Raw genomic sequence first — 72,089 nt, 5'->3', positions numbered from 1 at the left:
ATGGAGGGGGGAGGGGGGGACATGAAACTGGGGGAGAGATGGAGGGGGGGGACATGAAATGGGGAAAATAAAGGGGGATATGAAACTGAGGGAGAAATGGAGGGGGGGCATGAAACTGGGTAGATGAAGAGGGCACTTAGACTCGGGGGACATTAAACCATGGAGGAAGCTGGAGGGGGACCTGTCTGCCTCTAGTTGCCCCCAGTTTAATGTCACCCTCCAGCTACCCCTACGGTTTAATGTCTGCTTCCCAATTTTAATGTCCCCCTCTAGTTGCCCCCAGTTTCATGTCCCACTCCAGCTGTCAATTTATTGCCCCCCTCCAACTACCCCCACTGTTTAATGTCCCCCTCCAGCTACTCCAGTTTCATGTTCCCTCTAGTTTCCCCCAGTTTATACTGGGGCACCAGGAGAGGGAGCTAATACTGTGGGGCAGTTGGAAGGGAACATTATAATGTGGGGGCATATAATGTACGGGTGACTGTAGGAGGATTATACTTTGTGGGGGCACATGGAAAGATGATTGGGAATGGGCGGAGTCAACGTAGAAGTGGGTGGAGCTAAATTTGCCATGGCACGGCCCTCTAGCATAGTTTCAATTTCTTATGCGGCCCCATGGGAAAATTAATTGCCCACCCCTGGTATAGAGAGTAGTTTTGTCACCACAGTGTAGATACTTGCCACTAGATCACAATGATAGATGTATTTATAGTGAACAGGAATAAGTAAAACCATGAAACTTCACTCTGATGGCGAGAAACAGAAACGATGTATACATATTTTAGTGTATTTTTGAGTTAGGGGGTGTTCACACTTGCACCCCTGTTCGCCCTTTGGGTTTCTATCCTATTCTCCGGGGAATCTGCATAGGGTACGGCTTGCCAGCAGGTTTTATTTGCACGGACACAAATTCCTGCATATCTGACTTTGTGTCCATGCAAAAAAATTGGTTTCAACATGGCAAGGCTGCAGATGGACATCGGCTGTTTACTTTAAAGACCCATTCAAATGAATGGATTTTAAAACTCACTGCCGAAAAGCCGTCCCCTATGCAGATTTTCCAGGGATTAGGACGGAAACCCAAAAGATGGACAAGTGTGAACGCTGCATTATTGATGCTTACAATTATTTTCCCACTGTGGCATGGCTAGAAAGAATAAGGCCAACAGGAAATAAAGGAGGACAGCTGAGCTTAGAGGTATAACCCGAAACCCCTGAACCACAATGTGTAACAGAGCACCCCACATATTATGTGCCATTTATAAAGCGGTTGTCTTCTTATGTGACAAGTACCAGAGTCCTAGTGCAACTGCTAGTACAAATTTAAGTAACCCCCCCACGTCTGACATGGTAACCCTTTTTGGTATATCTACATGTTAAAGACAAAAAAATAAAAATCACCATCACATTGTCTCCATCATGTCATTGTGGCACACAAAACGATTGTTTGGCTATTTCATTTAGTTGTGAATCTGGTAACTTTTCACTTATCTTTGCACTGTAGTTATAGACAGTCTTAAATAAAAAATATTATTCTCTGTAATCAAAACTTCCTATCTCTAACACAGTATGGAAGCAACTGCTTTGAAGATGAATAATCTGAACCTCTGCATTCAGAATGGGTAATTTAATGATTTGGGTTGATTTTTCCACTTCAATATTCTATCTTTTGCTTTTGCCTTTTGAAAGGAAAGTGCTGGGTACTTGCAGGGTTGAGACATTTCTAGCAAGTGATCATAAGGCTTAGTTCACACGGGGATGTACTGGCGGATTTTGGTCCTGATTCTGAATGAAGCCGCGTCAGAATATGGCCGAAATCCCCCTGCCGCGACTTCCGACAGGCACTCCGGTCTGGCGTAATGAGTGGGCCTAGTCCGGAGCATGCTGCTGCGAGGCGGACTCCTCGGCTGAATCAGCCGTGGATTCCGCCTGAAGAAAGGGTAGCTCGCTAGTGGTCTATATAGACCTCCATTCTGAGGGGGTGGATTATGACGTGGATTCCGCGCCAAAATCTGCCCCCTCTTGCCCTTGTGCACGGGGCCTTAGACACAATACACACTTGCTGTACACAATTACAAGGAGCTAAGGGGTATTCAAAGTTAAATGCACTATATAGACACTTGCTTGATTCTAGAAAACTCTACCCAAATAAGTTCTGCGCTCATCATGGTAGGTAGCTCATTGGACTTTCATGCTAACCAATTCGCTACTACCATTGAATTGCTTTGATATCTCAGGGTGTTTGTGTGCAAAACAATTTAAGCTCTTGACCTGATTGTAAGTGAACCTTGAACCCACCATGAATCACCTTCCAAGTAACATTGGGGTAATGTGCACACAGTTATGCAAATCCTTGTAAAATACTCATATTTATTAAAATATTGAAGTGTTATTTAAGCTAGATTTTACTTATATTTCTATACAGATGTTAAATATTTTCCAGCTCTTTCACTGCCTTATATTTTTTACCTTTAGTGAACTTTGAACTTAAAAAAAATTAGAAATTTTTTTCTCTTTTTGTATCAAATATTTGAATTTTGACAAAAGTCAAAAGTGAAAAAACAAAACTATAAAGAAGTAGAAGACTCTTTTACATTCACAGCCCTCTGGTGGATATTTTCCATTACGGTCTGATTTTGTACAAAGCTTTTATTTTTATCCCTGTGTTATGTGTGCAGTCCCTTCTGTCCCTGTTCCTTTCTGTGTTATTTTACATTTACAGATATTTGCCACTATGTGATTGTGCACAAATAAGTCTATAACATAGGTGAAACCATCCATATTTTTCATAAGACTCATTTTCCAGACCCCATTTGGCAGAGCAACTGTTCTGCTCCCCTCTCCAGATCTCTTAGGGTAGGCACTGTCATCATCACAGTCCATTGTAGTTATCTGTCATAGGATCAGAGCAACAGACTGAAATTAATAATCAGAGCACCATGCTGTAAAGAGTAACTGATGCATATGGAGCACCCTCCGTCTGCACCGGTTTCAATTTACTGTAATGTAAAAAATAAAAGGAAAGCTTTCTTCAGTCTTGTATATCTACTTTTCTAATGGAAGAGAAGGTCATTCCTGAAAAGTAAATCAACAAGACACAAGAAAGCTTCCCTCTTGTTTTTTACATTACAGTGAATGGAAACTGATGCAGACAGATGGTGCTCCATACATATCAGTCATTCTGTCAGACTCTTAGGCCATTGCTCTGATCTTATGACGATCAAAGCAATGGACTGTAATGATGGCATTGTGAACATACTCTTACATAGATCAGCTTAAGCCTTCTGTTATCATTTCCAACTTTCTTTTTTCCACATCAAATGTCTACTGCAGGGTGACAAGCTTGCTGGCAAATTAACAGGTCCTGGACAAAATACTGTACATGTGCAGTCCCTTAGTGGATAGGTCTGGTACCTCAAGAAATTAGTCTGTATTACCATGTATTAAAGGATTATCTTATTTTATGATAGACACTGTGACACTAATTAATAAAATGATTATCTTATCTTATCTTATCTTATGATAGACACTGTGACACTTTTCTAACACCTCCATTTTTTGGCTGCCCATACATATTAGTGTAACATCAGTGAAGGTCTATGAGTATGGGAGGCAGGGGTTCTCCTACTGTCCTCCAGTGGTGGAAGTGAGAATCAGGCCTGTTGGATTAAAAATGACCAGTCCTCTGTTTGCCCGACAGAAATGTCAACTAAATTGATATATTTGTTTTAATATTATGTAATGCTAGTGTCTAAGGGGGACGTTTTCCATAGGGAAGTTGCCTCTACCCCTTATCAATTTGCTTTTCCCAGTTTAAGGAAATAAGACTTGTTATATCTAGTAATAAAAATAAATTATGGCAATAAAAAATGCCAACCTATAAAAAGTATGATTTAAAATGTAAATAATCAGGATAAATAGTCTTTCTAAACCGATCTAGTGAATCATTATGGAAAACAGATACAAATGATTTTTCATCCCTAGAAGCAGAATTTTTTATAGAGTATTTGTTCGTGTTATTTGTGAAAAACTACCCCCCCATCTTCTTTCTAACCACTGTGTTCTACTGACCTTTTTGACGCTTTGTTGCTAATGTCTTTTTTACTCTTGGTTGGGCTTCTGTGACAGATCAAATGGTTTCTTTATGCAGACAGTGAGATAAATCGAGATCATGTATTCATCGCCATCAGTGAGTCCTCTTCATCAGTACTGGCTCTTCCATAAAATACACTTGATCTAATCAAAAAAAGATCATATTCCTTCAAAGTACTGCCATTAATGAGTTCCCTCACGCCCTCCCTAGATTAAAAAAAAACTAACAATTTAATTAAAAAGATACATGTGTTCAGGAAAAAAGCAACTGTCCAAAAGTGTAAATATAAATTCTACACGTTCAAGCACATAAATTACTGAAATGTTCAGAAAAATTCCAGATCAGATCAGAATATGCAAGTGATTTATGTGATTGAGACAGATTTTAATTGATTATCTGGGTGTTTGGAAGTGCAGATCAGAAGATTAATATTTGGCAAAATAAATCAAAAATAAATTTTATACTCTATTTTTTCCTGATCTGAAATAGATAGATTTTTTTTTCCTTTGCCAAGAGCCATATTAAGTGAACAATGCTTCTATATACAGCCAGGGCTACTGATTGATTTTTAACTATTAAGTCACAGCTACAGTCCTCAATATTACATAAAACTGAAAGTCACATTGTATCCTTGGCCTACAAGAGATGAACCCTGCTGTGGCAGCACTGACAACATTGTCTCATTGGATACATGGTGCAGAATCATAGATGGAAACTGTTTCGGAGTGGTATAATGTTTGCTTGATTTGGGTCATTACATTATTTATATTGATGCTTCAGTGAGATTGGACCTTTCCATGTACTAATGATCTGGCCATCAATATGTCAGGATGATCTGGCAGGTCAGTAATATGTTATAAAGCAAAATGCAGTAAAACAATTGCTGGCTGAGTACTCGTATAGCACCATCATATTCCATAGCATATGTGATGAAAGTAGCTCAGTAGAAGCAGTGGTGCGGACCCAAACAATCAAGGCAGGGACACAAAATGTGCAGGAAACTGGTTTATTTAGAAAAAAAACAGGAAAATAAATAAACCTTGACTTCATACACAAAATAAATAAAACAAAATACAGCCTTAACTTCAGGCTAAAACAAAATAAATACCTGCTGGTCTGAACGCTAACTAAACAGTAGGATAACCTAACTTTACGTGTGGCTTACTATCAGCCACACAAACAAAAAAAGGAGCAATATAGTCTCACCAGACTCAAGGTTACAGGACATAACCACACACCTCTTTTCACCTCATGGAACTGCCATGAACTGCAGGATCTGCACCCTTTTATGGGTCAGAAATGAGCCAACACTGTCCCAAGTAGGGCCCACAATCTAAATTTCCTTACAGCATGTTTTGGAGTGTGGGAGAAAACTCACGCAAACACGAGAAGAACATTCAAGCTCCATGTAGATGTTGTACTTGGCTGCATTTGATGGCAGGACTGCAGCGCTGTAAAAAAGTGGCTGAAAAATCTGCCATCACCTATTATTTTCTTGCCATTTATCAGTTAGTTATTGAGAACAGATTTGTGTATGATAACTCGGCTACTTGCACCAAATACCACAGATGTCATGCTTTGTAAAACCTGTAGCTTTCTAAACTTGTCCTTCTTGTTGTGTAACCCAAGTGTAGCCAAAACTTTGTTAATGTTTGACCTGGTTCCTTATGACATTAGAGCAATTTTTTTAGTAACAGAACCATTATGGCCACCTCATACTTAAGTGCATTTGTTCTCCAGATGTGCCTATGGCGCTAAGCCATTTCTAACAGTTGTGTGTCTAAATCTGTCTATCCTGTTCCAAAATCAGACACAACTCTTAGAAGTCATCAAAGCTTCTTTTGGTTAGAAATTTCTAGTAATCCAAAATTAATCACATGGTGTCATTAAATGTAAGTACCCTGAGCGAGTGTACTATGGTAGGCCATTTTTGGACTCGGTGCCAACATTCCTACAATGGTCGTAAAGGTTTTCTGTTAAACGTTACAGCAAACATTCACTGTTCATCCTGCCAGCACATGAATTGCCCATTTTCAAGCGGCTTATTGAGTAATAGGAGCAGCCAAAACTCAAAGCCTTGTTCTTCCATGATAATTTGCTTCTAATTTAGAATTATTAATTGAATAATCTATGTAAGATAATGATGACTGTGTGCAATATAATAGACGTACCAACTTTTCATAGGGAGGAATTTAATGAAATTCACTTAATTTCTACCTATTTCGAAGGCTGACATATACTGCTCATAATGAATATTTTTCCCAGCTGTATTGAGAGCAGAAAAAAAAAATAGTGCATTACCAATCTCCATAAAAAGGATGAGATTTTAAAAGCCGATACCTAAGAAATAGGGTGCAACTTATTTTAAGCTTAACCCGGAAGACCGTATTGCTTTATGATAAAATGTGGACTTAGCTAATTTTGATCTACCCTTTATTGGGATCTCATAAATATAATAGCAGAGTGTTTCTAAGGTATAATTAAAGGTTTACCTAGATTTATGAGACTTTATCATTATCAATAAGGTTAAGGAAACCTAAGGGGAGACATTTCAGGCATGTTTAAGAGTGTACAAGGATTCTGCTCAGCACTTTTCAGCAACGCTCAGGATATCATTAAATCACTTTAGAAGCTGCCTGCAATTCTTCATTGCTATCCACTACAGTGGACATTACAAGATAGGTAACATTTAACACAGTGGCCAAACCATGCAGCGTTTAAACGTTAACCCATAGATGTCTCATAGAGCTCTTAGGATCCATCAGCAATAGAGATATGCAATACAGAAATGCTGACAAAAGTGAATTACTCATATGGAAAGGTAATGTAGTTGTGTAAATGTATAGTAAATGGTAGTTATATATTCACAAGTATAAAGATAGGTCTCTATAATATATATATATATATATATATATATATATATATATATATATATATTCAGTTTTCATAAACATTCATGGGATTTTGTTGTCTACAAGGCACATCCAACAAGCTGCTATTACTTACAGACTAGGGTTGAGTGAACGGGATCAGAAAGGATCGATTCCGATCAGTGATTGAGTAAATTTCACGATCGCCATCGGAATTCCGATCCCGATCTTTTTAGGCGGGATCGAGGTCGGAGGTTATTTCCCACAATGCTTTGCTACTGGCCAAGCATTGTGGGAAAAGCTAACAATGTTAGCTAGGTCCCATAGGAATGAATGGATGCAGCAGGCACACAGCCTGTGCCGGCGTCTGGCCGCTTAAGCCTGTGCCGGCTGCGTCCATTCATTCCAATGGGAGACTAGCTAATATCTGTAGTAGCTAACACGTACCTGCAGAGATTTCTGGTCCGATCTCCGCTGTTCTCGCTCCTCCTTTCGCCTCGCTGCCCCCGCCTCCCAGATTAGTGTTACAGACCTAGGAAGTAGACGCCCTGTATCCACCCACACTCTCCTAAGCCACAAGCCCCGCCTTCTTTCTAGGTCTGTAACACTAACCTGGGAGGTAGGGGCAGCAAGGTGAGAAGAGGAGCGAGAACAACGGAGACTGGACCAGCGATCTGTGCAGGTAAATGGACACCAGGGGGGACTAAGTAGCTAGAGGATTTTTTTTAAATCACAACACAGCGTGGAGTCTAACAATTAAAGCGTGCAATTTTTAGACTCCATGCTGGGTAGTGAATAGGATTGTTTTTAAAATATGATCTTCGATTATTAAAAAAAAATCCCATTGACTTGCATTGGGATCGGAATTGGGATCGGGTTCGAATGGAAAATTATCAGAAATCGGATTTTAAAAACGATCCTGAAATCTCAAGATCGGCTCAACCCTATTACAGACCATTTCTGTTATAAGGAAATAAGTAAAGTGTTAACCTACAATTACATTTTTTGCCTATTGATAGCATAAGTGATAAACGTCCAATGGTTGCTGGGACCCCTATTAAGATGAGAAAGGAGGTCTCAAGCAAGTCACCACATTGCAGTCAGGAGGAGTTTGAATTAAAGACAGGACAAGCATACATAGCGTCATTGCGATGTGCTCTAGTGACCAGTCAGAGTCTCTGCAGTAGGATCCCAGAAATCAGACATTTAGTTCCTATCCTGTTTATATGTGCTAAATGTTAGTTATTGTAAAGTCCAGTCCTTAAGATACTTGTGCGGCAACTCCCTGACACTATTAAAACACATTTAAGTACTGCCTCATCCAGTGGTATAACTAGGAATGTTGGGGCCCCGTGGCGAACTTTTGACATGCCCCCCCCCAACCGACACTAACGTCGAAGACCTCGACCGACTCCCTCCTCCGCACTCTATTATGTCCCTTAATAAGCCCTGCACACAGTATTATGTCCCTTACTGGCCCCTGCACACAGTATTATCCCCCATAGTGGCTCCTGCACACAGTATTATGTCCATTAGTGTCCCCTGCACACTGTATTATGTCCCATAGTGGCCCCTGCACACAGTATTATGTCCCATAGTGGCCCCTGCACACAGTATTATGTCCCTTACTGGTCCCTGCACACAGTATTATCCCCCATAGTGGCCCCTGCACACAGTATTATTCCCCATAGTGGCCCCTGCACACAGTATTATCCCCCATAGTGGCCCCTGCACACAGGCCCAGCCAGGATCGGCAAGTGAATAGGGGCCCCAACGGCCTATTTAAAAAAAAAAAAAAAAACGCAGCGGTAGCGGCTGTCACCGAGCCCCCTAATGGCCCGGGCCCTGTGGCTGCCGCCTCCCCAGCCTCTATGGTAGTTACGCCCCTGGCCCCATCAAAGTTAGCTCTGGTGCGTAAAGTCCAGTAGCATACATAGAAATGAAAGAGGCAATGTTATGATGGTGGGTTTGGCCACTCAGGACAGAAGTTGTCTATTCCCCATCCATGCCATTTCCATGACCCTTGGGCCAATCCTCTTTTTAGGTTTCTCCTAAGTAGGGGTGTCTTAAACAGATTGTCACATCCCAACTGCATAGGACATGGGACTAACTTCCTTGGACTAACTCTAGCCTGTATTCATCTTTGGGTGGTCCCATCTTAACCTAAAAGAATAGAAATGATCAGTATTTTATTGTGCTTGTTAATCTTTACCTTCAATTTGGTTAAAGTAAAAGCCATATGTTGTCAAATATGTTGTATATTTATACAGATATATAATGAAATATTGGCAAAGCTAAAATCGTACGGTATCTGTACCAGGGCAAAAAGAAACAAAATCAAATTAGCTGCACAATACTGAGCTAATAAGTTGCACATGAATTAAGATTAGATATGGTATTCTCCAATTTATTTACAAGCATCTGGCTTGTCCAAGACTTATATATAAGAGGCAGAAAAGGTCAGCTATATACTGTGTGGTGTGGTTTTAATTAGAAGGATTTCCAGCATCAACAAGAAACATCTTGTCTACCTCCAAACCGGCTTGACAGCTCAGCTTGGCGTAGCCGCTTAATAAAGTTCTTCGTGTGGAAATGGATCAGCGCACTTTAGACGTAATCCCGCGCAACTCAAAACTTTGCATATTAATTGAACATAGCAGGTTAACGGACACTTCAGCCACATCGAGTCCAAATTTTACTAATCCATTAAGAGATGTGATTTTAATTACAGTCCTTCTTTGGATGGATATAAAATGACATTCTCGTCAGTTCGTCAGTTTTTTTTTTTTTATTGAACCAAAATATGCAGTAAGGTGTCAGTAATAAAGCAATAAAAGGTAATTTTGTACGTTAACGAACAACTGCTTTAATTTAATACCCATTAAAGCATAATACCCAGATGTAGCTTGAAAACTGGGTTTGTTAAATACTGCTAAGTGGCTCGGCTCAGTTGCTTCCATAAGAGTGTGAAACGGCACAGATATAAAGTCACATGTCCAATCGCTGTCATCTCTTTACCTTAATGAGGAGCAAGAGATATTAACTAGTATATCTTTACTTCCCTTCATTATAGAACGTCTACATACACTTGAATTAGTAGCGCGGTTGACAAGGAGGTGACACTGCCTGACTTATTTTTTAAATTGCTTAACTTTATCACTCTGTTTTACAGATTGTTAAAGTATTTATAGAATAATATTATGCAGCCGGTATGATCTACCATTAAGGGGAATTCAGTCACATTAAATGACATGATCAAGCTGTTTAAAAATGAAATGACCTGAGACTGCCAGAAAAATACAACACGATCATTGTAATTTATTTTAATTTTGAGACATTACACTAGAAGAGGAAGTATGGATCTGTGCGCCAGTTACAGCACCAAGAAAGCTGCCAATTTTTTTTTCTTCTTCCAGTGTTTTTGTAGTAAATAATATATCTATTATAAGACGGCTGCTGTGTTATAAGGGAATTATAGGGCTATTTTTATTGTGTGCAGGTAGAAATGTTATACATGTTGCTTGTGTTTTGATGCAGATATCACAAATCTACAGGATAGGCAAGGGTGGATTTACCACTAGGCAGACCTTAAGATTTGCACAAGGCCCATTTAAATGTAGACAGAAATCCAGATAATATTATGTTTCTAAAGGGACCCTAAACCAATATATTGACAACCTCCATTGTAAGACTCTTCTCCCATGAGGTTATGATTCTGCACATGCTTCTGGAGTTTCACAGTCACAAGTATAAAAAGCAGCAAAGAGGTAACCAGCCCAAAGGTTACATTATCTCTTATTCCAACGATGGATATAGAAATAGTACAGACCTCTATAGTCCCAAGATGGAATTTGGCTTGTAATAGAAGGAATCGGCAGTTGAGAGTTGTACCCGTACAATTTTTCCATTTTTCTCTTTCCACACACACCACACAACACAAAAAGCAATATTCAAAGTGATTCCAGAAAATAATACATCTTTTATATAAAAGGCATAACATGAGCAACAGATTTTAGCTTGACACATTAAGACCTGCAGCATTTTGGACCGCTTTTCCTAGGATTAAGGACAATAGGGTCTGGGACACATCAGGCTATTGACTGCTATGTTATGTTTCTAATTTAATGAAAGATACTTTGTCCTACGGCCACTTGGAGCCCTGATTTTTGTATTTCTTTTATTGCCAAAACATACATGGAGTCACAGCAAAGTATGACCTATCATCTCTAACTTGTACAGTATAATAAAGATAAATTAAAGTAACATTGGTTGCATATAGTGCCAGAAAGTTCAACTACACAGTAAAACCGGACAATTTTCTGTGCAACAGTGTGTGGCATGCCTGAACCCTAGCCTAAAGGTTTTGTAAATGAAGAAATTGTAGTTAAAAAGCAAAAATTGCCTTACCTACCATTTTAAATAAGTCAGCCTAGATTATGTATTCTCGAATCATGTATAGGGTTGATACTTGTGGACAGTTTTTGAACATGGCTGGTTTTTTTCTGCCAAAATCTCTTGCAGGTTCTGCAGGAAGGTACACTGTTTTAGGTGATGGACATTGTGGTTCCCTCAGGGCACATCCTTGTGGCAATCTTTTGGAAATTGATGTGATCTCGATATTAGGTGCAAATATCTGTGGCAGTTTAATAGGGATAGCTTGAGGCAGTCTTTACAATGGTTACAAATCCAGTCTGAGAACAAGGAGGCAGTGTCCTGCATATCCGACTATGTGTCCGTGCAAAAAAAAAAAATGGTTTCCAGGCGGAGTGGCTGCATAAGAACACTGGTGGTTTGCTTTAAATACCAACTCAAATGAATGGGATTTAAAACTGACCACCGGCAAGCCGTACCCTATCCAGTTTCTCTGGGTATTAGGACAGAAACACGGCAGACGGACTGGGGCGCAAGTGTGAACGCCCCATTATAGGGCTGTTTCTATATGCAATATGGTGGGGCAGCATGTCTCAGAATAACAAGTCTATCTGCCAAAATTTCTCTCTACTCCTTGCTCTCAACGGATGGGTCTAGACTGTCCTAAGTGGCTAAGGGGATAGATAAGCTTAAGTGCCTCCCACCTTCTAGAACAAGCTGAGTAAATACCTACACCCATTTCACAGATGACACCACAGCATGAAATGGCATTTTTCCTGTCTTAAAAGTACAGTGCAAAACCATGGAAAACATATATACAATGTACATAACAATAATTTTCGTCACAGTACTGATTCTGTGGAACACTATAAATGCATTAAACTACTAGTCACGCTGGAGTCCATATGTCCTCAAAGATCACTGGTTCCTACAAGCCTCTTGACTTATCAGTTTTATCCCTTAGTGTAGAGACCAACATTCAATATCTTTCTACAATTGTAGGTAGAATTGCCAGTAACTACCCTCAAATAAACAGCTGGTGCCATGCAATGAGGGCTGCCCTCTATAGGGTAGCGTACAGAGTGCACTGTTCTCCTAATTCCATCCTGGAGAACAGATTTGCATATTTTTTACCCAGAATCCCTAGCAGAGCAGGAATGACTTGTAAATCTCCGTACTGCCTCTGTAGGCAAACACTCTCCCTGATGTGTACGATTGTCCCCTGACCCTGGTCTATAGTCTATCACTCTGCCAAATCAGTATCCCTACGCTATGCTGAGGATGGCCCAATAGGCCGAAACAGCGCTGTTCATAGCTGGGAATCTGTTCCTTTTGGGACAGAAATACTGATTTGGCAATTAAATTCACATTATGATTAAAAAGACTTTATAACTGAGTCGTTCATGATGTTAAGGATGCTGCCCTCTATAGGGTGGCGTACAGAGTGCACTGTTCTCCTAATTCCATCCTGGAGAACAGATTTGCATATTTTTTACCCAGAATCCCTAGCGGAGCAGGAATGACTTGTAAGTCTCCGTACTGCCTATGTAGGCAAACACTCTCCCTGATGTGTACGATTGTCCCCTGACCCATATCATATATGACATGCACAAATACATTTTCCCAAGTGGCAAAATTTGAAGATCCTGAACCCTAAAGCAAAATCTGTAGAGGGCTCCTCTTAACATATATTATGTAAAATATTGATGTCTTCTTACAGTATCTGTAGATTATGGGAATAATGTCACTCCTTAAGGAGAGACCACCTTTTCAGGTGTGTGGAGACTTATACAGCCATAGTTGCTCCACTGCAAGGGAACATGGGAAGAATATCTGTAGATGCAGGAACTGTACGATTCTACCCATTCCAGTTATCTATTCCAAATGGACTGTCACTAATAGGGCAAATCTAGGTGCAACACAACCCATATTTATGTGAAGAGAACAATAAACCATCTTTCAGTCTGGAGCACAAAAGTGAAAATATCTTCCAGTATTAAACCACAGATGGTCCAGCTCCTTAGTAACCCTGTAAAGCATTAACTGTACAAAACCAGTGACTTCTAATTGAGGAGTTGACCAGGGTCCCTCTGCGGCACCATTTTCTGCATTCTTTTCCTAGGCGCCGGCTGTCAATAAATAAATCGGCTCTCTATACAAATCACTCATTATGTTACTGACGGAAATCAAATAGTAAAAACACACATTACCGAATAATCACTTTGATTTGAAGCTTGCAAAGAGCTTAAGAAAGAACGCAGTGTGTAGCTGTAATATGTTTGATAGCATAAGTACCCCATAATGTCCTAGTTGCTATGTTAACTATGCATTTTTATTGACTAGCAGAGTAAATAACTATGTAGAACATGAATAAATCGTCAGCACATAATTTACTGATATCCTAGGGCTGCCGTGCATTTCACACTCTGCTTTTTCGTGAATTACTCAGTGTGTTTGTTTGCCTTAAAATATGTGAAGCTGACATTACCAGACTCCCCTTAAGATGTGATTTGCTCCCTTTTCCGTTTGGCAGTCAGAACAGGCAGTCATGATTCAGGAGGTAGAGGTGTGAGAGGGAAAAAATTTACTATTGACTTCACCCATTTCATGCCAGAGATCAGCACCTGTTTTAAAGTGTCTCTATCGCTATATTTGTTGCAAAAATATTTGTACCAGATAAATTGTCACTTGAAAGGGAATGGGGCAAGTAATAATAATTTATTTTGGTAACTCATTAAATAACCTGTCGGATGATTCTTAAGCTGCCTATATCCATGCAATAAAAGATAAATGGCTGGTTTTGGCCAATCATGCATTGAAAAACAAACATGACTTTTGTCTGCTGAAAATGTCAAAAATTTTGGGCTTGGTCAGTCAAAATTACATGAGTATGGAAAAACATTCTAAATTGGGCTGATCATTCACCACTTTGTGCAAACTTCAGATAGACACTTTGTGTTAAACCTTGGTCCTGGAAGGGCCAGTTTAGTCTCTTGTGTTGCTGATAGGATCATCTGTACAAAAGAACGCACTGATCATTGATCTGTGAGCACGTTTTCCCCTTACCCCTCGTTCACATCTGCATTTGGTAATCCGTTTGGGGAGTCCGCATGGGGACCCCCCCCGAACGGACTACTGAACGCACTGGCAAGCAGAGTGCAGTGAATGTACATGGACCTCATAGACTATAATGAGGTCCGCGTGCTTTCCACGCACTGCCCACATGAATCATGCAGGCATGAAAGTAGATCACGATCTATTTTTCTGTTCCCATGTACCGATAACACGCAGAGAGCACACGGACCCCATTATAGTCTATGGCCTCCGTGTGCTTTCACTGCACTCCGCTTGCCAGTACATTTGGTAGTTCGTTCGGGGGGGTCCCAATGCGGATTCCTCAAACGGATTACGAAACGCAGATGTGAACGAGGGGTTAGAGGTTATTGGAATTGTTGTGGTAGAGTCATTGAATTGTGTAAAGTCTTGTGTAACAAAATTCTTCAACCATCCTTTTCCTTTAGGGGTATAAAAAAAAAGCAAGATATGGTCACAAAAGCCCAACAGTGAGAGTCTACAATAAAGTTAACCGCAAAAATCTTAGTCTAAGCTCTTAGCACTCAACTGTGTGCTTTGTCAGTGTACTAGATGTGTTTTTCATGGCTAGCACATTGACCCATTCATTTCTATGGCCCCATACACACTGTGCATTACCATGGCCCCGTTCAGCATTGAGCCAGGGGTAAAACTCAGGAAAGGTCCTATACTAGTCTGTTTTTTGGCCCGGGCTCAGTAAATAAAGTGAATGGGTCCTTGGAGGAACAGGTAGTACATAGATGTCCTCCATGTGTCGTCTGTGTCATTCAGCTATGGACCAGATATATGCGCACAGTCATGTAAATGTACCCTAAGGGGAAAGAGATGATCAAAATCAAGATGGGACTAGTTTTCTAGAAAATGAACACATAAAATAGCGCCTCTTCTCGTTTTCTTTTTTAAATTTTAACAAAAGTAATACCGCCATAGCTCCATATATACAGCCAATATAATACAGCCCAAATAAAATGCAATATGTAAATAATATAATACATAGTATCAGTGTAACATTGCAATTCCATTCCCAGCTACCACTGTACTCTCTGGGTAGTTAAAGGTTGCTCCTAGTGTTCTGTGTCTTTGGAGGCTCAGTAAGAAATGGGGATCCTTAGCAGTCCGCCATTGAAATATTGACTTGCCATCCCCCATGTATACTACATATAATAAATAGATACAATGGAGGAACACGATTCTGTGGACTTAAATGACAACATGTAGAAGCAGTTGCACAACATAAGATTCCAATGTGGTGTTACTACATCGCGTCTACCATATAGGGTTAGGTTGTGGCCTGCCATTGCGATGACCCAATGAAATTAGCAAATTATAAATGTAGTAAAAAAAGAAAAAAGGTGCAACACTGGGATCAGTATAAAAATAAAGATAAAATACTACCTATAGTCATTTTTAAAAATAATCCTATTTATGACATGCTGCTGATTTGCATTTATCTGTGCTAGTCTTTCCCTTCCATAGGTCCCTATAGTATGTTACTGACTGTCTTTGCACCGGTGTATTCATTAATAAGCATCTTTTGGTATATTTTTCATGTTGTCTCAACCCTGAAGAGGCTGCGCCATCCATGGGCAGGTTGACCTTAACAATATAGTGCACATATGAGATAATCCTCATAGAATGTCTCCCTTCTTGTTTAACACGCTGGGATGAGCTGATTCACAATGCAGTCTACATTCATCTAGCTGTTAATGATGTAGGTTGGAGATGACCGGACGATAACCATACAGACCGCATTGTGAGGTATTCAGTTTAGTTTCCATGACTTAATAAACCAGAGGTGAACAGGAGGTTAGTTACTAGGCACAAAAGTGACTTATTGAATGGGAAGGGACCAAATATGGGGAAAAAATTGTGTATGGTGTGCGGCTATCTGGTGAGGTCACACAACTACTCTTGCTCAATAGTACCCTATCAAACAAAAAACATACTAAACTTCAGTGCAACTTCTCCTTTATTGGTGAATCTGTTAGAAAAATGCCACCCAAAGAAGAAGCAGCATATTTTCTAGTGACAAAATGTTATATTGTCTGGGAAGGTTTAAGAAAAATTTAGAAGGAACGTTGTAGTAAGTGAATATATTGGAGCCTCTCATGAGTGATACTTCCACCTAGCGGTGTATCTAATGCCATCATGTGTGATACTTTCGGCCTAGCTGGTGTATCTAAGTCTATCTTACCACACAACAATATATTCCTTATCAGCAAGTGTTACTATAAAGGGATATTTTAATTAAATAAGGTTAACCCATATCCACATGGTAGGGGATATTTTGATGATTGGTGTGAGGACCAACCTCTAGGACCCCCACAGCCCTTAATGAATCCTATTATTGGTTGATCATGCACATGGAGGTCGTAAAAAGTCCTCTTTATGGCAAAGGCATGAAAATAGACAAATGTGCCTTCTCTCCATAGCCCACTCACCTACACCAGTTTTCTGACATAGAGGGGTGATACTGGGGTGTATCTTTGATGCAAGCCCCTTCAAAGATGCGTCAGATCCCCCAGCAGGCCAATGAGACCTCCAACATATGTCTTGAATTATACAAGAAACCTATACCAGTTTCTGACTAGAACCCCTTGATAATTCAGACATGCCTTGCACCAGAAATCCTAATAAATGTGCCACAATGTGTATAGGTGGCAAATCAAGGGGGCTTTGAGAGACACCTTTCTAATAATGTTGAATGGCACAGAATTACTAAGGAAAGTGCATTTTAAAGTCTCAGCCCTATTAAAGAGGACCTTTAACATCCTCTGGCACTGGCACTTTTATATACCACTGGAAAGCTGAAATGCACTGAATTCATTAGTTTCGGCACGGATATCCCTTCCCTGTCATCGCTGGGCGGTAAGGAACGCTCCTTCTGACAGTAAAATACTATTGAAGAGTACTGCCAAGGAAGGCGTCCCTTACCGCCCAGCGCTGACACTAGATGGTATGGTCTGCCCTTCTCACAGTGGAGAGATATCGGTGCCGAAAGTAACGGCACCGATATCTCCTGCACCTGGGCAAACAACTGGAAAGATGACAGTGCACTGAATTCAGCTTACAGTATATAATATCATAGGTGCCAGAAGACTTGAAAGATCGTCTTTAAAGCTCATTCTACAATGCATTCTAGTTCATTCATGAATGTTCCACAAATGCACAACTCCTCGCGGAATGGTCTGCAGCTTCAGTTAAAAAAAAAAAAAAGAAAATAAATATTTTTATTCTGCTTGTCATAAATTGTCCATAAAATCTAACTACAAGTCTAATTTAAAAAGACTAAATTCTGTCAAAGTGTCATCTCACGATTGAAATAGGGATGAATTTCATTAACGCACAGACTGGAATTGTGTCAAAACTTTTCAAGGCTTAAGAGAAGACTAATTACATTGAAGAGGAATTTTTTAAGTGATGCATAATGTCCGAACAAGGATGACGAATTGCACTTCCTCGGGCCGTAGGAGTGAGCAAGAAAACTTAATTCTGTGTCTTTGAACTTAATATAGTCTCAGATCAACATGATCTGTCTTTTATCACAGCAACCTTGAAAGATGGGCTCAGCTGCAGAATTGCAGATTGTCAGACAGGGGTGATAGGTGCCGACAAACATTTACAGAACTAAAACTTGTGGTATTATCTCTCCATATTACACACCGTGTTATCAGGCTGTAGGACAATGTTTGGTGCCCTCTGAGGGTTAGTAGAACTCCCTTCAATATTGGGTGTAAGCTGATACCCCCTTAATTATTTGTAGCATATTTTCATGTTTTATGGAGCTTTTAGAGAAATTCCTCTTGAACGATTAATGAATGTATTAGCTGATAATCGAATTGAGTAATTTGAAGCCCTTGGCTCCTGGCCTTCTGTCCATATGTGAAGATTGAGATATATCCAGTGTGGTTGATGTGGACACCAGGCTCTTTACTGATAGTACTATGGGTAAGGGTATTTAAATGGAGTCTGTCATGGGACCTCAGCATACTGTATTAACCTGACTCCAATGACAGATAGGTTAGGTCACCCACCTGAATCAAGCAGTGAGTTGGTAGCTGAGATATTGAAGTTTTTGCAGATATGAGCTACGAGGGGGTTGCTGTTGCTCCAAGGTTTTAAGCAGCAATACCCTCATTGCTATAAGGGTCCATTCACACAGAGGAAAATGGTGAGTAATTTGGTGTGGAATTTCAGCACTGGAAAAAAAGCTTTACATTGACTTCAATGGGTTCCTTTTTCTGCTAAGGAACCCATTGAAGTCAATCTGAGGCTTTTTTTCAGCACTGAAATTCCACACCAAATTCCTCACCATTTCCCTCCATGTGAATGGACCCTAAATAGCTCATAGCTTTGCATATTGACAGAAACAGCAATATCTCACCAAAAAAGGAACCAAGACACAAGTACAGTCATGGCCAAAAGTTTTGAGAATGACACAAATATTATATTTTCACATGATCTGCTGCCCTCTGGTTTTTATGTGTGTTTGTCAGATGTTTTTATCACATACAGAAATATAATTGCAATCATATTATGAGTAACCAAAGCTTATATTGACAGTTAGAATGAGTTAATGCAGCAAGTCAATATTTGCAGTGTTGACCCTTCTTCTTCAGGACCTCTGCAATTCTCCCTGGCATGCTCTCAATCAACTTCTGGACCAAATCCTGACTGATAGCAGTCCATTCTTGCACAATCAATGCTTGCATTTTGTCAGAATTTGTAGGTTTTTGTTTGTCCACCCGTCTCTTGATGATTGACCACAAGTTCTCAATGGGATTAAGATCTGGGGAGTTTCCAGGCCATGGACCCAAAATCTCTATGTTTTGTTCCCTGAGCCATTTAGTTATCACCTTTGCTTTATGGCAAGGTGCTCCATCATGCTGGAAAAGGCATTGTTGATCGCCAAACTGCTCTTGGATGGTTGGGAGAAGTTGATCTTGGAGGACATTCTGGTACCATTCTTTATTCATGGCTGTGTTTTTAGGCAACACTGTGAGAGAGCCGATTCCCTTGGCTGAGAAGCAACCCCACACATGAAAGGTTTCAGGATGCTTTACAGTTGGCATGAGACGACTGGTGGTAGCACTCACCTCGTCTTCTCCGAATAAGCTGTTTTCCAGATGTCCCAAACAATCGAAAAGGGGATTCATCAGAGAAAATGACTTTACCCCAGTCCTCAGCAGTCCACTCCCTGTACCTTTTGCAGAATATAAGTCTGTCCCTGATGTTGTTTCTGGAGAGAAGTGGCTTCTTTGCTGCCCTCCTTGAGACCAGGCCTTGCTCCAAGAGTCTCCGCCTCAGAGTGCGTGCAGATGCACTTATACCTGCCTGCTGCCATTCCTGAGCAAGCTCTGCACTGCTGGTAGCCCGATCCCGCAGCTGAAACACTTTTAAGAGACGGTCCTGGCGCTTGCTGGTCTTTCTTGGGTGCCTTGGAGCCTTTTTGCCAACAATGGAACCTCTCTCCTTGAAGTTCTTGATGATGCGATAGATTGTTGACTGAGGTGCAATCTTTCTAGCTGCGATACTCTTCCCTGTTAGGCCATTTTTGTGCAGTGCAATGATGACTGCACGTGTTTCTTTAGAGATAACCATGATTAACAGAAGAGAAACAATGATGCCAAGCACCAGCCTCCTTTTAAAGTGTCCAGTGGTATCATTCTTACTTAATGATGACAGATTGATCTCCAGCCCTGTCCTCATCAACACCCACACCTGTGTTAATGGAGCAATCACTGAAACGATGTTAGCTGGTCCTTTTAAGGCAGGGCTGCAATGATGTTGAAATGTGTTTTGGGGGATAAAGTTCATTTTCTAGGCAAGTATTGATTTTGCAAGTAATTGCTGTTAAGCTGATCACTCTTTATAACATTCTGGAGTATATGCAAATTGCCATTAGAACAACTGAAGCAGTAGACTTTGTAAAAATTAATATTTGTATCATTCTCAAAACTTTTAGCCATGACTGTAGAAAACACTGTTTGATTCAAGTAATCCTTTCTGCAGGTCTGAGCTGATACACTTGGTTCTGATGACAGACTCCCTTTAAAAAGGTCTTTTCTTCACCTCCTACAAGTCCAGCTCTTTAAAGCAATTGTTACCTTATTCTCCACTGATTTGATCATAATTGCAATTTTTTTTTAATCCCCACCATTACTGAGTAATCAGTGCTGTTCGTTTTGGTGCCTGATGTGTTATTTAACTCCTTCCCGTTGGATATTTAAATATGTCAGTCACTCATGAGCTGCCATAGCCACAGAGTCTCTGCTGTATTATGCAGCGGAGACCCAGTGCTAATACCCGCGATCAGTGCCTTAAACGGTTAAAGCGTAAATAAAACTTTGGTTTTGGAAGAGGAATTTGAAAATTCCTCTTTAGATTCCTACGTGTGATCATATCCTGAGAAAAGATGCTCCATAATAGCTATTAAAAGGAATGCAAGTACTTACAAAACAGACATGTCAGAGAGGTGACAGATTATCTTTAAGGAATACACTACTAACGTTTGTGCCTTACATGATGGATACTGATATTACAAAAAAGGAGCCTCTTCTGGCCCTTCCAGCCTAAAAAAAAATCCTAGATCCTTATAATATCAACATCTGCAGTAACATGCTTCGCATTATATCATAAAGATTATTATAACATTGATGCACACTCACACCCCGGTCCCACATCTGGAGGCAGTTTATACCAAGACTGTGGAAAACAGAAAATTTCCCAGTTTGCACAGTAACAAATGCAATGCATTCATTTTCTCTACTCTAATGCTATTTTCTTTTTAAAGCAGCTTCTTTTTCGGATTCCTTGAAGGGTAATTTTTGGACAATATCATATTGGTCATTTTGAGCGCATATGCTCAGATGAGATTTTTTTTTTCTCAGCTGTAGCCTGAACGTAATGAAAATGACAGATATTACAGGATTCTGTGTGGCTGCCAAATGCACCTTATTTCCCAGGAGATGGCACCTGGTGAGTCAGAAATAGATAGTACACAGTTGTGATTGGCTAGTACTAACACATATTCATGTGTATTAAGTATTGTCAAGTGCACAAGACCACCCCTCACAGGGTAACGGCAACAATACCAAGTCTAAAAAATGACTGCGGCAGGGAAGGGAGAGATAGGGTGGATTAGATCAATTATGTCAATTATATGCTAGCACTTCCAACGCCATAGCTAAGAGGCAGGGAATAAAGTGGCATATATTCCTGCTCTCATTATCTGCATGCATATTCATTTCACACTTTGCATTTTTTATACGTATAAATCTACATATGTATTTATTTTCTTTCCACGGAATAAGATATGCTTGCTTACATGCATATGTAAAAACAAAATTAGGGCTAATGTAGAAAAAAAAATCCCTTTTGCGACTGTGATGCTTTGTGGAAGGAATGTTAAAAATCAGACAAAAAAAAATATCTACGAGCCTGGGTGTACAGGAGGAAGCATTATACACCCCTGTCATGTTACTGGATAGCATATCACCTAAGGGTAAGTTCACATGGGGTTTTTTGGACCGGAACCAGAGGTGGAGGCTGCCTCAGGTTCCGGTCCAAAATATGGGTAGCTGTGACTGGATGCCGGTGCAGTGCATCGGTATCCAGTCGTGGAACTCCACTCCGGATTAGACCCAAATGAATGGGCCTAGTAGGGAGTAGGGAGTGTCTTCAGGAGGATGTCGTGAGGCGAATTTGCCTGAAAGAATGAGCATGTCGCTTCTGTTTTTCTGGGAGCCGGAACAAACGGCTCCCAGAAAAAAGAACTGACTGACTTCCACTGATTTCAATAGGAGCCGTCTTTTTGGTCAGGATTTTGAAGCGAATACGGCCTCAAAATTCTGACCAAAAAACCCCGTGTGACCTTACCCTAAAGGGGTTGCCACAGCAGTAGCCATTTGATCCTTATTGGTCCTACCTGGATGTGATCTTTTTGGGCTGTGTGTCATTTTAGTTTCACAGCTCAACGAAGAAATTATTTTTTCAACCTAGTTAATGCTTAAAGGTGACCATAATAATAATAATAATAATACATTTTATTTATATAGCCTTTCACATCTATCAATTCCAACTCTTTGAGTCCTTCAATAGGTGTCATGCCACTGATTTCTGCACAGTTGTAATTTTTTTCTCTAGCCCCCAACATTCCTAAACAATCAGTGCCGTTAGTTTCAGCACCCAGTACAACAATTAGACTCTCGACTGTCAGGTGGGCAGCAGACAAACAGGGACCACCTGACAGTAAATAGTACACTAGGTGCGGAAATTAACAGAACTGATGGCTCAGAAACGATGGTGGCTAGAGAAGATATTCGGCCAGAATCAGTGGAGGAGCACCTATTGTAGGATGCAATAATTTAGACTTGTTGAAGGTGGTAAAAGCTAATTTTCACTTTTTTATTTAAAACTAGTTGGATCAAAGAGGTCAAATATCATATCTGTTTTCTTCCAAATGTTGGACAACCTAAAAATGAAATAAATATATATTTAGAATGTTTTCTGGCTCCTTGAAAAGGCAATATTTATATAAAATTCCAACGTCTGAAATGTTTCTTCTTCATTCTAAGACTCATTTGACTGTCATCTACCTTCTGCAAAAAATAGTAGTAAAAAAATGCTAAAAAAAACTGCAGGCAGCCCCAAGCGCTGTCTAGTAAGGATGACAGCACTTACAGCACTGAGCTCTGTACACGAATAACTTAGTTACAGAAAAAGCTGTTGGCACTGTAATAAAGAGTTTAATGGACAGGCAGCCTCTTTTACCTTCCTTGGGGTAACACTAAATCCCTTTTTATTGTAGTTTGCACAGATGTTAGTGAGTTATCCATTTTTCTAATCATACTAGAAGCTGGCGCATCAATCTAAAATAAGAAGACCGACCCACTCAATTGCACACAGTCCTTTTTTATGTAATAGACTTGTGTCAGTTCTAGGTCAGTTTTACCAATACAAACACAATTCAAACAAATAAAAACTATATTGCCTCTTAAGATTTACAGTTTACAGCTTGCCTTAAAGGAGATACGGGCATTCCAGCTAAACATCACATGGTCCGCAAGCTTTGCTATTTAAGTTTCTTTATCAGATTGAAGAAATGTTTGAGATGTAAGTACATTCATTATCATTCTACTTAAGAATTACTTAAAGGGGTTTTCTAAATTTAATAACTCATGACATATTGATAGAACTAAGGGGAATGTACCATAGCGGCATTCGTAGCAGTTGTCATGGGGCTCCTGGTGAAAGGGGTTAAAGCCAAGGTTTTCTAATGGCCAATGCACTTAAAGGGAGTGTGTTGCGAGACCTGGGGATTAACTGTAATATACTTATACTGGAGTAGGCCAAAGAACACTCACTTTCTGCAGATACTCGTTGTTCAGACGTATTTCAACAAGGGGTAACAGAAAAATTTGCAAAATTCTGTCAATATCAATTGTCCTTTCTTGTATTAGAAGTTATGTTTGGTGCCAAAAAACCCAAAGTCTTTAGGTAAGTGTCTTTTAAGCAAACCAATTAATTAGAATAGCCCTTACTTGTAAACAGGACTGATGGTGGTCAGGAAGACGCAGAGGACAAGTAGCGATTACAGAGTTGATAAATATCCTTTTTATCTGTAATATATTACCTGCACTTTAGAAGACAGCACAGAGGAATATCAAATGTAACATCGCTGGGCACCACACTACCAAAGCCCCAGTAAAGGAGCGTTCACACTTGCGTCCCTATGCGCCCTGTGTTAATTCGCCGGGTTTCCGTCCTGTTTCACAGAGAAACAGGTTTCGCTTAAAATTGGCCTACAGAAAAGTCTAGCAGGGGGGGGGGGCAGCAGTTACTAGAGCTGCACCTCTTATAGGAAAGGCAGGGATGGCTTACTACTGTCCCTGCTTTCTTGATCACTGTGCACACTGCGGTCAAAAGGTAGTGGCGGCAGCATTATGATCTGAAGAATCCATCATTGCACTTCATGTTCACCCATACATGCTGTTTATTTATATTCCCTGGGGAAGATGGAAGCTTCCAGTAAGACAAGGTGATTTGTCACTAGAAACATGTGATATTGGTTGGAAAAGCACAACCAAGACTTCTAAGTACTTTCCTAGACCTGAACTTGAACCCAATGGAGTAATTGTGGTATCACATCAATTGCCGTGTTCACTTCGTGGATCATCCCCCACACACCCTCCAGCAAATGTAGAATGCCCTGCAGGCAGTATGGCTCCACATGCCTAAGACAAACTACCAGCACTGTATTGAGTCAGTCCCAGCCCATCAAGCTGTTGTCCCTTCTGCAGCTGGTGGTTACTCTGGATATTATCTGGTGGTCATAATAATGGGACTCTACTCTGTATGTTTTGAATAGTCACGTATGGAGCAGACTCTACTTTACTCAGTTTGAGCAGTGAATGGCAGCTCGTCTCCCTCACCATTTTAGAGAGATATGCAAATTAGAGGAAAAAAATGCAGAATCATATAATAAGTCATATAATAACCATATAAGTCATATAATAACCAGAAATCAGATTATTCTTCATGTATAAAGAGAAAAGAGCTTAAACAAAAGAGCGCAGTCCTCTTTTGGCCTTGTGGTTAACACCTCCCCTGGGGCTCCACTTATTACTATAATGGTTCGTGGGTGACAAACACTCGAAGTTTTAGCTTTGGGCTGGTTTGATCTGAATCATCTCTAGTGCCTCTTTTCACAGTACTCAGCATTGAGATATTACTCTGTTACTACTCTTGGAAAAGTTTGACTGTGTAACAATTCCCCATTACCATTTATTATGTCAATAGAGGGCTGTATGTCTCAAGATACACCGACAACTTAGATACTAATTTGAGTGTATAGTGATATGTCCAATTGACAAGAAAAATTGCAACGTATACATTTCCAAGAAGAATAAAAAGTGAAAAGCTCAAGAAAGAGTTTGGAGAGAGGATGCTTTGGAATTGTTATTTTATAGGGAAACAAAGTAGTTACTACATCAGACATGCCAGGAGAGCCTCCAGCCCCTCTTTAAAGGGTGTCGCAATAATGAACAAATAGTAGAATGTTCCTATTTTGGGGTTTCTACTCTAATAATGGTTTTCCCATTCAGACTTCAACCATATGAAACAAATTTCTATAAATCATAATAATTTAATCTACGCCATGCAAAGAGTAGGACATTAAATCTAATCTGGAATTTACATATCATCCTGTAGTAAGAAGCCGGCTGCCCAGAATGTAAAATGATTAAATTAGTAATGTATTTTTTTCTCTTATGTGACGTCAAGCTGTATTTCAGCGCATCTGCAGGCCTTCATTACCCGCAGTAATTAAAAGAATACGTCATGTCATCTGTTAAAGATAAAGCTGTAGAGGTGGAAATTATCCTCCGTCGCATTACATTTTACTACGGCCCTATGAAGTCTCCAGTGTTCGAGCGTAAACAGTTTCAGGTGTGGTGCAAACACCAAGGGGGAGACGAAGACAGAGGTGTTTTTTCAGCCATAAGTTTTAACTTCCATGTAAAGGTCATGGAGAGTTCATGACGAGGAGAATAATTGTTCTGATAGGGAGGAGGTGATGGTGGTGGGCCATCCATAGGGTGGTTTGGAGTCCTCTTATTTTTGCACTCAGATAGTTTCTCAGCAGTAGCTGAATTTTGATAGATTGGTGGACACTAAAAGACTGGAGCAGCCTCTGGGACTTTAACTGGCTTTATTTTTTTGTAAAAAGGTCAAAGGGCAGATTGCAGAGGGTGAAGGTTTAAGGGCAGGACATGGTTTGACCAGGTCATCCATAGCTACCAGGCTTATTTGCAGCCTTTTCCCCTTGTTATACCTGAAACTTGCGAACAAAAGATCCCGACTGCAGGGAGTCCTATCATAACCACCATCAAAGGTTCAGGAGGTCAGCGGCCCTTTGTGTATGTAGATTAACAGCTCTCTAGGGTCTGCCTGTAAGTTAGAAGCTTTTGCTAGTGTTATGTTTCCTGGTAGTGGAGATATTATTCATAAATCAAAGGCCGCAAGTCATTAACTACTTGACTTCTTGTGAAAATAAAAAAAAGATGATTCATTGATATGTAGAGCAGTGTCCCGGGGTAAGCTGGTGGCTTCATGACTCAAAGGGCAAATTCATTTAGCTGGTCCAGCTCTCATTATACTCTCAGAGCAGCTATTATCATTATTTTTATTATTATTTTATTTGGGAGCACAGATAGGTTTATGGATTATTTTCTTATGTATAGGTTTTATTAGTGTGATACTGCTAGGCAGACGCTAGAGCGTAAGTATTACAGATCTATTATGGGTTGCATTGTGACAATCACACTCTTGTCTTTATATCATCCATATACTACGTTACTTGTGGCCCTCCAAAGAGGCCTTGTTTTAACTTTCGGAACAAGAATTAATGATATACTGTACTGTATAATGGAGTTACCATGACAATAACTATTACAATGCCTTCGCTTAGTCTGTCCTGCTTTTCCTGTGGCTATGCAATACACATATAGTATGTATTTATAGCAAATAACAGGCGTCCTAATCAAATAAAAAATATTGCAGAATGAAGCCCAAACCATTACATCTCTGGCTGATAACATAGAACAATCCACTTTGAAAATGTAAAGACAATGTGAAATATCTCAATATTCTGTTACAGAGTTGAAGGAAAATTTATTAAGACAACAGATTTATAAAAAGGCTGCGCCAGAAAATGGCATCAGTAATAATGAATCTGTCAGGCTGAGGCATCCCCGACCTTCATGTGCACAAGGTGGCGAGCTTAGTGTGTACCAGGGCTTGTGGCCTGCTGACCGTGATGTCATAAGTATCATCCATCTAATACAGTATATGGGACAGGCTGTGTGTGTGGATAAATGTAACTAGTAACTACCAGGGTAATAGACACTGCAATTGTTATGGGGCCCAACAGCCAAGGGGCCATCTCTCCACAGAGGTAAGGTGCAGATAGCGATGCTTATAGATGACTGAAGAGTAGAGCTGAGTGTAGCCCTATTGTACAGTATGTTTCACTATGGAGCCTAATAGTTATCTCTACCAGTGGCGTAACTACCGCCATAGCAGCAGAGGCAGCTGCTACAGGGTCCAGGACATTAGGGGCCCGGTGACAGCCGCTACCGCTGCTATCATTATACTTGGGGGTCTTTTTGGACCCCCAAGTATAATGATTGGCGGACTGGGAGAGGTAAAAAAGATAAAAAAAAAACACTGTTACTTACCACTCCACGATCCGGGCAGTCTTCGGCCTAGTCGTCTGACGTCTCATGACCCCGGCCTGCGTCCCGGGTCATGTGACATCTGATGTCATTGAAGATGGACTACTTCGGAGGCCGACAGCGTAGGAGCTGGGAGATAGGTAAGTGACAGAGTTTTTTTATGTTTTTCTCCCCCTGGGTGTCCACAGTGGGACATAATACTGTGTGCAGGGGCCACTATGGGGTACAACACTGTGTGCAGGGGCCACTATGGGAGATAATACTGTGTGGAGGGGCCACTATGGGGGATAATACTGTGTGAAGGGGCCACAATGGGGGATAATACTGTGTGGAGGGGCCACTGAGGGACATATAATTTTGTGTGCAGGGGCCACTAAGGGACATAATACTGTGTGCAGGGGCCACTATGGGGGATAATACTATGTGCAGGGGCCACTATGGGAGATAATACTGTGTGCAGGGACCACTATGGGGGACAATACTGTGTGCAGGGGCCACTGAGGGACATAATAGTGTGTGCAGGGGCCACTATGGGGTATAATACTGTGTGCGGGGGCCACTATGGGGCGTAATAGAGAGCACAGAAATGCGTAGGAGGGGGTCGGTCGAGGTCTTCAGCGTTGGTGTCGGTGGGGGGGGGGCATGTCAAAAGTTCGCCATGGTGCCCCACCATTCCTAGTTACGCCACTGATCTCTACTGTGTGTATTCCTTTTCTGTGACATTATTTTCTGCGTTATCTCTGTACATTATGTGGATGTTACACCTGTATGTGACTTCATTATATAAAAGCATGTTGTGTATAATCCCTCTACTGTAACAACTATGTTTATTATCCCTACACCAAGATATCAATTCATCAAGTTTATTTTTTCAATGCTGTGACATCACTCTTTATTGTCCACATACTATGACATCACTGTATTTTTCTTTGCCCTATGACATCACTATTTTTATTTTCTCTGTACTGTAGCATCACTGTTTTTATTGTCTTTCTATTATGACATCACTGTATGCATTATCCATCTATTGTTACTGCTCTTATGCATTATCCATGTGCATGAGGAAGACCAAAATAATCAAGCTTTTTGTGTCCTGAATTTGCTGCTAAAGGTGGTCATGGTAGTGTTTTACATCTGCACAGTGACATCCATGTCTTGTGACATCAAAATGTCACTGTGACATCACTGTTTATTATTCCTGTACTATACATTATCATTGTGACATCACTGTGTTGTTATCCCTTTAGTGAACATTAAAATGTTTGTATCTCTGCAGTGTGACATCATTGTATTTATTATCCATATACTGTGATAATACAATGTTTATTATATCTGTACTCTAACATCGCTCTTTTATATACCTGTACTGTGATTGTTTTGTCATCTCACTGCATTTATTGCTTTTGTTTGGGAAAAAAAAAAATCTGATCTGCAATGGAGACACTGACCGACCCCAGAGAGTTCCTCTATTGAGTTTTAGTTCCAGGCAATGGACGTTCCTACGAATTGGAGCTCCAGTACCTGGCCAACATCCTGCTGTTTATTACCTGTTCCACTAATAGTGATATTGTGAATTACTACTTCCTACAACATCTCTGAGTCTTTATCCTGCATTCTCAATCAAGAACACACCAACCACCATCAGACTCATGGAGCCTTACCAAAAACATGTGTCCTATGGTACACTATAGCCATCATCTTCTGAACTGCAGGTCCCGTCTTCACTGCACCATCCTTTAGGGAGTGCTGAAGGGTCTGGTAGATATCACGGCCACCGGGACTATGTCTACTACTACTCCCAAGCTCCTGGCCTTATTCTACTGGATTAATGCATCAAAATATGTTGTCACTCAGCAGCTAATTCAGGTTGTGTGAACTGTGATATTGAGTTTGTACCACTTAATGTCCTAACTACATTGTACTGACTATAGACTATAGACCCTCACTGTCGGAAAAACTTTCTGACAGTGAGGGTAGTGAGAGAGTGGAATAGGCTGCCACAGGAGGTGGTGGGCGCTCCATCAATGGAAATCTTCAAGCGGAATCTGGATAAACATATAGCTGGGATGATTTAGGAAAACCTGCACTCGCAGGGGGTTGGACCCGATGGCCCTTGAGGTCCCTTCCAACTCTACCATAAGAAAAAAAAAAAAAATACATGGGGTCTTAAAAGGGTTGCCCATTAATACATTTTAATATATTTTGTACTTCCATTCTTTATCAATTACAACACCTTTATTTGCATCCAGTGAATGGAAACATTCAGGTTTGTATCGAGAGGTTGGAATCTTCTGCTGACCACATAACTTTTACCTACTGTGATACTGTTTAACAAACTGCACTTATCATTTGTACTAAAACTGAACCAAAGCCACCGCTGTGTGAGCAGGATTAGGTCAGGACATGTTTTCAGCCCGTTTCTGTCTTCTAGAACCATATGGTATTATTTTATTTATACAAATCTTTACAAAAATATCTCGGTAAAGACACTTAAAACTGTAACTTCAATAATCTATAATGTGTTAACAGAAGGCAAGAATCATGGGGTGGTGAGAAATGAATAAGAAGAAAAACGTCACAGAGAAGAAAGTTTTTTTCTTACCTGTGTGAATAATGAAGCAATTGGCACCAGTTTAAATTATCATCTATTGTTAATTTACATCATTAAACCGTGCAGCAGAATAATGCAAAAAGGCACTTAATTAGCAGGCGCCGAAGCTGCGGGCCATCTATAACACACTTCTCAGACTGAATTTCACAAGTGTGTGTGTTTGTTCTTTGGTTTAAAAAAAGAAAATGCTTATTTAGTCACCAGGCCTTGCTAATTTTGTAGGCGCATCACATACCCCATACAATTTCCCCCAAGTGTGCTGCTTAGTAATGGACGGGTGATTGTAGACTAACTGTAATGTAGGTACTAGGTGAGCAGCTTTATGGTTTGCATTAATATAGTTGTAATAACTGAATTAGGTCTTTAAAATATTTTAAAAAAAGTGAAATGCCAGCAAGTCAGTCCTTAAGCCTGTGCTAAAAACTTCATATCCACATTTTGTTTATAAACCCATTAAAAATGGGTGAAAGCTTTTATGGACATAGTTTCAGCTTCCCCATGCTCCTGAAAAGCAAATCTGATTTTTTTTTTTTTTTTAAGTGAAACAAATGACCCAAAATTGGATACTGTAGCACACCTATAGGAACTTGCGCTGCAAAAGCTGAAAGCCCCAGGGGTAAAACTTCAGCATAAACTGACATCAGGCTTGGACTGGCACACAGGGGAGCAGATGAATCCCCTGTGGGTGCCCCCCAACCCCAGCGGGCCCACAACCCCTGCAACAATGGTTCATGGCACAGTGCGCTCACTGAAATTCATTCCGATAGGTAGCAATATAGCATGTCATGCAGCCTATACGCCCATATAGTAAACTGGGTACCCAGCTTATTATATATAGATACATTTGGTGGCTGAGATAACATCTAGACACTATCCTCCCTCCTGGACCCTGTCTCTGTTACTGTCTAAATTCCAATGATCTTGCTCACAGGCCCAATTCTAAGGCAAGAGCAAGTGACCATGCTACTGAGAGGGCCACAGGACACAAATGGTCCCAGGCAAGGTCTGGATAGCAACTCGCTCAGCTCTACTCATTACATAACTATGGACTGATTTTTATCCACTGGAAGTAAATAAAGAATGACAGAAAGCAGAGCTAGAAATGTATGGAAAACGTGAGGATATTGATACAGAAATATATTGGATTGCTGTTCATTTATTTGCTGAAACTGAAAAACCCCTATAGCATGTATGCATAGGTGTATAGGATAAATTTTACAAAATATAAATCTGTGAAAATGCTTAAAATCAAGTTTTTATTTAATCAGCTATTAAAAATAGTGTGAATGAGACCTAATGGAGGCCATATTGCTTGTCTACCATGTTTTCAGATGCAGATGACTCATCTAGAAATCTAGGATTCATATTGGCTCGATACACATTTCTTTTATCGGGGTGGGGTGGGGCGCTCTTTAATCCTTGATTTGTTTTGTATTGCACCGCAATCTACGTGGCTGAGGCCTGTTATTTTTTTTTTGCCATGTGTTAATCTCCCGTGTTGTTTCGATTAAAGAGGTGATAGATTTTTTTTGCCTTGGATATTGTTAAGGAGCCTTGCTAGCATTGTAACGAATGTGCTGCAGCCTTCACATGAAATAAGGCCAATCAACGCAATAATGAAGAACGTAATATCTCCCTCGAGAGTCTGATTGGGTTTTCATCAAATCAGCCAACCTTTTCCAGTCATTTACACCACTGTTCACTCTGTGCAGGGTGTTACAGTATCTCAAAGCCTTTTTCTTTTTTTCTTCTTTTTTTTTTTTTTTTAATTCCCCAGTGATCATTACTGATAACGGAATAATTGGAAGGAAGCAATTGATGCATCCTCTCGCTTTGCCATCATAGAGCCTCGTCCTCCTGTCTGCGCCGACACGTCTGTGTGACGCTGAAGTCCCACTTCTTCTGATCAAGGGGGTTTGTTAATAAGCATTTTAAACCCTTCAATGCCTGGTGGACATATGTGGACTGTCAAGGGGATGGCTCTATTGGGGCCTGAGAAGTAAGGGGCTTCGCACGTGTTTGCAGAAGATGTTACCTTATGCATCGATGAAGAGGAAAAAGAGAGAAAATAGGTCTATAATAATCTCACTGACTCAAGATCTAGCTTGTACAATACTATACCTTTAGGTCCCCACCTTAACCTAATTTATCTATATGTATCTATACATGTATACTAGAGATGAGCGAACACTAAAATGTTCGAGGTTCGAAATTCGATTCGAACAGCCGCTCACTGTTCGAGTGTTCGAATGGGTTTCGAACCCCATTATAGTCTATGGGGAACATAAACTCGTTAAGGGGGAAACCCAAATTCGTGTCTGGAGGGTCACCAAGTCCACTATGACACCCCAGGAAATGATACCAACACCCTGGAATGACACTGGGACAGCAGGGGAAGCATGTCTGGGGGCATAAAAGTCACTTTATTTCATGGAAATCCCTGTCAGTTTGCGATTTTCGCAAGCTAACTTTTCCCCATAGAAATGCATTGGCCAGTGCTGATTGGCCAGAGTACGGAACTCAACCAATCAGCGCTGGCTCTGCTGGAGGAGGCGGAGTCTAAGATCGCTCCACACCAGTCTCCATTCAGGTCCGACCTTAGACTCCGCCTCCTCCGGCAGAGCCAGCGCTGATTGGCCGAAGGCTGGCCAATGCATTCCTATGCGAATGCAGAGACTTAGCAGTGCTGAGTCAGTTTTGCTCAACTACACATCTGATGCACACTCGGCACTGCTACATCAGATGTAGCAATCTGATGTAGCAGAGCCGAGGGTGCACTAGAACCCCTGTGCAAACTCAGTTCACGCTAATAGAATGCATTGGCCAGCGCTGATTGGCCAATGCATTCTATTAGCCCGATGAAGTAGAGCTGAATGTGTGTGCTAAGCACACACATTCAGCTCTACTTCATCGGGCTAATAGAATGCATTGGCCAGCGCTGATTGGCCAGAGTACGGAACTCGACCAATCAGCGCTGGCTCTGCTGGAGGAGGCGGAGTCTAAGATCGCTCCACACCAGTCTCCATTCAGGTCCGACCTTAGACTCCGCCTCCTCCAGCAGAGCCAGCGCTGATTGGCCGAATTCCGTACTCTGGCCAATCAGCACTGGCTAATGCATTGTATTGGCGTGATGAAGCAGTGCTGAATGTGTGTGCTTAGCACACACATTCAGCTCTACTTCATCGGGCTAATAGAATGCATTGGCCAATCAGCGCTGGCCAATGCATTCTATTAGCTTGATGAAGCAGAGTGTGCACAAGGGGACAAGCGCACCCTCGGCTCTGACGTAGCAGAGCCGAGGGTGCACAAGGGTTCAAGCGCACCCTCGGCTCTGATGTAGCAGAGCCGAGGCTGCACAAGGGTTCAAGTGCACCCTCGGCTCTGCTACATCAGAGCCGAGGGTGCGCTTGAACCCTTGTGCAGCCTCGGCTCTGCTACATCAGAGCCGAGGGTGCGCTTGAACCCTTGTGCACACTCTGCTTCATCAAGCTAATAGAATGCATTGGCCAGCGCTGATTGGCCAATGCATTCTATTAGCCCGATGAAGTAGAGCTGAATGTGTGTGCTAAGCACACACATTCAGCTCTACTTCATCGGGCTAATAGAATGCATTGGCCAGCGCTGATTGGCCAGAGTACGGAACTCGACCAATCAGCGCTGGCTCTGCTGGAGGAGGCGGAGTCTACGATCGCTCCACACCAGTCTCCATTCAGGTCCGACCTTAGACTCCGCCTCCTCCAGCAGAGCCAGCGCTGATTGGCCGAATTCCGTACTCTGGCCAATCAGCACTGGCTAATGCATTGTATTGGCGTGATGAAGCAGTGCTGAATGTGTGTGCTTAGCACACACATTCAGCTCTACTTCATCGGGCTAATAGAATGCATTGGCCAATCAGCGCTGGCCAATGCATTCTATTAGCTTGATGAAGCAGAGTGTGCACAAGGGGACAAGCGCACCCTCGGCTCTGACGTAGCAGAGCCGAGGGTGCACAAGGGTTCAAGCGCACCCTCGGCTCTGATGTAGCAGAGCCGAGGCTGCACAAGGGTTCAAGTGCACCCTCGGCTCTGCTACATCAGAGCCGAGGGTGCGCTTGAACCCTTGTGCAGCCTCGGCTCTGCTACATCAGAGCCGAGGGTGCGCTTGAACCCTTGTGCACACTCTGCTTCATCAAGCTAATAGAATGCATTGGCCAGCGCTGATTGGCCAATGCATTCTATTAGCCCGATGAAGTAGAGCTGAATGTGTGTGCTAAGCACACACATTCAGCACTGCTTCATCACGCCAATACAATGCATTAGCCAGTGCTGATTGGCCAGAGTACGGAATTCGGCCAATCAGCGCTGGCTCTGCTGGAGGAGGCGGAGTCTAAGGTCGGACCTGAATGGAGACTGGTGTGGAGCGATCTTAGACTCCGCCTCCTCCAGCAGAGCCAGCGCTGATTGGTCGAGTTCCGTACTCTGGCCAATCAGCGCTGGCCAATGCATCCCTATGGGAAAAAGTTTATCTCACAAAAATCACAATTACACACCCGATAGAGCCCCAAAAAGTTATTTTTAATAACATTCCCCCCTAAATAAAGGTTATCCCTAGCTATCCCTGCCTGTACAGCTATCCCTGTCTCATAGTCACAAAGTTCACATTCTCATATGACCCGGATTTGAAATCCACTATTCGTCTAAAATGGAGGTCACCTGATTTCGGCAGCCAATGACTTTTTCCAATTTTTTTCAATGCCCCCGGTGTCGTAGTTCCTGTCCCACCTCCCCTGCACTGTTATTGGTGCAAAAAAGGCGCCAGGGAAGGTGGGAGGGGAATCGAGTAATGGCGCACTTTACCACGCGGTGTTCGATTCGATTCGAACATAGCGAACACCCTGATATCCGATCGAACATGTGTTCGATAGAACACTGTTCGCTCATCTCTAATGTATACATATACAGTTAAAGTAAGTGAATTTGTGTGCGATAAATATAGATACTGACCTAGTCCAGCGGAACGACTCTTTACAGTTCTCTTTTCAGAGTACTGAAACTATATACTAATGATTACCAGCCAATGACTCTAAGCAGAAATCTTGAACAATTGTTATCCAAAAAAATGTATTATTTGTATAAGAAACCATCTTTATTTTCTGAATACACCTTTAAGAGGCCTGATACAATGCAACTGCATTGCGGCTGTTGTAAGTGACTTTAGTGACTATAATGTAAGGTCACAAACAAACTGTCAATCCATTAGCACTGCCGCCGCAATACTTCTATGTAATGTATAGTATGTAGGATACAGGTTATTTGGTTCAGTCAATACATCAATACAAACAATAACATAGTGACCCCATTCAGAGCGAAATGGCGATCTCTGGATCCATGAAGGCTGTCGTTCTAGTCTTAAACTATACCTAACCTTTCAACAAACTTAGCATAAATCAATAATACAGTATGTGTACATAAGGCTATTATATGACCGTATTCTGCATTTTTAGCAGTTTTCCCATGTACAGACTCCATCTGCAGTTCTCAGTTGTCTCTGAGCTGGAGGGTGAAGTCTAGTTGATAAAGGATTATCTTATCTTATCTTATATGATGCTAGTTTAATGTTGTAGGACATTATAGAGAAGTGCTGATTTATAAGGATGAGAATATAACACTTGGATTGAGATACAAATCTTCCTAATTAATTATCTGCAGTCCATTCTGTACTTCTTTCTCTACTCTTTAACTCTGTTTTTGTTCACTCCCCATCCCCTCTCCATAGACTTATTGTGAGGTATAATATGACATCTCTGTGACCTTTTGACAAGCTGAATTCATCAAATTTTCAGTTTAGCAGGGATTGGGGAACAGCAAAAGAGCTAGGTAAATTAGTATTCATTATTATTATTATTATTATTATTATTATTATTATTATTCATATAGCGCATTAATTCCATGGTGCGTTACATTTGAGGGTTTACATACGGTACACAAAATATACAAACAAATATAATACTAACAATGAATACAGTGGGGAAAAAGGGCTCTGCCTGCAAGGGCTTACAATCTATGAGCGAAGAGGAATAGAGACAGAAGGTGAGGGGGGAGACTGTTCGGGCGGTGGTGTGGTGACAATAGTGTTATAGGAGGTTCTAGGCCTTCCTGAATAGGTGAGTCTTCAGGGTCTTCTTGAAGCCTGTGATTGTGGGGGTCAGTCTTATGTGTCTTAGTAATTAGAGATGAGCGAGTAGTATTCGATCAAGTAGGTATTCGAGCGAATACTACGGTATTCGAAATACTCGTACTCGATCGAGTACCACTCGCTATTTGAATGGAAAAGTTTGATGCAGAACCAGCATTGATTGGCCAAATGCTATACAGTCGGCCAATCAACGCTGGTTCTTCTCCTATCTTTAGAAGTCTTCTCCGTGCAGCTTCCCCGCGGTGTCTTGTGGCTCTGAATTCACTCTGCCAGGCATCAGGCCTGGGCAGAGCCGACTGCGCATGCCCGCTTGTAGTGCAGACATGCGCAGTCGGCTCTGCCCAGGCCCGGTGCCTGGCAGAGTGAATTCAGAGCCGGAAGACGCCGCGGGGAAGCTGCACGGAGAAGACTTCTCGGAGGATCCAGCCCGACCCTCACTCGTGGACTTGGTAAGTATAATTTGATCGAACGTTGCCTACCCCTGAAACGAGCATTTTCCCCCCATAGACTATAATAGGGTTCGATATTCGATTCGAGTAGTCGAATATTGAGGGGCTACTCGAAACGAATATCGAATCTCGAACATTTTACTGTTCGCTCATCTCTATTAGTAATGAGTTCCAGAGTACGGGGATGCACGGGAGAAATCTTGGTTGTGTGAAGAGCAGATAAGAGAAGAGCAGAGTAGGAGATCTTTGGAGGATCAGAGGTTACATGTAGGCAGGTAGCAGGAGATTAGGTCAGAGATATATGGAGGACACAGATTGTGGATGGCTTTGTATGTCAGCGTTAGTATTTTCAACTCTATTCGCTGGGCAACTGGTAGCCAGTGAAGGGGTTGGCAGAGGGGAGCAGCCGATGAACAGCGCCGCACATCCCATGAAGCGACCTGAAGCGAGTGCTTCAGGCGGCGCTATGTCAGGACCCCAGGAAGGGAGGCATTTTTGATTACCTAAGCCAGTCCAGGACAAGCTGTCCTGGACTGGCTTAGCACCGAGCGGTGGTTTGGGGAGGCCACTGGAGCAGCGCTGCTCCAGCAGCCTCCCCTCACGCTCAGGCAGAGAGCAAGTCCTCTCAGTGCCTGCTCTCTGCCTGCAAACGGCGCTAAGCACCGCCCCTTTGCTCCACCACGCCCCCTTTTCTCAACCACGCCCCTTCGCTCCGCCCCCTCATCCGGGGGGAGGGGCGGCGGCTTTCTGTAGTTCGCCTCGGGCGGTGAAAGGGATAGGTTCACCCTTGTATATGCGCGCACATATTTATGCACGCACATATTTATTCACGCACATATTTATTCACACACAAATTTATGTGCCCTACCCTGTATATGCACGCACATATTTATGCGCCCTACCGTGTATATGAGCACACATATTTATGCGCGCACATATTTATGCGAGCACATATTTATGCACGCACAAATTTATGCGCCCTACCCTGTATATGCGCGCACATATTTATGCGTGCACATATTTATGCGCGCACATATATATGCGTGCACATAAATATGCACGCACATATTTATGCGCCCTACCCTCTATATGCGCGCACATATTTATGCGCCCTACCCTCTATATGCACGAACCTATTTATGCGCGCACATATTTATGCACCCTACCCTGTATATGCGGGCACATATTTATGCGGGCACATATTTATGCGGGCACATATTCATGCACGAACATATTTATGTGCCCTACCCTGTATATGTGCGCACATATTTATGCGCCCTACCCTGTATATGCGCGCACATATTTATTATGCTTACATATATATGCGCGCACATATATATACGCCCTACCCTGTATATACGCCCTACCCTGTATATGTGTGCACATATTTATGCGCGCACATATTTATGCGCGCACATATTTATGCGCGCACATATTTATGCGCGCACATATTTATCCGCGCTACCCTGTATATGCGCGCACATATTTATGCGCGCACATATTTATGCGCCCTACCCTGTATATGCGCGCACATATTTATGCGCGCACATATTTATGCGCCCTACCCTGTATATGCGCGCACATATTTATGCATGCACATATTTATGCGCCCTACCCTGTACATGCGCGCACATATTTATGCGCGCTCATATTTATGCGCCCTACCCTGTATATGCGCCCAACCCTGTATATGCACGCACTTATTTATGCGCGCACTTATTTATGCGCACACATATTTATGCGCGCACATATTTATGCGCCCTACCCTGTATATGCGCGCACATATTTATTATGCTTACATATATATGCGCGCACATATATATGCGCCCTACCCTGTATATACGCCCTACCCTGTATATGTGTGCACATATTTATGCGTGCACATATTTATGCGCGCACATATTTATCCGCGCTACTCTGTATATGCGCGCACATATTTATGCGCGCACATATTTATGCGCCCTACCCTGTATATGCGCGCACATATTTATGCGCGAACATATTTATGCGCCCTACCCTGTATATGCGCGCACATATTTATGCACGCACATATTTATGCGCCCTACCCTGTATATGCGCACACATATTTATGCGCGCACATATTTATGTGAGCACATATTTATGCGCGCACAAATTTATGCGCCCTACCCTGTATATACGCGCACATATTTATGCGCGCACATATTTATGCACCCTACCCTGTATATGCGCACACATATTTATGCGCCCTACCCTGAATATGCGCCCTACCCTGTATATGCGCCCTATCCTGTATATGCGCGCACATATTTATGCGCGCACATATTTATGCGCCCTACCCTGTATATGCGTTCTACCCTGTATATGCGCCCTACCCTGTATATGCACGCACTTATTTATGCGCGCACTTATTTATGCGCAAACATATTTATGCGCACACATATTTATGCGCGCACATATTTATGCGCCCTACCCTGTATATGCATGCACATATTTATTATGCTTACATATATATGCGCGCACATATATATGCGCCCTACCCTGTATATACGCCCTACCCTGTATATGTGTGCACATATTTATGTTCGCACATATTTATGCGCGCACATATTTGTCTGCGCTACCCTGTGTATGCGCGCACATATTTATGCGCGCACATATTTATGCGCCCTACCCTGTATATGCGCGCACATATTTATGTGCGCACATATTTATGCACCCTACCCTGTATATGCGCTCACATAATTATGCGCGCACATATTTATGCGCCCTACCCTGTATATGCGTGCACATATTTATGCACGCACATATTTATGCAACCCTACCCTGTATATGCGCACACATATTTATGCGCACACATATTTATGCGCGCACATATTTATGCGAGCACATATTTATGTGCGCACATATTTATGCGCCCTACCCTGTATATGCGTGCACATATTTATGCGCCCTACCCTGTATATGCGCCCTACCCTGTATATGCGCGCACTTATTTATGCGCGCACTTATTTATGCGCGCACTTATTTATGCGCGCATATATTTATGCGCCCTACCCTGTATATACGCGCACATATTTATTATGCTTACATATCTACGCGCGCACATATATATGCGCCCTACCCTGTATATACGCCCTACCCTTTATATGTGTGCACATATTTATGCACGCACATATTTATGCGCCCTACCCTGTATATGCGCGCACATATTTATGCGCGCACATATTTATGCGCGCACATATTTATGCGCCCTACCCTGTATATGCGCGCACATATGTAGGCGCGCACATATTTTTGTGCGCACGTATTTATGTGCGCACTTATTTATGCGCGCACATATTTATGCGCGCACATATTTATGTGCGCACTTATTTATGCGCGCACATATTTATGTGCGCACTTATTTATGCGCGCACATATTTATGCGCCCTACCCTGTATATGCGCGCATATATTTATGCGCGCACATACTTTTGTGCGCACATATTTATGTGCGCACTTATTTATGCGTGCACGTATATATCCGCCCTACCCTGTATATGCGCCCTACCCTTTATATCTGTATATGCGCACATATTTATGCGTGCACATATTTATGCACCCTACCCTGTATATGCGCGCACATATTTATGCACACACATATTTATGCACCCTACCCTGTATATGCGCACACATATTTATGCGCGCACATATTTATGCGCCCTACCCTGTATATGCGCACACATATTTATGCACGCACATATTTATGCGCCCTACCCTGTATATGCGCACACATATTTATGCGCGCACATATTTATGCGCCCTACCCTGTATATGCGCACACATATTTATGCACGCACATATTTATGCGCCCTACCCTGTATATGCGCACACATATTTATGCGCGCACATATTTATGCGAGCACATATTTATGCGCGCACAAATTTATGCACGCACATATTTATGCGTCCTACCCTGTATATGCGCGCACATATTTATTATGCTTACATATATATGCGTGCACATATATATGCGCCCTACCCTGTATATACGCTCTACACTGTATATGTGTGCACATATTTATGCGCACAAATATTTATGTGCGCACATATTTATGCGCCCTACCCTGTATATAAGCGCACATATTTATGCGCGCACATATTTATGCGCGCACATATTTTTGTGCGCACATATTTATGTGCGCACTTATTTATGCGCGCACATATATATCCGCTCTACCCTGTATATGCGCCCTATCCTTTATATCTGTATATGCGCGCACATATTTATGCGCGCACATATTTATGCGCCCTACCCTGTATATGCGCGCGCATATTTATGCACGCACATATTTATGCGCCCTACCCTGTATATGCGCACACATTTTTATGCACGCACATATTTATGCGAGCACATATTTATGCGCGCACAAATTTATGCGCCCTACCCTGTATATGCGCACACATTTTTATGCACGCACATATTTATGAGAGCACATATTTATGCGCGCACAAATTTATGCGCCCTACCCTGTATATGCGCGCACATATTTATGCGCGCACATATTTATGCGCCCTACCCTGTATATGCGCGCACATATTTATGCGCGCACATATTTATGCAACCCTACCCTGTATATGCGCACACATATTTATGCGCGCACATATTTATGCGAGCACATATTTATGCGCGCACAAATTTATGCACGCACATATTTATGCGTCCTACCCTGTATATGCGCGCACATATTTATTATGCTTACATATATATGCGTGCACATATATATGCGCCCTACCCTGTATATACGCTCTACCCTGTATATGTGTGCACATATTTATGCGCACAAATATTTATGTGCGCACATATTTATGCGCCCTACCCTGTATATGAGCGCACATATTTATGCACGCACATATTTATGCGCGCACATATTTTTGTGCGCACATATTTATGTGCGCACTTATTTATGCGCGCACATATATATCCGCCCTACCCTGTATATGCGCCCTATCCTTTATATCTGTATATGCGCGCACATATTTATGCGCGCACATATTTATGCGCCCTACCCTGTATATGCGCGCGCATATTTATGCACGCACATATTTATGCGCCCTACCCTGTATATGCGCACACATTTTTGTGCACGCACATATTTATGCGAGCACATATTTATGCGCACACAAATTTATGCGCCCTACCCTGTATATGCGCACACATTTTTATGCACGCACATATTTATGCGAGCACATATTTATGCGCGCACAAATTTATGCGCCCTACCCTGTATATGCGCGCACATATTTATGCGCGCACATATTTATGCGCCCTACCCTGTATATGCGCGCACATATTTATGCGCGCACATATTTATGCGCCCTACCCTGTATATGCGCGCACATATTTATGCACGCACATATTTATGCAACTCTACCCTGTATATGCGCACACATATTTATGCGCGCACATATTTATGCGAGCACATATTTATGCACCCTACCCTGTATATGCACGCACATATTTATGCGCGCACATATTTATGCGCCCTACCCTGTATATGCGCACACATATTTATGCGCGCACATATTTATGCGCCCTACCCTGTATATGCGCACACATATTTATGCGAGCACATATTTATGCGCGCACAAATTTATGCACGCACATATTTATGCGTCCTACCCTGTATATGCGCGCACATATTTATTATGCTTACATATATATGCGTGCACATATATATGCGCCCTACCCTGTATATACGCTCTACCCTGTATATGTGTGCACATATTTATGCGCGCAAATATTTATGTGCGCACATATATATGCGCCCTACCCTGTATATGAGCGCACATATTTATGCGCGCACTTATTTATGCGCGCACATATATATCCGCCCTACCCTGTATATGCGCCCTATCCTTTATATCTGTATATGCGCGCACATATTTATGCGCGCACATATTTATGCGCCCTACCCTGTATATGCGCGCGCATATTTATGCACGCACATATTTATGCGCCCTACCCTGTATATGCGCACACATTTTTATGCACGCACATATTTATGCGAGCACATATTTATGCGCGCACAAATTTATGCGCCCTACCCTGTATATGCGCACACATTTTTATGCACGCACATATTTATGCGAGCACATATTTATGCGCGCACAAATTTATGCGCCCTACCCTGTATATGCGCGCACATATTTATGCGCGCACATATTTATGCGCCCTACCCTGTATATGCGCGCACATATTTATGCGCGCACATATTTATGCGCCCTACCCTGTATATGCGCGCGCATATTTATGCACGCACATATTTATGCGCCCTACCCTGTATATGCGCACACATTTTTATGCACGCACATATTTATGCGAGCACATATTTATGCGCGCACAAATTTATGCGCCCTACCCTGTATATGCGCACACATTTTTATGCACGCACATATTTATGCGAGCACATATTTATGTGCGCACAAATTTATGCGCCCTACCCTGTATATGCGCGCACATATTTATGCGCGCACATATTTATGCGCCCTACCCTGTATATGCGCGCACATATTTATGCGCGCACATATTTATGCAACCCTACCCTGTATATGCGCACACATATTTATGCGCGCACATATTTATGCGAGCACATATTTATGCGCCCTACCCTGTATATGCGCGCACATATTTATGCGCGCACATATTTATGCGCCCTACCCTGTATATGCGCACATATATTTATGCGCGCACATATTTATGCGAGCACATATTTATGCGCGCACAAATTTATGCACGCACATATTTATGCGTCCTACCCTGTATATGCGCGCACATATTTATTATGCTTACATATATATGCGTGCACATATATATGCGCCCTACCCTGTATATACGCTCTACCCTGTATATGTGTGCACATATTTATGCGCGCAAATATTTATGTGCGCACATATATATGCGCCCTACCCTGTATATGAGCGCACATATTTAGGCGCGCACATATTTATGCGCGCACATATTTTTGTGCGCACATATTTATGTGAGCACTTATTTATGCGCGCACATATATATCCGCCCTACCCTGTATATGCGCCCTATCCTTTATATCTGTATATGCGCGCACATATTTATGCGCGCACATATTTATGCGCCCTACCCTGTATATGCGCGCGCATATTTATGCACGCGCATATTTATGCGCCCTACCCTGTATATGCGCACACATTTTTATGCACGCACATATTTATGCGAGCACATATTTATGCGCACACAAATTTATGCGCCCTACCCTGTATATGCGCACACATTTTTATGCACGCACATATTTATGCGAGCACATATTTATGCGCGCACAAATTTATGCGCCCTACCCTGTATATGCGCGCACATATTTATGCGCGCACATATTTATGCGCCCTACCCTGTATATGCGCGCACATATTTATGCGCGCACATACTTATGCGCCCTACCCTGTATATGCGCGCACATATTTATGCACGCACATATTTATGCAACCCTACCCTGTATATGCGCACACATATTTATGCGCGCACATATTTATGCGAGCACATATTTATGCGCCCTACCCTGTATATGCGCCCTACCCTGTATATGCGCGCACTTATTTATGCACGCACTTATTTATGCGCGCACATATTTATGCGCCCTACCCTGTATATGTGCGCACATATTTATTATGCTTACATATATATGCGCGCACATATATATGCGCCCTACCCTGTATATACGCCCTACCCTGTATATGTGTGCACATATTTATGCGCCATACCCTGTATATGCGCGCACATATTTATGCGCGCACATATTTATGCGCCCTACCCTGTATATGCGCGCACATATTTATGCGCGCACAAATTTATGAACGCGCATATTTATGCGCCCTACCCTGTATATGCGAGCACATATTTATGCGCGCACATATTTATGTGCGCACATATTTATGCGCGCACTTATTTATGCGCGCACATATTTATGCGCGCACATATTTATGTGCGCACGTATTTATGCGCGCACATATTTTTGTGCGCACATATGTATGTGCGCACTTATTTATGCGCGCACATATTTATGCACCCTACCCTGTATATGCGCGCACATATTTATGCGCGCACATATTTATGTGCGTACTTATTTATGCGCGCACATATTTATGCGCGCACATATTTATGTGCGCACGTATTTATGCGCGCACATATTTTTGTGCGCACATATGTATGTGCGCACTTATTTATGCGCGCACATATTTATGCACCCTACCCTGTATATGCGCGCACATATTTATGCGCGCACATATTTATGTGCGTACTTATTTATGCGCGCACATATTTATGCGCGCACATATTTATGTGCGCACTTATTTATGCGCGCACATATTTATGTGCGCACTTATTTATGCGTGCACATATACACTCACCGGCCACTTTATTAGGTACACCTGTCCAACTGCTCATTAACACTTAATTTCTAATCAGCCAATCACATGGCGGCAACTCAGTGCATTTAGGCATGTAGACATGGTCAAGACAATCTCCTGCAGTTCAAACCGAGCATCAGTATGGGGAAGAAAGGTGATTTGAGTGCCTTTGAACGTGGCATGGTTGTTGGTGCCAGAAGGGCTGGTCTGAGTATTTCAGAAACTGCTGATCTACTGGGATTTTCACGCACAACCATCTCTAGGGTTTACAGAGAATGGTCCGAAAAAGAAAAAACATCCAGTGAGCGGCAGTTCTGTGGGCGGAAATGCGTTGTTGATGCCAGAGGTCAGAGGAGAATGGCCAGACTGGTTCGAGCTGATAGAAAGGCAACAGTGACTCAAATAGCCACCCGTTACAACCAAGGTAGCCAGAAGAGCATCTCTGAACGCACAGTACGTCGAACTTTGAGGCAGATGGGCTACAGCAGCAGAAGACCACACCGGGTGCCACTCCTTTCAGCTAAGAACAGGAAACTGAGGCTACAATTTGCACAAGCTCATCGAAATTGGACAATTGAAGATTGGAAAAACGTTGCCTGGTCTGATGAGTCTCGATTTCTGCTGCGACATTCGGATGGTAGGGTCAGAATTTGGCGTCAACAACATGAAAGCATGGATCCATCCTGCCTTGTATCAACGGTTCAGGCTGGTGGTGGTGGTGTCATGGTGTGGGGAATATTTTCTTGGCACTCTTTGGGCCCCTTGGTACCAATTGAGCATCGTTTCAAAGCCTACCTGAGTATTGTTGCTGACCATGTCCATCCCTTTATGACCACAATGTACCCAACATCTGATGGCTACTTTCAGCAGGATAATGCAATGCCATGTCATAAAGCTGGAATCATCTCAGACTGGTTTCTTGAACATGACAATGAGTTCACTGTACTCCAATGGCCTCCACAGTCACCAGATCTCAATCCAATAGAGCATCTTTGGGATGTGGTGGAACGGGAGATTCGCATCATGGATGTGCAGCCGACAAATCTGCGGCAACTGTGTGATGCCATCATGTCAATATGGACCAAAATCTGTGAGGAATGCTACCAGCACCTTGTTGAATCTATGCCACGAAGAATTGAGGCAGTTCTGAAGGCAAAAGGGGGTCCAACCCGTTACTAGCATGGTGTACCTAATAAAGTGGCCGGTGAGTGTATATCCGCCCTACCCTGTATATGCGCCCTACCCTTTATATCTGTATATGCGCGCACATATTTATGCACGCACATATTTATGCGCCCTACCCTGTATATGCGCACACATATTCATGCGCGCACATATTTTTTTTTTTTTTTTTTTGGCGCCGCCCCCTGAGAGGCTGGCTGCCTTTGATGCAGTGCTCCAAGCTGGGAGCAAACTTTTTCTTTCCTTTTTCACTCTTTTTCTCTATATCTTCAAGAATCCAGTAACCAAGCAATCTAGCACTATGAATTTAGCAACTATAAATTGAATGGAAGACCCTGTGGAGTTTTTTGTTCCTTTTGTTTCCATTGTAAAGCATGGACTCAAGACCTGGTTCAGCTGGTTTCCACATGTGCCTGCTACCATCCCCCCAGCTAGGACAGCATGGCTCAACATGCGGCATGGAAGAGAAACCTACATGGAAATGCGGACTTCTTCGTTCAAGGAGATGATTTCTGGTGTCAATTGCTGATGTGTGAAGATGCTACAGCGGACTGGTATTTCTTTCTATTACTGTGGACATGTGGGACACTGTTACAACCTGGGAACCTACCATCACCCACCTACCCCAGGAGTTATGGAAGCTTGGCAAGAGAGCAGCACCATGTATACCTGGATGGTCTCTGACTTCCTTGGGGCAGTAGAACACTGTGGTAAGGAGGAGGAGGAGGGCTTGTGATGAAGGACATTTGGGGCATTTTTTGTGGTTAAAAGGACAATACTGCTGATGCAAGATACCGAACTATCAGCTGTGAGCAGGAGATCTCACCACCTACCAAAGGAACTGCCACATGTTATCATGATAGCTGCATATGTCCCCCACCTCTGCAAAAATTTCTGCTTGTTATATCCACATGCTGTGACCCCCCTCCTCGTGTCCTACAACCAAGTCGGCTGTATTATTATTATTATTATTATTATTATTATTATTATTATAATTATTATTATTAACATCAATCTGCACAGAGAACTAAATGATCCTGCAGTGTGTCTGTGTTTCTTTCTTTTTTAGTTGCTATGATTCCTAGGATTTCTCTATCTGCCATGAGCTTCTATGTGTTTCTCTCTTGTTATATACTACTGTACCATCTATGAAACTGTATCACTGAAATTTCCCCATTGTGGGACTATTAAAGGAATATCTTATCTTATCTTATCTTATTTATGCGAGCACATATTTATGCGCGCCCAAATTTATGAACGCACATATTTATGCGCCCTACCCTGTATATGCGAGCACATATTTATGCGCGCACATATTTATGCGCGCACATATTTTTGTACGCACATATTTATGTGCGCACATATTTATGCGCGCACTTATTTATGCGCGCACATATTTATGCGCGCACATATTTATGTGCGCACTTATTTATGCGCGCACATATTTATGTGCGCACTTATTTATGCGTGCACATATATATCCGCCCTACCCTGTATATGCGCCCTACCCTTTATATCTGTATATGCGCGCACATATTTATGCGTGCACATATTTATGCGCCCTACCCTGTATATGCGCGCACATATTTATGCACGCACATATTTATGCGCCCTACCCTGTATATGCGCACACATATTTATGCGCGCACATATTTATGCGCCCTACCCTGTATATGCGCGCACATATTTATGCACGCACATATTTATGCGCCCTACCCTGTATATGCGCACACATATTTATGCGCGCACATATTTATGCACCCTACCCTGTATATGCGCGCACATATTTATGCACGCACATATTTATGCGCCCTACCCTGTATATGCGCACACATATTTATGCGCGCACTTATTTCTGCGTGCACATATTTATACGCGCACGTATTTATGTGCGCACGTATTTATGCGCGCACATATTTATGCACCCTACCCTGTATATGCGCGCACATATTTATGCGTACACATATTTATGTGCGCACTTATTTATGCGCGCACATATTTATGCGCGCACATATTTATGTGCGCACTTATTTATGCGCGCACATATTTATGTGCGCACTTATTTATGCGTGCACATATATATCCGCCCTACCCTGTATATGCGCCCTACCTTTTATATCTGTATATGCGCGCACATATTTATGCACACACATATTTATGCGCCCTACCCTGTATATGCGCACACATATTCATGCGCGCACATATTTAAGCGAGCACATATTTATGCGCGCACAAATTTATGTGCGCACTTATTTATGCGCGCACATATTTATGTGCGCACTTATTTATGCGTGCACATATATATCCGCCCTACCCTGTATATGCGCCCTACCTTTTATATCTGTATATGCGCGCACATATTTATGCACACACATATTTATGCGCCCTACCCTGTATATGCGCACACATATTCATGCGCGCACATATTTAAGCGAGCACATATTTATGCGCGCACATATTTATGTGCGCACTTATTTATGCGTGCACAAATTTATGAACGCACATATTTATGCGCCCTACCCTGTATATGCGCACACATATTCATGCGCGCACATATTTATGCGAGCACATATTTATGCGCGCACAAATTTATGAACGCACATATTTATGCGCCCTACCCTGTATATGCGAGCACATATTTATGCGCGCACATATTTATGCGCGCACATATTTTTGTGCGCACATATTTATGTGCGCACATATTTATGCGTGCACATATATATCCGCCCTACCCTGTATATGCGCCCTACCCTTTATATCTGTATATGCGCGCACATATTTATGCGTGCACATATTTATGCGCCCTACCCTGTATATGCGCGCACATATTTATGCACGCACATATTTATGCACCCTACCCTGTATATGCGCACACATATTTATGCACGCACATATTTATGCGCCCTACCCTGTATATGCGCACACATATTTATGCGCGCACATATTTATGCGCCCTACCCTGTATATGCACGCACATATTTATGCACGCACATATTTATGCGCCCTACCCTGTATATGCGCACACATATTTATGCGCGCACTTATTTATGCGCGCACATATTTATGCACCCTACCCTGTATATGCGCGCACATATTTATGCGTACACATATTTATGTGCGCACTTATTTATGCGCGCACATATTTATGCGCGCACATATTTATGTGCGCACTTATTTATGTGCGCACATATTTATGTGCGCACTTATTTATGCGTGCACATATATATCCGCCCTAACCTGTATATGCGCCCTACCTTTTATATCTGTATATGCGCGCACATATTTATGCACACACATATTTATGCGCCCTACCCTGTATATGCGCACACATATTCATGCGCGCACATATTTAAGCGAGCACATATTTATGCGCGCACAAATTTATGAACGCACATATTTATGCGCCCTACCCTGTATATGCGAGCACATATTTATGCGCGCACATGTTTATGTGCGCACATATTTTTGTGCGCACATATTTATGCGCGCACTTATTTATGCGCGCACATATTTATGTGCGCACTTATTTATGTGTGCACGTATATATCCGCCCTACCCTGTATATGCGCCCTACCCTTTATATCTGAATATGCGCGCACATATTTATGCGTGCACATATTTATGCGCCCTACCCTGTATATGCGCGCACATATTTATGCACGCACATATTTATGCGCCCTACCCTGTATATGCGCACACATATTTATGCGCGCATATATTTATGTGCGCACGTATTTATGCGCGCACATATTTTTGTACGCACATATTTATGTGCGCACTTATTTATGCGCGCACATATTTATGCACCCTACCCTGTATATGCGCGCACATATTTATGCGCGCACATATTTATGTGCGCACTTATTTATGCGTGCACATATTTATGTGCGCACATATTTATGCGTGCACATATATATCCGCCCTACCCTGTATATGCGCCCTACCCTTTATATCTGTATATGCGCGCACATATTTATGCACGCACATATTTATGCGCCCTACCCTGTATATGCGCGCACATATTTATGCACGCACATATTTATGCACCCTACCCTGTATATGCGCACACATATTTATGCACGCACATATTTATGCGCCCTACCCTGTATATGCGCACACATATTTATGCGCGCACATATTTATGCGCCCTACCCTGTATATGCACGCACATATTTATGCACGCACATATTTATGCGCCCTACCCTGTATATGCGCACACATATTTATGCGCGCACTTATTTATGCGCGCACATATTTATGCACCCTACCCTGTATATGCGCGCACATATTTATGCGTACACATATTTATGTGCGCACTTATTTATGCGCGCACATATTTATGCGCGCACATATTTATGTGCGCACTTATTTATGTGCGCACATATTTATGTGCGCACTTATTTATGCGTGCACATATATATCCGCCCTAACCTGTATATGCGCCCTACCTTTTATATCTGTATATGCGCGCACATATTTATGCACACACATATTTATGCGCCCTACCCTGTATATGCGCACACATATTCATGCGCGCACATATTTAAGCGAGCACATATTTATGCGCGCACAAATTTATGAACGCACATATTTATGCGCCCTACCCTGTATATGCGAGCACATATTTATGCGCGCACATGTTTATGTGCGCACATATTTTTGTGCGCACATATTTATGCGCGCACTTATTTATGCGCGCACATATTTATGTGCGCACTTATTTATGTGTGCACGTATATATCCGCCCTACCCTGTATATGCGCCCTACCCTTTATATCTGAATATGCGCGCACATATTTATGCGTGCACATATTTATGCGCCCTACCCTGTATATGCGCGCACATATTTATGCACGCACATATTTATGCGCCCTACCCTGTATATGCGCACACATATTTATGCGCGCATATATTTATGTGCGCACGTATTTATGCGCGCACATATTTTTGTACGCACATATTTATGTGCGCACTTATTTATGCGCGCACATATTTATGCACCCTACCCTGTATATGCGCGCACATATTTATGCGCGCACATATTTATGTGCGCACTTATTTATGCGTGCACATATTTATGTGCGCACATATTTATGCGTGCACATATATATCCGCCCTACCCTGTATATGCGCCCTACCCTTTATATCTGTATATGCGCGCACATATTTATGCACGCACATATTTATGCGCCCTACCCTGTATATGCGCACACATATTCATGCACGCACATATTTATGCGAGCACATATTTATGCGCGCACAAATTTATGAACGCACATATTTATGCGCCCTATACTGTATATGCGAGCACATATTTATGCACGCACATATTTATGCGCGCACATATTTTTGTGCGCACATATTTATGCGCGCACATATTTATGCGCGCACATATTTATGCGCGCACTTATTTATGTGCGCACTTATTTATGCGTGCACATATATATCCGCCCTACCCTGTATATGCGCCCTACCCTTTATATCTGTATATGCGCGCACATATTTATGCGTGCACATATTTATGCGCCCTACCCTGTATATGCACGCACATATTTATGCACGCACATATTTATGCGCCCTACCCTGTATATGCGCACACATATTTATGCGCGCACATATTTATGCGCCCTACCCTGCATATGCGCGCACATATTTATGCACGCACATATTTATGCGCCCTACCCTGTATATGCGCACAAATATTTATGCGCGCACATATTTATGCGAGCACATATTTATGCACGCACAAATTTATGCACGCACATATTTATGCGTCCTACCCTGTATATGCGCGCACATATTTATGCGCGCACAAATTTATGCGCCCTACCCTGTATATGCGCACACATATTTATGCACGCACAAATTTATGCGCCCTACCCTGTATATGCGCACACATATTTATGCGCGCACATATTTATGCGCCCTACCCTGTATATGCGAGCACATATTTTTGCGCGCACATATTTTTGCGCGCACATATTTATGTGCGCACATATTTATGTGCGCACTTATTTATGCGCGCACATATTTATGCGCGCACTTATTTATGCGCGCACATATTTATGTGCGCACTTATTTATGCGCGCACATATTTATGTGCGCACTTATTTATGCGTGCACATATGCGCGCCCTACCCTGTATATGCGCCCTACCCTTTATATCTGTATATGCGCGCACATATTTATGCACGCACATATTTATGCGCCCTACCCTGTATATGGGCACACATATTCATGCGCGCACATATTTATGCGAGCACATATTTATGCGCGCACAAATTTATGAACGCACATATTTATGCGCCCTACCCTGTATATGCGAGCACATATTTATGCGCGCACATATTTATGTGCGCACTTATTTATGCGCGCACATATTTATGTGCGCACTTATTTATGCGTGCACATATGCGCGCCCTACCCTGTATATGCGCCCTACCCTTTATATCTGTATATGCGCGCACATATTTATGCACGCACATATTTATGCGCCCTACCCTGTATATGCGCACACATATTCATGCGCGCACATATTTATGCGAGCACATATTTATGCGCGCACAAATTTATGAACGCACATATTTATGCGCCCTACCCTGTATATGCGAGCACATATTTATGCGCGCACATATTTATGCGCGCACATATTTATGCGCGCACTTATTTATGTGCGCACTTATTTATGCGTGCACATATATATCCGCCCTACCCTGTATATGCGCCCTACCCTTTATATCTGTATATGCGCGCACATATTTATGCGTGCACATATTTATGCGCCCTACCCTGTATATGCGCGCACATATTTATGCACGCACATATTTATGCGCCCTACCCTGTATATGCGCACACATATTTATGCGCGCACATATTTATGCGCCCTACCCTGCATATGCGCGCACATATTTATGCACGCACATATTTATGCGCCCTACCCTGTATATGCGCACAAATATTTATGCGCGCACATATTTATGTGAGCACATATTTATGCACGCACAAATTTATGCACGCACATATTTATGCGTCCTACCCTGTATATGCGCGCACATATTTATGCGCGCACAAATTTATGCGCCCTACCCTGTATATGCGCACACATATTTATGCGCGCACATATTTATGCGCCCTACCCTGTATATGCGAGCACATATTTTTGCGCGCACATATTTATGCGCGCACATATTTATGCGCGCACTTATTTATGCGCGCACATATTTATGCGCGCACATATTTATGTGCGCACGTATTTATGCGCGCACATATTTTTGTGCGCACATATTTATGTGCGCACTTATTTATGCGCGCACATATTTATGCACCCTACCCTGTATATGCGCGCACATATTTATGCGCGCACATATTTATGCGCGCACATATTTATGTGCGCACTTATTTATGCGCGCACATATTTATGTGCGCACTTATTTATGCGCGCACATATTTATGTGCGCACTTATTTATGCGTGCACATATGCGCGCCCTACCCTGTATATGCGCCCTACCCTTTATATCTGTATATGCGCGCACATATTTATGCACGCACATATTTATGCGCCCTACCCTGTATATGGGCACACATATTCATGCGCGCACATATTTATGCGAGCACATTTTTATGCGCACACAAATTTATGAACGCACATATTTATGCGCCCTACCCTGTATATGCGAGCACATATTTATGCGCGCACATATTTATGTGCGCACTTATTTATGCGCGCACATATTTATGTGCGCACTTATTTATGCGTGCACATATGCGCGCCCTACCCTGTATATGCGCCCTACCCTTTATATCTGTATATGCGCGCTCATATTTATGCACGCACATATTTATGCGCCCTACCCTGTATATGCGCACACATATTCATGCGCGCACATATTTATGCGAGCACATATTTATGCGCGCACAAATTTATGAACGCACATATTTATGCGCCCTACCCTGTATATGCGAGCACATATTTATGCGCGCACATATTTATGCGCGCACATATTTTTCTGCGCACATACTTATGTGCGCACATATTTATGCGCGCACTTATTTATGCGCACACATATTTATGCGCGCACTTATTTATGCGCGCACATATTTATGTGCGCACTTATTTATGCGTGCACATATATATCCGCCCTACCCTGTTTATGCGCCCTACCCTTTATATCTGTATATGCGCGCACATATTTATGCACGCACATATTTATGCGCCCTACCTTGTATATGCGCGCACATATTTATGCACGCACATATTTATGCGCCCTACCCTGTATATGCGCACACATATTTATGCGCGCACATATTTATGCGAGCACATATTTATGCGCGCACAAATTTATGCGCCCTACCCTGTATATGCGGGCACATATTTATGCGCGCACAAATTTATGCGCCCTACCCTGTATATGCGCACACATATTTATGCGCGCACATATTTATGCGCTCTACCCTGTATATGCGCGCACATATTTATGCGCGCACATATTTATGCGCCCTACCCTGTATATGCGCGTACATATTTATGCACGCACATATTTATGCAACCCTACCCTGTATATGCGCACACATATTTATGCGCGCACATATTTATGCGAGCACATATTTATGCGCGCAGAAATTTATGAGCCCTACCCTTTATGTGCGCGCACATATTTATACGTGCACATATTTATGCGCGCACATATTTATGCGCCCTACCCTGTATATGCGTGCACATATTTATGCGCCCTACCCTGTATATGCGCCCTACCCTGTATATGCGCGCACTTATTTATGCACGCACTTATTTATGCGCGCACATATATATGCGCCCTACCCTGTATATGCGCGCACATATTTATGCGTGCACATATTTATGCGAGCACATATTTATGCGCGCACAAATTTATGAGCCCTACCCTTTATATGCGCGCACATATTTATGCGTGCACATATTTATGCGCGCACATATTTATGCACCCTACCCTGTATTTGCGTGCACATATTTATGCGCCCTACCCTGTATATGCGCCCTACCCTGTATATGCGCGCACTTATTTATGCACGCACTTATTCATGCGCGCACATATTTATGCGCCCTACCCAGTATATGCGCGCACATATTTATGCGCGCACATATTTATGCGCGCACATATTTATGCGCCCTACCCTGTATATGCGCGCACATATTTATGCGCGCACATATTTTTGTGCGCACATATTTATGTGCGCACTTATTTATGCGTGCACATATTTATTCACGCCCATATTTATGTGCGCACTTATTTATGCGCGCACGTATTTATGTGCGCACTTATTTATGCGTGCACATATATATCCGCCCTACCCTGTATATGCGCCCTACCCTTTATATCTGTATATGCACGCACATATTTATGCGCGCACATAGTTATGTGCCCTACCCTGTATATGCGCGCACATATTTATACACGCACATATTTATGCGCCCTGCCCTGTATATGTGCACACATATTTATGCGCGCACATATTTATGCAAGCACATATTTATGCGCGCACAAATTTATGCACGCACATATTTATGCGCCCTACCCTGTATATACGCTCTACCCTGTATATGTGTGCACATATTTATGCGCGCACATATTTATGTGCGCACATATTTATGCGCCCTACCCTGTATATGCGCACACCTATTTATGCGCGCACATATTTTTGTGCGCACATATTTATGCGCGCACATATTTATGTGCGCACTTATTTATGCGCGCACATATTTATGTGCGCACTTATTTATGCGTGCACATATATATCCGCCCTACCCTGTATATGCGCCCTACCCTTTATATCTGTATAAGCGCACATATTTATGCGCGCACATAGTTATGCGCCCTACCCTGTATATTCGCGCACATAATTATGCACGCACATATTTATGCGCCCTGCCCTGTATATGCACGCACAAATTTATGCACGCACATATTTATGCGCCCTACCCTGTATATGCGCCCTACCCTGTATATGCGCGCACTTATTTATGCACGCACTTATTTATGCGCCCTACCCTGTATATGCGCGCACAAATTTATGCACGCACATATTTATGCGCCCTACCCTGTATATGTGCCCTACCCTGTATATGCGCGCACATATTTATTATGCTTACATATATATGCGCGCACATATATATGCGCCCTACCCTGTATATACGCTCTACCCTGTATATGTGTGCACATATTTATGCGCTCACATATTTATGCGCCCTACCCTGTATATGCGCACATTTATTTATGCGCGCACATATATATCTGCCCTACCCTGTATATGCGCCCTACCCTTTATATCTGTATATGCGCGCACTTATTTATGCGCCCTTCCCTGTATATGCGCGCACAAATTTATGCACGCACATATTTATGCGCCCTACCCTGTATATGCGCCCTACCCTGTATATGCGCGCACTTATTTATGCACGCACTTATTTATGCGCCCTACCCTGTATATGCGCCCTACCCTGTATATGCGCTCACAAATTTATGCACGCACATATTTATGCGCCCTACCCTGTATATGCGCCCTACCCTGTATATGCGCGCACATATTTATAATGCTTACATATATATGCGTGCACATATATATGCGCCCTACCCTGTATATACTCTCTACCCTGTATATGTGTGCACATATTTATGCGCGCACATATTTATGCGCCCTACCCTGTATATGCGCACACTTATTTATGCGCGCACATATTTTTGTGCGCACATATTTATGCGCGCACATATATATCTGCCCTACCCTGTATATGCGCCCTACCCTTTCTATCTGTATATGCGCACACATATTTATGCGCGCACATATTTATGCGCCCTACCCTGTATATGCGCACACATATTTATGCGCGCACAAATTTATGCACCCTACCCTGTATATGCGCGCACATATTTATGCGCGCACATATTTATGCGCCCTACCCTGCAGCGCCGCACATTCCATGAGGCGACCTGAAGTGAGCGCTTCAGGCGGCGCTATGTCAGGACCCCAGGGAGGGCGGCATTTTTGATTACCTAAGCCAGTCCAGGACAAGCTTTCCTGGACTGGCTTAGCACCGAGCGGTGGTTTGGGGAGGCCACTGGAGCAGCGCTGCTCCAGCAGCCTCCCCTCACGCTCAGGCAGAGAGCAAGTCCTCTCAGTGCCTGCTCTCTGCCTGAGAATGGCGCTAAGCACCGCCCCCTTTGCTCCACCACGCCCCTTCGCTCCGCCCCCTCATCCGGGGTGGGGGGGGCGGCTTTCTGTAGTTCGCCTCCGGCGGCGAAAGGGATAGGTTCACCCCTGCCGATGAAGAACAGTGAGAGAGGTGTATTATGAGAGCAGCACAGTTTAAGGTGGACTAGAGAGGGACGAGAGTATTAGATAGTATTAGTAGATAAATGGGGAAAAGGGCATTTTTCTAAAATAACATATATAAAGATTCTCATATTTCTGTCTTATAATTATGCAAAGTTTATTGAAAATCTAGTGACCATTAAGAAACACTGTAGGCAAAACAAATAGACTGTAAGATGACAGATATGATAATGGGGCGGGTATGACACAGGCATTCTGGCTTTGGTGTCTTTAAAGTCCTTGCAGAATGGCCCCTGCACTACTTGTACTATAGTCATGTTAGACGTATCTACATCTTATTCTCAATACTTGACCCATACACATTCTTCCCTATGCACCAAAACCTATTGTTTGGTATTGAACAGTTTGTAGACTGTTGTGAAGCCATTCATACGCAGAGAAAATTAAGCAGTTTATATAGCAGTTTCCCAGCCCTGCTGCTCTTCCTCTTCGTCAGACACATTAGCAGTATGGCACAAAGTAGGATGCTACCAGCTCATCTTCACACTATGAAAAATATACCCATAAATACTTGTTGATGGGAGCACCTGACAATGCGATTGCCGAGCTCCAGTTCACTATATGCTGGCAATGCACTCTTAAAGGTCAAATGCCAGGGTAATGTATCCAGTCAATGAGAAATGCTTTGCTAACACATATGCAAATGCCTGGCAAGTGATTGGCTCCTGGGACTGCAATCACATAAAGCTAATGCAGTAGTTTATTCTAAAGATGTGAGACAACAACACAAACTGAACTGCAACAGTACAAAGAACCTGAGCAAAACACTACCGTAGTCTCTCGGTGTCATAAGGGAAGATGCTGGTCAACACAAGGGGACAGTATTATAGCAGTTGTATTCTTGTACAAAGTGGGCAGTATAATAGTAGTTCTATTCTTGTACATAGTGGAAAGTATTATAGTTGTTATATTAGTGTACAGTATATAGGAGCCCTTGTAAATTGGTGCTTCAGTTCCAGAGATATCATTGTTTTTGTCAGCATACAAGACAGCTCTTTGGAGCAATGAGGGCATTGCCGCGTACCTCCTTATTGCAATAGCAACACCCTTGTTGTTCTAAAAAGCTGATATAAATATTGACTAAACCTGCAGCATTCCATCAAGGGAAGAATATTGCTTCATTCAGGTGACCCTAACCTAACCTATCTATCTGCAAGGCTGGGTTGATACACAGTTCTGGAGACAAACTCATTTTAAGGTCCCATCACAGTATTTTTCTTTGGTTGGAGTCAGGAACTGAACTGACTAGGCCAATGCTACACCTTGACCTCTTTGTTTTCAGCCACTCTGTTGTAGATTTGTTGATGTGCTTAGTATCATTGTCCTATTGCATGACTCACTTTCAGCCCAGCTTTATACGTATACGTATACACGTGTCAGAGTGTGAGCACTCAAAACAGATCCCATTCACTTCAATGTGTGCCGGCTTATGGGCACTACACATTGAAATCAATGGGTGGCTTTTTAACCCATTGATTTCAATGTGTAGCGCGCGTGAGCCGGCACACATTGAAGTGAATGGGATCTGTTTTGAGTGCTCACACTCTGACACGTGTATACGTGTCTGAATGCGCGGCGCGTTACTCCGTGGGAACGGAGCCTAACACTTTGGTAAACACAGGAGTTAATGGTCATCTCAATGATTGCAAGGTGCCCAGGTCTTGTGGCTGAAAAACAAACCCAAGTCATCACTTGTCTACCTCTGTGGACAGTTGGTATGATGAGTTTGTGATGATATGCTGTGTTTGGTTTTCATCAAACATGTCATTTTGCATTATGGCCTAATGCTTCTACATTGTTTTAACCTATCCAAAGGAAATTATTCTAGAAGTCTTGTGGCTTGAATTTGCTGGGACATCTCTCACAATGGGGCAGGAAAAACTCACTATTACTAGTTTTTCTATCCTATTTGGATGTCTAATCTGAAAATTCTTTTTGTGCAAAGAGTCTGTGGTAGTCCGGGGTCAGGACATTGTTAAACTGGAGCCTGCACTGAAAGTCAGCAGAGTAATCTGTGGCAGTATTCTGAATTGCAAGGTCTATGTGCGCTTGGCGTGCCTACCCTGTGCAAATAGGAATGCTCTGTTTCTATTTGATGAAATTTCTGTGAAGTTGCTCTATACCTTAAATAATCTCAAGTATAGTGCCTGGTGATACTGTGTCCAAGACAATAAGAAACACGGCGAAAACGCAAGACAATAACTGCCCTGAATAACACTGGAAACTTGGTGCAACCATGAAGATCGAGCTGCTGCACAACCTGGTACTTACCCATTACCTTTCCCATTAACTAGTTCCCTCATTCATCACTCATGGCCTCCATCTTGGGCCTGGCCTCTGCCTTGCACTTGGACTCTGTGGCCTGGACTCTATGTGCGGGTTTTTACAGAAAAGAGCTAACATTTGTCAACAACAAAAAAATTGCAATATTGCAACAGAGTTCATTATCTGATAGTAGAAACAAATTATGAAACCAACATTGAGCCTCCAGTAGTGATAAAGAATGATGGTTTAGTCATGTGCAATGTTCTGCAGCAATGTCAGTAGTTCAGTTTTCAAATACTTGTGTAAGAAATGGATATTCACAATCTGGAGTGATAGTCTCCTGGGGCACCGCTTCTATTATTATAATGTCTTTATTCACTCTCTTTTCCATCTTTTCCAGGGCTCCTACTCTTGCTCCTTCTGTAGTCAGCCAGTCCCCTCTATAGTTCTGGTTCTAACTCTGCTTAGTCTTGAGCTGAGTCTAGGGACTCTAGGAGCCAAACCTGAGATATTCTGTCCAGGCCTGTGGCTCTGGGCATAGATGCCACCTTGGAGTTCCTCTGCTTACACTCACTCTGTGCCTATGGCCTTCTGTAGGTCCACCCTTTCTTACTGGGCATCCTGTGTGTCCTTGCTGTCTGTCTGATGCCCTGTGTGATACAGGGTACATAACACCATTCACTCGCAGGGGTGGAGCACCGTTGCTGCATAGTCATGCCAAACGCTTTCCCTTTATGGTCACATTTAGGTCCACCATTTGCAAGTGAAGGGTAAATGCAACGCTAAAATATAATATCAGTGATGAAAATTCGAACAGTAAGAGGTGGATCATCAAGAAGGTGGGGGAGAAGGGTGTACACCATGTTTGACATCAGACTTTTTTTCAAACTAAACAAGTTTTATTCTCAAGTCCTCCCACACCGCTCAGCAAATGATTCAAAGCCTTCAGTGTGATTTCATCTGTGCAGACTCTAATCCACTTACTTAATGAAATACATAATTAACATATTATAATTGCAGTAAAGATGGTTTTGACAGGAATCATTTCCCGTATCTAATACCATGGTAATTTAATCTGTTTCCCACTCCCTAACACGACCCTTCGTGATTAAGTTTCATAAGATTTTTTTCCCCTACTTGATTGATTGATTCATTTGACGTGTTCAGGCTTTGCAAGAAGTTGTCAGTTTATGCAGAGCTTTGCAATGTTGTGGCAGATGGTATCAGGAAGGAAAACTCCCTGTGTGGTCCTGCACTTTTTTTTGGGGTTTGTTTCTAAATGCCCGCATAATCCAAATACAGTCAGCTTGATCTACTGCATTGTTTCACATTTTATAGGCTGTCGGTGGGCTATGAGGGTTATTATTGGACTTGAGAAAACAGGATGTATAAAACTGAGCCTTTATGCTGACAATCTTCCCAGTAATAAAACCCACACGCATATACTATTACTTAATTTCAGTGCCGGGACTGTGGTTCCTGTGTTCTGTCGCTTTGGTTTATGATTTCTAACAAGTTCTGGACATTAGGATCACTTACAAAAAATGATGGATAAATAGAGTTCAGAGCAGCCATTGGAAAAAAAGAAACATTTGCAAAAGTGTGCAGCAATATCAAACTATAGCTGGTTGCCGCATTTCATGTACGTGTGTCTACAACATCATTGCATGTGCTTCAGGGTTTCTGGAGCAGAGGCCCAAAGCAACAGAAACCTATACACTTGAGAAAGGGCTTTTTAGCCAGAAACGCGTTGTGTGTGTCAATAAAGGAGTATTTATCATCATATTTGGTCAAGCGCTGTTTTTATTGGGCCGAATCCTGTGAGGATGCTGGTCTATACCTTCCTGTATCTTCACGTCCAAGTGACGTCTACAGCTGCTGTCCTCGACCCTCACTGCAGCCATTACATTCATCAAGGGTGTTGTGCTATTGCACAACTCCATCAAGTGAGGGAGCATTTGTTGCACCCATATTTGATCCATTGTCTTACTTAATACACGAGGATCCGCTCGGTGTGACTCTTTTTAGTTTTCACATTATATGAACCAGAACCTGGACCTGAGTTGCTCCCTTCTCTCTCTTCTGTTTACTATTACAGTCATCTAGTCTTCCAAACCCCAATAAGGCTAAGTCCCACGGACTGTAATTGCAGGGCTAAAGCGCTGCGGAAAGAACCGCTGCGTGATCGCATTGCGGTTCTTTCCACAGCGCTTTGAACAGAAAGTTCACTGAGTTCACCTCTGCAGACTTTCTCTTCCCATCATATCTATGGGAAAGCCGCCGGTGTTTCCATAGATATAATTGACATGCTGCAATTTGCAAAGTCGCAACGGCTTTGCAAATTGCATCGTGTCCACACTGCCTTTTTTTCCCGGAAAGTGGGGATGGGATTCACATGAATCCCATCCCCTTTGCTTGCACTGCAAAACGCCACGATTTTTCCCGCAGCACCTCCGCTGCGGGCAAATTGCGGCGTTTACGTCCCGTGGGGCCCCGGCGTAATACAGGCAATGCTAGTGAACAGATGAGAGGAGGGTGCAGGTACTGCTTTCAATCATGTGTCAGTACCAGGAAGTAAATTTTAATATAGCCCCTGGATTACCCCTTGAAGATGTCCATAGAGGAGAGGACCCCATAGAGCAGTGAAACTGCACCCTACTTTTCCTCCTTGAACCTGTAATGTAGGGTGGAATGTTTCCATCTTTACAGGAGAACCCAAAATGTTATAACTGTTCCTCTCCTGCCCCCCTAAAATGGTCCAGTGATATCACAAGAATACATGTTACCATAGATCATGTATATAAAAAATAATGAATTGTGGAACCTCTCTGTTAACTCATGATGCAGCCTATATATGTCGCTTATGTCACATAGTAACATATGGTATACAAACAGCATATACAAACTGTGGCATGTGCCTTAAAGGTATTGGCAGACCAGGGAAAAACTAAAGCTGCTATAGGCTCTGTGCTCACGGCTTTATCCTGCACATGAGGCCTAAATAACTAGCGTATAAATCCTCACCCCATTTGTAAGCGTAGTAACTTGAGTAGAATTCATAGACTGCAGGAAAGTTTGATTTATATCAAGAGTTAAGAAAAGTGAGAAGCAGATATTTAAGGCGGCTCTACTTAGGGAATGAGCACTGCAAATCAGTTATTACCCAAGCTAAATTCCAACTTCAAACAGAAGATCAAGGCTTGGAGTTTAGCCCAGTTCTGAACTTGGTAAGGAAAAGACAAAGAAAACGAAAAAAAAAAAAACCTGAGGATTTTAGCATGACTCACTGTAAATACATTAACAGGAACAATTGTGGCAGAACTTCTCTATATACAATGAGAATCATTCATAAAATACAAAATGTGCATAACTCAAATATTTCTCTGTGTGTATATAAGTACATATATCAGTGTCACTACTGTTAATACTGGAGAGGAAATCTATTGGGACCTAGAAGGTGCAAAAAGCACCCAAAAATATATCTTCTACCCATTGTCTGAAGTAGGGATACAGATTAGGATATACACTGTATTGAATCAAGCAGCCTATACACATTACATATATATTGGCCAAAGTCAACATAATCCATCAAGAGTGTAGGGGGCCTCCCAGCACTCCCTTCCCACCCCAGTGGCAGATGGCATGGGAGATAAAGATTGTGCAGTCAGATTAGAATAGCCTGATCCTTTTTTCTTTGAGATATAAGTTGCAGCTTGACTTTTGGATATGGGATGTCCCTCACTCCTTCCTAAAACCACTCAAACTACAGTAAGTATTGACTTTGGAATAAATGCACAAAACACTTTATTTTGGGTGTCAAAATGGCCACAGCTTTATTAAACTCACAGAAGTAAAATAATGACAGAAGGAGTCAGGTGAAGTGCTAGACCATTGGGATTCACGAATACTGTGAGATCCCCAGCTGTCTGACATACAGCACCCGGCCAGACAGCAATAAATAAATAAAGGGGGCGGCACGCTCCGGCTTGCAATTCTAGCAGAGCCAGTACACTTTAAGGGCACCAACGACCCTGTGCTTAACCACTGTGCCCGCCCCTGGATGACGTTCCTATTCCGACATCCTTCAGGCTGGCCATTTCCAAAGCTCAGCCTGTTCACCACCATGAGGTTTAACCTCCTCTATTAGTTAAAATAAGTCCACAATAACTTGCCTGCAACTTCCACCTGACTCCTCAACCGCAAAAGTAAAGCTGTGACAGTTTACCAGTAGTCCATGTGACAAGTAACACTTTATCACATTCTACTTGACTATCTTTATTTCATTTTTTTTTTTTATTATTATTATTATTATTTTTTTTTAATACTTATTGAATTAATTTACTTCCACACTCATTGCCAATGCCATGAACAATTAACTCCAAAACTAAATGTTCAGGCAAATGACAAAAATATGGACCAAACACGACAAACCCCCGACTCACGAAAAGTCATCCTACAGCACTCAGGAGAGGAAAAACCCCCTGTGGAGGAAACCTCTAGGGAACCATGGCTGGAGGACTGCCCTTCCCTTGGGCTTAGAAGGATAATGCCAACAATAATTTGCGAAACTCATCTCAGAATTGTATATATAGAGCCAGATACACAATGACAGTAACAAAGAAATGATACAATAATACATTATACAGGAAAATGTAAAAAAAAAAAAAAACAATTGTAAAATAGTGATTAATAGAGGGCGGGCGGGCGGGCGGGCGGGCGGGCGGGCGGGCGGGAGGGAAATGCTTCATCCAGGTCTTGTGATGAGAAAGAGGATGAAGGTGGATGAGACAGGAAGTTACATCTATTCCTAAACTCCTCCCTCCCTACAGTGACACACTAAGCACTACATACTCCTAAAGCTGAATATACACAGATATACCGTTAAAGCTGAACCATTCTGTATAAATCTACACAACTACTGCACAAAGAAGAAACTGCAGGAGTTATTGGTTCCCCCATCCCAAAGTCATGTCCCCCTTTGCCGATGGCTCCGGGGGTGTCTTTCTCATTTTATCAATTCCTCATAGTTTTTTTTTTAGATCTTTGCTTGTTTTCAATCATTTTGCTTACTATCAGTGGATAAAAAAGAAGTCTATGGTCATGTGATATATAGTCCATAGTCATGTGATGAACACGCAGGTGCACAGTTCGTTACAGTCATAGCTCAGTTAGGGTGGGTTCACACCTGAGCTCCTCGTCCAGTTTGTGCAATCCGGCTGGTTTCCGTCTTTTGGCCTGCGAATCGGGACAGGAGACGGAAACCCGGCGATCAATTTTCAAACACATTTACTTTTTTTTTTTTTAACTGGACACAAAGTCCTGCATGTCCATCTTTGTGTCCAGCTAAAAAATAAAAAACTTTCCCCACGGACAGGCAGAAGACAGACACGGGCGGTCATCTTTGCAAACCCATTCAAGTGAATGGTTTTGAAAACTGACCACCGGGTTTCTGTCTCCTGTCCATTTTGCGGGGCAGAGGACGGAAACCAGCCAGATTGCATAAACTGGACAATGAGCTCAGGTGTGAACCCGACCTAATCAGACAACTGCCTGGTAATGAGCCGTGCACCTGGGTGTTCATCACATGACCATGGACTGTTCATCACATGACCATGGACGGATTTTTATCCACTGGTAGTAAGCAGAATGAATGTCAGCAAGCAGAGATCTAGAAAACCTGCGAGGAATTGATACAGAAAGTATATTGGAAAATTGTACAACTTTTTATTATAAAAATAATAACAATGATCTCTCGATATTAGTCTGAAAGTGGTCAATCCCTTTAAATATGTGTGAAGTTTGTCAGGAAGTGCTGCACAACCTGTAAACTATTGTATGTGCCCACTATAACTCCAGCAGAGCAGGAAAGTCGAGGCTACTTCCTGAATCATAGTTTTCAGGACTTTTAATAGATGTGATATGCTTTGCTGAAATACCGGGACATCTAACAGATGTATTGTAGAAGGTAATATACTGATCTTGTCCTTTACAATGATCTGTCTGGACAGGGTTATGACATGACAATAAAATGAACGCTAGTGGTGGAATTGAGAAAGTGTGACATCATAGTGGAAGATATAAGGTATATTCTAGTTCTCCACAACTAACTGTTAAAGTAGTAGCCGACTCAGAGAACCAAGGAGATGTGGAATCCCAAACCAGGTTCTCCCTTCAATTGCATGTCCCCGAACTGCAGAGGATCCAGCCGGGCAATCCTATATTCAAGGGACTGCCCTTGTGGCTCAGGTGGCCAGCATCATTTCTGAATGTTAACTAATAACTATATGCATGCCCTCAATTTAATACAATGATGAAGCATAGAGTTATCAGCTACCTGTTTCACCATTCACCCCATAACCCCTACTATCAGTGGATTGGTACATGCAAAAGCATGATATAGGGGAAACTAAGGGCATATTAGACTGTGTGAATGTGTAATAACTTGCAATGCTCTGGGGGACTGGTGTGGTAGTGGTGTTGTAATAGGATCAAGATGGATGCGGTCTCTTTCTTCATACTGGTCATGGTGACTTTTGCACCAAACTCTCCTGCAAGCCCTAGGTTGCCACAGTGATAAGGGGTATAGAGCATATAGAGCCTCTCTGATGGTGATTGGGGTGCCCTTTCTTCACTGTATCAGTGGCAATCTTCTCTTTAGCATCAAAGGTTATCCCTTGTTATGCAGTGCTCATGGGGTTGCATCACTACATCAGTAACCGGATTCAATCTGGGAAAGTTGGATGACAACTCATAATGTAAGTTCTGCAGTCACAGATGGGAATGGTCTGCTCTTCACTCCTCCAATTATCTGTCCATTTCAACAATGGTGAATATTGTGTGACCCTGGCTCCAAGTCCCTTTTCGGAGGACACTAACCTGGTCCTTTGTTTCAGTCAGTATTGGGGAAATGCAGGAGTAAATCGGCAAAGGATACAGGTTCGGGTTTCTTCACTGACAGTCAGAAGAGCTGAGCTGCTGTCAAACATGCCCGCATTCAACTCCAGCTAACCACACACTAGCAGGACAAAACTGCCTAAGGCTATGTTCACACTAGCGCTCAGTCTCCTTTGGCAGTGTCCGTCCCCTATTCTGCTTGAAAAATCCACATTTTTTTTGTGAAAACCGGACAGACACCATTATAGTTAGAGATGAGCAAGTAGTATTCGATCAAATATCGAATAACATTATAGTCTATGGGGAAAAACAGGAATGTTGTTCCGGTTTCCATGGAAACCAAAGTTCGACACATTGGATCCTCCAAGTTCCGGAAGTAGCAGGACGAGGAGCACGAGGAGGTTTTTGCATTGAATTCAATGGAATTTTCCCACGTGGTAGTTGATCGAATACTACTCGCTCATCTCTAATTATAGTCTATGGGTCTTCAGATTTCCACGTAAATTGATTAGGTTTCCATTCTTTGAGTCCCCTAGCACAACTGGAGAACAGAATGTCGAATTCTAGTGTGAACCTAGCGTAAGAGGGGGTTACAAGGCTACCAGCTAACATCTCCCACCTCCTAGAAAAAGCAGAGCAGCCACTCTCATTTACGATAATGTAGCAGAAAATGGAAGGGCAAGTTTCCTCTTAAAGGCAGAATATTCAACATTAAATATCAGCATTTTAGCACAATGAATGTCCTTGTGGACCCGTGCCCCCCTATACAGCTTAAAACTGGCATCGCTTATTGAGCAGTGTCACATGAGAGTGAGTGGGGACACCCCGACAATTGGTAACACCCAGTTGTCTATGTATTCATTAGTTGGTAAGAGTAATAGCATATTGCAGAGTAAGAAAAGATGCTCTAGAATTGTTATAGTATAAGGAATGCAAACATTTACTAAAACAGCCATGTCAGAAGAGGAGACAGGTCCTGTTAAGGCTGATGTATTGCTTGTAATTACTTCTATTCTTGAAACAAATTAGAGATATCCAGCTTTTTTGTTTGACAACCCTTGTCTTTTCATCGCATTCCTGTGTGGCTATACCCTTTGGTAACTCTGTGCACCAGTGTTTCATCAGTTTAATCCCGCATGGGGATTATCATAGCATTATTATAGTGACAGCCTACAGACGCACAGTAACATTTTTGCAATAAGTTAGATTCTTTATTTTTACTTTTATAGATACAAATTACAACCGAGGAGTATTTCATTCATTGCAGTGATGTATCATTGTGTAATACCCCCTTTTTCACACACCTCTTAACATGTGGAATGCACAGTGCTTATAATATGTTTTTCTTATCTTCCTCTGCACATCCCTGACTGTAATATATGGCTGCAGCAGAACTGAAAAAGCCTTCTTAAGTGGATTGGTGCATGTTAATAGTATACTTAAATATGCATTTGGAAAGGAGACACTTAAGAAGTAAAAAAAACATTAGTTGCCTTCAGATTCCTTCCTCAAGATTTCTCCTCGATGGGAGGGGGTGCAAGCATTGCTTTGAGTGGCAAGTGTACAAGTAACGTGCTCCACATCAACTGCCAATATGTTAGTAGGGCTTGGTAACAATCTGTGGTCTCGAGGGAAACCTGCAGCAGTTGAAGTGAATATCAGAGAGGAGAGAAAACAATTTCTGGTGCCAATAATGGAGCAGGGATGAAAAATGTTTTAATATTTGAGGCTTCTTTATGGCAGAAGCAGTGACAGTGATTGAGTCAATGTCAGCTTTTTTTCCCTTTTAAATGTCATCTATCGCCTGCGAGTTTCCTCTGCTCGGGAGGCAAACACGCTTGATGTGGGCCGTTTGCAACCATTGATCAGTGATTTTATTCTAAACGGAACACTTGCCACAAGACGAGGAATTGGAGAATTTATAAGGGCGCTGCTCTAACAGCCACTTTGAGTCTACAATTCTTATTACTGGCCTTAAAATCTTACTTTTTTTTTTTTTTTTCTTCTATGCATGTAATGGGATTTGCAGAGGCTGGCGCTGGCACCCGCAGTAAGGGGATAATATCGAGCCATTTTGCGCAGAGAAATTAAGCGTTTACAGAATGGACACTTTTAAGGTTCTACAGGGTAATGCTGCTATTGAATTTTGCAGAAAAGAATCATCATTTATTTTTAATGCTTTCGGTGTGAGGGTACGGTTAACATAGAGCGAAGCAATTGCAACAGATATGGATGTACTCAGCGTTAAAATTACAAATCAAAGATATAGGAATCGCCAAATAGGCGCGTAACATTACATGGCAAAAAAAAAAAAGGAATTCACACTTGGAAGTGCTCAGGGACAAGATGGCTGCAGACTTAATAACATGACGTTACAGTGACATTTCTCTAAATATACCAAGCAAAAGTGGTTAAAGGTTACACTACATATTAACATTTAATGTATTCCCATGCTTCCATGCATATGATTACTTCCCATTGAGTTAAAAAGAAACCATTTACAATTATTCAGAAGGCTAAATGTTTGCCGTTTTTGCACTGTGTTGCTGTTGGCTTGAATGTAATTTTGGAGAAAAGTATGTTAGCTTTACTCGAGATGTCTGACATTCAAACTTTATTACTGAATCATGTGCCCTGGGACTGTGAATTATAGTGAGTATCAGCCTTGGTCTAGTAAAGGCATCATTCAGCCTTGTTGATTATGGAACGTACTTTACCAGGGAACCTGCAGACTTATTCGTGCAACAGATAATGTTTATATATGTAGTCAGAAATATATTGCTAACTGGACAAAGAAAAAAACCCAGGAGGGAGTAGGTGAGACTAAGACAAATGATCTCAAATCCTTAATGCTCCATACTCTGGCTTTAGAAGTGAAGACCAAAGATTCCTCAGTATGCCATACAATGCACACAATATATGAGGAGGGTGCTTACAGTTTATTAAGTTAAAGGACTTTGGGACCTTAAAATCCAATTTCAATCAGAATGAATATTTACAATTCAGAGGAGTAGCTTCAAGAAATGATCTGTCATCGCATGTCCCTGCTGCCCATTTATAGCACTGCTTTCTTTAAATGGCAAAAGAGCCTTTGGACTCATATAGGGTTCAAGGTAAGACTGTAAGTTCTGCAAACCCCTATAGCTTATGCTGTTATCCTGTCTTGGTATGTTTGTACCTTTGAAAGAGATTCCCTCTGTATTCATAAATACCCTCTGTATTTCAAACACTATTCGAAACAGCCGTTTCGAATAGCACGCTCCCATAGAAATGAATGGAAGCGGACAGCACGCAGACTTTGCTGGCAGCCAGCCGCTTAACCTCCCGCGTGCTGGTTACCTCCATTCATTTCTATGAGAGCGTGCTATTTGAAACGGCTGTTTCGAATAGTGTTCGCTCATCTCTAATAACAACTCCATATATGTAAGAATGTACAGTAACTATGATAATACTGCTCCCTATATACAGTATAAGGCTATAACTACTATAATACTTTCCCTATGTACAATACTTTATCTACCATAATGCTGCTCCTTATATGTAAGAATATAACTACTATAATACTGCTCCCTACTATATAAGATTATAACTACTATAATACTGCCGCCCATGAACCAGAAGCTAACTACTATAATACTGCTCTTATGTACAAGAATATAGCTACTATAATACTGCCCCTAATGGGCATGCAAGTAATACCATATCTAACAGTTCGTAAAGTATGATATCTTCAGTTTCTGCAATATGTCTACTTTGCATATTATTACCAGGGTGTTTCTAAAACACTACCGATGATTGAGCAACATAATGTTTGTTAAAAACTGTCACTAGAAATGTGTCTGCCGCTTCTATTGAATGTCAAGGATATGTTAAAGCTGTCAGCTCATAATCATTTATTTACAAAGTTCCATTAATCACATGTCAGATGGAGATGCATTTTATCTCCATGTCTCCACTCTTCTGATTAATGGTTCTTATCATATTGCTTGTGTGACCTATCTCCCCATATGACGGAGAACATCAGAAAGTTCTGACATGCCAGTGCAGCTGCTTTTCAGACATACAGGGGGTTAAGCTCTACTTTAGCACAACGTTGCAGAGAAAAAAAAAAAGCTTAAACAAGAGTCCCCTACACACTATTATCACATCTGTTTTTATGGGAAAGAGGGCAATAAACTTGCCCATGATTACTACTCCCACAGAGGTTGTCCCATACAATTCCCTATACATAACTAAGCAGATGACATGTGGTGGAAAGCCAGGGACTTAGCTACAGGGGGTGCAGAGGTACTACTGAGCCCTGGGCCCGGGGGGGCCTATAGGGTACAAAGTAGATAGGGGTCCCACTACAGATTTGCATTGGAGCCCAGGGGCTTCAAGTTACTCCTTGGAGAATACTAGGTGACAGCTTCTTGGAAGCTATAATGGGCAACATGTTGTCACCAAACTTTCCCATAAACTACCAGCAGTTCTTGGAATAATTTTCATTAGTCCAGCACCTATTATTTTACCATCTACATAAACTACATTCAAACAAACAAGGTGCAAAACAGCCATAAAAAACATCCATTTTTCAATGCCATCTTGCACCCGAGGGCCACCTTTTTTGAGTTTCATCAAATGTATGGAGGGGTCTGTGAGAACAGACAAAATCCTATCAAAATAAGGGTCTTGTGAATAGCGCTCATTCACTTGAATTGAATGTGACGTCCATCAGAAAAAATCACTGTTGTGTGAATATGGCGTCACCTCGGTGAAGCTTTGTCTTTCTTACCTTATGTTTTGTATTATTTCTGTTTTGTATAATATTGTTTATACTATTAAGAAATAGTATTCAATGGTTTAAACAGTAGATATCAAAGCTGCCAAATCTATGTGGGGTGCTGAAATTGGTGAGGGCTCAAATGGCCTACTGTTACTTAAGAGGACACCACTATTATACACAGAATCATAGTAGTTGTGGTTGGTCGAAGATACAACACTCTCAAGTCCAGCCTTCACAAAACAGTATTGATCCAGAAGAAGACAAAAAAACACCTCATGAGAATGATGACAATTGCCCAAAGTTGGGGAGAAAAATACCTT

Source organism: Leptodactylus fuscus, chromosome 7 (assembly GCF_031893055.1).
Source record: "Leptodactylus fuscus isolate aLepFus1 chromosome 7, aLepFus1.hap2, whole genome shotgun sequence".
NCBI lineage: Eukaryota > Metazoa > Chordata > Amphibia > Anura > Leptodactylidae > Leptodactylus > Leptodactylus fuscus.
Note: the sequence above shows the minus strand (reverse complement) of the source record.